At 35.2% G+C, this 72,089-nt stretch overlaps 2 protein-coding genes across 2 annotated transcripts; one reads left to right on the top strand and one right to left on the bottom strand.

The window, feature by feature from the left end:
• Window positions 1-20,273: 20,273 nt before the first annotated feature.
• LOC145601439 (transportin MOS14-like) lies at window positions 20,274-53,559 on the bottom strand. The gene is made up of 24 exons (XM_081657460.1): window positions 53,135-53,559; window positions 48,913-49,011; window positions 48,500-48,724; window positions 48,300-48,419; window positions 47,979-48,062; window positions 47,781-47,840; window positions 44,843-44,971; window positions 44,644-44,705; window positions 42,649-42,705; window positions 42,407-42,530; window positions 41,711-41,845; window positions 40,458-40,538; window positions 37,826-37,939; window positions 37,629-37,708; window positions 35,229-35,364; window positions 34,025-34,174; window positions 30,324-30,406; window positions 29,474-29,661; window positions 29,249-29,341; window positions 26,697-26,884; window positions 26,472-26,583; window positions 25,727-25,884; window positions 24,107-24,223; window positions 20,274-21,110 (listed from the first exon to the last, which is right to left on the bottom strand). Exons 1-24 carry the CDS (start codon window positions 53,354-53,356, stop codon window positions 20,880-20,882), a joined length of 3,048 nt encoding a protein of 1,015 aa, XP_081513586.1. The 5' UTR covers window positions 53,357-53,559; the 3' UTR covers window positions 20,274-20,879.
• A 9,581-nt stretch (window positions 53,560-63,140) lies between these two features.
• On the top strand, window positions 63,141-64,145 carry LOC145600606 (uncharacterized). The gene has a single exon (XM_081656494.1). It carries the CDS (start codon window positions 63,141-63,143, stop codon window positions 64,143-64,145), a length of 1,005 nt encoding a protein of 334 aa, XP_081512620.1.
• Window positions 64,146-72,089: the final 7,944 nt, after the last annotated feature.

The raw sequence follows: 72,089 nt of genomic DNA, 5'->3' as shown, positions 1-72,089 counted from the left end.
ACAAACAAAATATTCAATTCGCTCCAAACTATTATTAAGCTAAATTGGTTGAATACTAATGCACACATTATTCTAAAATATTAGTGATCACTTGATTAAACAACAAGATTAAAAAGGAACCTAAACCGGTTGTCCAAATTATCTTATTAGTCGTGATATTCAATTACATATTCCCTTTAACATGCAATATGGTGATCATAAATAATAATAGAATAAACATTAATATTGGAAGCAATTTAACAATAATAGTGTTAGTCAAATCAAATAATAACCCTAATCATGATATTAGCAATAAGAAATAATAACAAGAGTAATTAAGTGATTAATTACTCACTTTCCGCGTTTCCTTGAAATTGCTACATCATGAATAAATTGTTAGTAACTTCAATAAAAATAAATCAAATTGAAATTAAATTAAATAAAAAGTAGAGTTGATTTGGTCCAAACCCTCAGTTAATTCTACCTTTCACACCTTAGTTTAAGTATAGAAGTTCGGGTATTGTATGGACTCCTTAGAGTGCTTAAGGGATGTATTATAAGAGAATAGGGTGGCTAGAATTTAGGCTAGAGTAAGAGAATGATTTTTGGTGTAGGGAAAGAGAATGATTTTTGGTGTAGAAGAGAGGAAGAGAGAATGATTTGATGATCAAGCTTGTTGATGATTGAAAAAGGGGAGATATGACCTCGATTTCCCTACCTTATAAAAAGTGGGAAAATACTCTTATGAATAGTGTCAAGACTATTATACCCTTAAAAAAGTTAATTGACATATTTACCCCCAATTAAAATTAATTTTGATGCATTTAAGTATTTAACCTTTCGTATTTTTGTCCTCTATTTCTTTTGTTTATCTTCCTTCTTATCATTCTAACGAAAAAGCCAAAACTCCTCATTTCTCAATTTCCTCTTTTCTCACGAACTCCTTTTTTGGTTGCTGGAAAATACTATTAACATGTCAGTTTCCATTCCGGTACCCCCGGTCACCACCCACCGCCGCGATAATTCTATAAGGATGATGACCCTACTGGTTGTTTTTTTATACTAAAGGAAATGTAAAGTTTGTGCAATCTATTTTTTTTTTTTTGACAAAGGGCAACTCAAAACAAACGGAACCTAATACAAATAACTGACGTCTTCTAGCTGAAGTAGCCAGCTGGTGAGCAAGGAGTACATCATCTATTTGTTTATGTTATACGAAGAGGTGAATAAGCATACTATTCGGAGACGCCCGTATCTGGTTAGAGTTGGGGACAACTCAAGATTGGTGGAGTTGACGGATGAACGCAATAATGGTACCTTCGTAGTGGTAGAGTGTAATTGCTTGGATACCATTAAAATGATAAACAACAAAAAAAAAAAAAAAAAAAGAGTTATACTTTTGATGTAATCTCTTTTAGTTGTGTTTATAGGGGAATCAAACAAAGCAACTCATTTGATGAGTCTTTTACGGAATGTAGCAGTTATGTCTTACATATGAGGTACTATAGTCTTATGCTTTTGATTAAGAGGTTGTTTGAAGATGTATTTTGCTTTAGTTACTGTGTCATTGGCTCGATTTTTATCCTGAGAAAAGCTTATAGTTTATGATTATAGGAAAGAGTTAAGACGTACTCATACATCATCAGTTAAATACTTGTAGCTCATAAATGTTATCTCCTCCATTATATGGTCCAAAGACTATCTAATTGCAGGGAAATATACTACGTAGCCTTTGTGCCGGGGTGTTCAATGAGGGTTTTGTCCTCTCCATAACACTCCTATAGTAGTTATAGAATGATGCAATAGCTTTGATTGCCTTTTTTTATATAGTAATGCGTACATTGGCGAGTTATAATATATATGATCATTTTTAAAATAAATAATCATATCACAAATCATTTTTCAACAATTAAATAAATTAAGATAAAATCTTTTATTGATCGTCCTAAGACAAGTATAATTCAACAGCAACTCAAAGTACGTAAACTTTGAGGTTCGAATTTATAATTCCTCTACGATGGCTAGCTGTATCGCGTGCATCGCGCGCGTAGGCTTCCCTAGTATAGGGAAAAAAGAGGGGCCGAAGAAAGAAAAGATAAGAATTCGAATCGGATAAAACTCTTGCGATAGACAACAGTTTTTGCGGGTTTTGTTTTTATCATATCTTTTGATCCAGAAATCGGAATAAGATAAATAAGATATAGTTGGAAAGCTCTTGAAGTATAATTTCTAACCCAATTGGAATCAGATTAAAATATTTTGTAGAATAAAAGATATGGCCGAAATAGTGGGACGGTGTCAGTTTTGGATAGAGTTTTGTATTTCGCTCATATCTTTTTCGTTATAGCTCGGAATTAATATTATAATATATCATTGGAAAGATAATTTCAAGAGCTATCCAACCATATAAGAATAAGATAAAAAATATGAAGCACTAAAATAATATCTGACAATCTTTGAACGTCTTTCAATTCGAATAGAATTAGGACTTTCAAAAAGAAAAGTTTTATTCAATTTCAAATGCTTTAATCTTATCTTTTCAAAAAGGATAATTAAGATCTTTTAGAAGCTTATAGAAGCTTCCAATTAATCCTAATTGTCTTAGGAATGAGATTAAATTCTTTGGACCCTCCACATGATCATTGGGTCGTAGGTAAGGTGGGCTTAGGTTCGGTTTAGACCCAGTTTAGTATTTTGGCCATAATTTATTCGTTATAACTCGGATTTGGGCTTATGATATATCGTTGGAACGCTCTTTTCAAGCCCCATACAAAAATTTAAAAATTGGATCCAGATTATGGACCAAAATAAACTGATCTAAACGTTTTTATAAAAAGGACACGAAATGAATAATTTTAATGGACACGAAATGAATTGTTTTGGGTTTAAAGGCACGAAAAGAGGAAAATAAGTTATGGTTTGAGGAAATGGGCTATAAATTGGATTGGTTTATGAAATGTATTGAGAATGAACATGGATTTAAGCACTAAAGATTACATACTCAACCCGACCAATAATGGCGGTGAAAGGTTCTTCATCATCGGGTTTGGTTTTGGGGAGACATTTTTAGGTGTCTACAGATATGCATGTTGATTTTGGTAACGCAACTATGCAAGGGTAGAATTGACCGTGGATGACTTCATTTAACCTAGGCATAGGTGTTGATTGAGGATGACAATTTGTCGAGCACAACGTGCATTGTATGCGGCGTAGGCTTTAACATGCTTTTACACCGTTTGATCGATAAAATCCTTTAAACTTCAACAAAATGTGTACAAACTCAAAGATGGTTGTCATTCTAATATAGTGAATATATTCTTATGAATAAATTTAATTGAGATCTCAAATTCTTCGAGCCAAGAAAGATTGAATAGTTGAATTTATACTAACATCTTGCTAAAGGTGTTAGCCAGGCAATTAGGGTGATTGAATCTTCAATCACCCTCTGGAACTTAGTATAATCGTGGAAGATAAGACTTTAGGAGTGGCTTTTCCAAGATTTGTAAGTACTTGATCATTATTTTAACTAGAACGTATTACGTACCCATGCTTATACAAAGATATATAATTTGTGAAAGAAAAAAAAATAGAAATTACTCATGTTAAATATTGGAGTCCTTTGAAATGAAAAAAATAAATATGTTTGGGAAGTTAATGGGATAGATATTGATATATAGTTTTTCGTCTTTAAAAAAAAAATTAAATGCATAGAATATGAGTATAGGATTTATGGAGGCTTGTGGTGAACTATTGTCCAAACGACTCTTAGATTTTACTATATAGAATTGAGGCCTTGCCAACAGTGTTGTCAATCAACCAACGCATTGTTTTTTTTTTTGAAAAGTCCTTAAGACATTATAAATCATGCCATACGAGCGATACGACATCTACAATCAATAATTAACGATAATGAAAACATATTTAACAAATCAACAAGAATAAACTGGAAAAGGGCTAAGAATTCAAATACATAGAATTAACAATTCGTGTAACACCCTAGAAATTCCTTTTCCTTAAAATGCCTGTTTTTCACTTTTTAAAACTCAACATAGGAAAATCTAAGACATTATCGCCACCGTGAAAACGACTAAGGCAATTATCAAAGACACACAGCGGAAGACTATCTTTAAAAACATTCAAAACAAGTCAACTATAAAGTCAGCCAAAACGAAAGTAAAGTCAAACAAAGTCAACCTACAACTTAGAACCATTTTAGGCCCTTGTTAAAACCAAACAAACTTAAAAACCTTTGCGTTAGTCTCACAAGCATAATATAAAATAACTAAAGCAATAAATCACATCGTAATCTTATGGAAACTAAGTATGATTCGCTCTTCGATCATGCCCCATCATGAATATGCTTTATCACCTGAAAAGCTTCTCCCTACTTATCCCCACTACTCGCCATTAGAAATAGGTCGTCGTAGGGCCAAAGTAAAGTTAAGGCCAAACAAACATACAAACACACAATCAACAATGCTGAGTACATAAACGTAAATAAAACACACTAACATGCTTTCACCCTATCATCACACGACTTACCTTGTTACACCTGTTTACAAGCATACATAATACAACACAACCTTTAAATAAATAACTAAGGTTTCGTTTGGCATCGTTGTGGTTTTCTGTTTTTTGGTTTATTGTTTTTTAAAAGCATATTATATATGCCACATAATGAATCAAAAATTATTTAGACTTATTAAAATAATGATAATTTTGAAAACTGAAAACAAAAAAGTGGAAACACCTTTTTTTTGTATCCTATTTTTGGTTTTTAGTTTTAAAAAAAAAAGAAAACTGAAAATAAAAAATAACGGCAAACAAGGTCTAATTTATTTATTTGGCTTGATTACGTGATATGTCCATTTTATATAGAGATTCACCCCCGTCCCTTGGTCATAATTAGTAGTGTTTTTGGCTCTTTCGAGCCACTTTTATTACTAATTGGTGTTTTCTAGTGTTTTCGTAGTCTTTGTTGAGTTTTGTAGGAAATTGCCTCTTTGGAGCTATTTCCCGGGTTTTTCACAGAGCGACTACGGGAACTATAGGAGCACGACCATCCTTGAAGCCCAAGGCTGGCTAGAGCCTTTGAGCTGGTGATTAAGGGCTCGGTATTTAGAATACCGAGGTTTGGACCGAGTATTCAAGACCCGAAGAGGAGATCCGGATTGGGCCGAGGAGTCGATCGGGCAAGATGCGCAGCAAGCCAAGGATGCGTGCCCAAGGCGCGCCCGATCGTGCGAGGCTTAGCACGATCGGGCGATGCTGCTGAGATGAGTGTGCGAGCAAAAAGGCGCGCCCGATCGGGCGGCCTCTAGCCCGATCGGGCGCGTGTTTCTGGGGAGCTGAGTTTGACGAAGCACTTAGCTTCTAATTAGGAGTTGTTAGATTTTTATTTAAGTACGTTTTTAGGATAATTATTTTACTTACTCTTTCCCTTTTACTTTCTCTCTCTACTTAATATTTTCTCTCTCTATACTTTTCTCTCAACTTTTCCCTTGTTCTTGACTACTTTGTAATTCCGTCGTCTTGGTACGATTTCTACTTTAATTAATTTCAGTATTTTCTTCCTTTCAATTCCTTATGTCTTATTTTATTACTTTGCATGTTTTAGATTTAATTATGTCTGAGTAGTTTAATTCTAGGGTTTATGGGGATCCATAATTAATATGAAGGGATAATTTGTTATTATTGATTATTGATATTGCATGATAATTTCTTATTGAATTGTTTTAATTCTTTGCAATTAGATTATGAATCGAGCAGATGTAATTTGATTGTGAATGTTTAGCAATATTGAATTGATGAATCGAGCAGATGTTAATTTAATATTAAAGGCTATTTTCAATAGGAACTTATATCTAGTAAATTGCGAGAGCCTGTTAGATTTATGTTGGTTAATAAATTGCGAGAGCCTGTTAATCGTGTCATTTGTGCAATGTTGATTATTGATTGTTATGTTTTATCCCGGAATATTAATTATTGGTGAACCTGTGACCCTAGGCCTTTCTATTATTGATTTTCTCCCTAAACTTAATCTCCGTAGTATAGTTTCATATTAAAAACAACAAATTGGTTACCTTAATAATTTAGATTATAATTAATTAATTAGGAATAGAAAGACCAGTTTCCCTGTGGATTCGACCCTACTTCCCTATCTAATTTAGTTAGAGGACTTAGGTAATTACTTTTGATTAGGTGATACGACTTTAGCCTGTCATTACGCATCGAACGGTTTTCCCTCCTAACCTGCCCCAATAAAGAGGTACTAACACGGGAGCTAACACCAGTACAAAAGAACCACTCGTAAGTGACAGAATTCCTACGCATAATAGAATGGAAAGTACAGTGTCCTGTACCCCCAGTAGAAGTTATGGTTAAATATAAAACCCCATAACTCCCCCCATATGTTCATACTCAAGGTATATACGTTCCAAGAGTTTTGGTGCGTAATCTCTTTTACTTTACGTTATTTACATATTTTTAGACTTAGTGATGACTCTCAAACTATAATACATTCCATCATAATAATTATTCAAACAATCAAATATACCAATTTAATTCTTGAATAATTAGTGACCACATAATATTTAATGTTGAACCCTTTTTAAATCTACCTCGGTGTCAAATACACCTTAAACGCATAATGTGTCACAATTCCTATCCCTCGGGGTTAGAAACACCTTAAGTCCACTAAGGCACCAAAATATAATTTAATCCTCGTGTACAAAGACACTTAAATAGCTCATTTCTCATGCTTATAGCATCAATAAAAATTATATGAACCATAATAAAATTCCTTTTCAATATTGCAAACCAAATTAAACCTTTAGTTTAATTAAACAAACCTTCAAACATGCCAATAATAAACATGTGGTTCAATGACAATTTTCCAATATCACCAATTCTAATAAATAATTTATTTCAACCAATCATGCTTCACAAATAATTCACCAAAACCATTCTCAATTCAATCAATCCAATTCCAATCACCAATTTTATTTCAATTCAACCATTCTACCAATTCCTAGCATGACACTAACTTGTAATTAATTAAATAAATCCTAACATGTTTCTACACGCTTAATAAATTTCTGAGTACGCGTACGTACCTCAATTAAGCCCATAAAGTGGCCAAATACACTACAACACCTTTTCCAGCAATTTATACTTACTGTAAACAACTTATAATAGTCTGAAAATTATAATAAACCCTTAATTAATCTCTTCTTTAATGGGTAATTAAACCCTTTTCATAAAACCATCAAAAGTAGTACTTTGGATAAAATTCCAGCATTATAATTTAATCAAAAACCCATTAAAACTTCATAAAGATTCAATCTTTAAGCTTTATTATTACTTACGATCAATGGGTATATAAAACCCTCAAATCAATTGCAAGTTAGAACCCTATAAAAACAACACTTTAATAATGAAAACCCTAACTTTTAATACTTTATAAAATTTGAAAATATAACACTTTATAATCTAAAATTTACAATCTTTAAACCTCAAAACATAATTACAATCATACTAGTAATAATTTATTAACCAAAAATCAATACCCAAACATATAATTATATATTAATAGTTTAGAACAAGGAGGAGAAAGAGGAGATGGTGGCTCACGGTGGTTGATGTGGCGGCTGGCTGGACTGGTCGCCGGTGGGAGGTGGTCGGTCCGTCGGTGACGTGGCGCGGTATAAGGTGGCAGCAACATGGGCTGCATGCCTGCATGGCCTACCATGCGTGAACTTGCGTGGGAATGAAATTCACGCATAAAGTTCCAACAGCAAAGGAAAGTAAGAAAGGAAGAAAGAAAAAGAAAAAAAAGAAAAAAAATAAGGGAAAAGAAAAAGAAAAAAAAAAAAGAAAAAGAAAATAAAATAATACTTACCCCAATATGATTCTTAAGCCTTTGTGTGGAAAATTTTCGGGGTTTTGAGAGGTATTTATAGAGTAGAGAATAAAGTTTAAGTTTGGGCTCAATAAATAAATGGGCTGAATTATAAAATATTTGTTACACAAGGGTTTAAATAAAGGATTGGACTTCTTTAAATGAAATGGGTTATTCCAATAAGAGTATGTAGGACTAGTTTACATACGATGTTTTAAATAAGGCCCGATGATTAGTAAACGTTTGACCCTAAATATATTTTATAATTAAATAAATAATATATAAAATACATCAAAAATACGGGGTATTATAATTCGGCACATTCTCGATTCAGTATCTCATAATTTTGTGAGAAAGAAAATTCTTGTGCTGATTCTGTAACTCGAATCCGAGCAATAATCAATCGCAGCCTCTGCATAACTGGACACCATATTAAGTGCAAATAGAATCTTGTCTTTCAAAAGAGTTCAAAAAACTTGTCTTTTGAAGGAGATCGAAAAAATCTTGTCTTTAGAAGGAGATAAACTCTTTCTTTCGAAGGAGACATTATTATAACCTATGAAAAAAAAAAGGAAAAAACTTAAAAGAAACAAAGGATAGGGTTTTTCACCGATGAAAGCCCCTTCAAAATCAACAATGGAGGCTAGAGTTTAGGAGAGAGAAAAGATCTACACACATTGTTGGTGAATCATGACAATGTGTGTCATTTATTTATATTGCATTCTTTATTCGTTTTTTTTTATTTGGAAAATTTGTCAATTACTACCCGGCCCCTAAAACTCGCTTTTTGTTAATTTTTACCCCTAAATAAAAGTTGTTAATTGCCACCCCTAAAACTTATTAATTCAAGTGATTGCTACCCATTTCCCTAATCAGCCCCTAATTAGGTGATTTAAGCTCTTAATTGTCCAGCAAAATTGTAATTAGTTGTTTTGAAGGCATGATTAATTAAATAAACCTCTAAACCACCACTGCAACACCTCTGACAACCCCTTTACCCCATCCCCCCGCCATTTACGGCAACCCCCTTACCCTATCATCCCCTTGCTGGCGAGCTGGTAAGCAATTTACCCCTACCCCGGTATCCACCCCACCTCAAAACCGCCCATTGCACCACCTCTAAACACCCAATCATCCCTCCCACCCTCGAAAAATCCCCACTCCCCACCCGTCAGCGGCCCTAACCCCCGCCCCCTTGTCGGAGAACCCTACTAGGCCCTCCTTAAGCCTCCTCCACCCCCTTCCCCCCCTTAATCACCACCCTAAAGTTCCAAAATTAAAACCCTAAATATTTCGCCAGAATGGGGGCAAAGGAAGATTAGGGAAGGCCGAGCAAGGTTTTTCGAAGAGGTGATGGGGGTCATGGCCGCCGTAGGCGGGGAGGGGGGGTTTTGTGAAAGGGAGGTGGTTTAAGGGTGGGGGGATGGTGGTTTTAGGGTGGGGATCGAGAAATAAAAGGGGTGTTGTCATGGTGGGGAGTTGGAGGAGGTAGGTACTGTAGTGGGTGAAGGATAGCAATCACTTGAATTAATCAATTTTAGGGTAGTAATTAACAACTTTATTTAGGGGTAGTAATTTGCATAATTCAATTTTTAAGGGTATAGTAGTAATTGACAAATTATCCTTTTTTTTCACATCCATTATAACACAAGCCAACATACGTTTATTTAATTGCAATTAAAACCATTTACATTTTGGCGTTTTTTACTGCTTATAGAATTTACTAGAAACAATCTTTAGTTAACACTTTTTTTTGGGGTTTTGGAGTGTTAAGTTTACAGTTGATATATATACAACCAAGTTATAATGAGAACCAAGGCTATAATAAGAACTAGGAACTAATCTAGGCCCTTAGATCATGTTAATCGGGCGGTCAACAAGTTTTTCGTGTCATTAATGGCATTTTCGTAATATTTCAACTTTAAAAAGTGATTTCTAGTTTCATTTCTATAAAGTAAATGAAATTGCCTTACAAGTTTAAAAACTGGAAAATTTTTTAAAACTTCGCAAAATTACGAAAATGCCATTTATGAATGTGGGTGAGATGTGAGTCCTAATAAGGAATAAGGGAGAATATAAGAGAGAGATGTAGATAGACAATTGTGTTGTGTCAATCCATCCATTTCATGACCATCTATATATATACATGATGTGAACAATGTAACCTATATGGACAATGAAGAGTCCATTCATGAAAGAGTTACAATGTGAACTAATGACATATGGGGGTTACAAAGGATGTACAAAGATACTTAAGATAGTCATTACAAGCTATAATGACCATCCACAATAAACATACTTTATAACACTCCCCCTTGGATGGGCATTATCTAAAATAGATTTAATGAGCATATATGCTGCCTCATTAAAAACCTTTCTAGGAAAAACCCTGTAGAAAAAAAAGAAAAAAAAATAGATAAGGGAAAAAGAGTGCAGCCGGCAATTACCCCCCCTCATTATTATATCACCGAAGATCTTTGAGACGACGCAATCCAATAGGATAAACTAACTTTTTAAATGTTGTTGGAAGAGCCTTAGTGAATAAGTCTGCTAAACTCTCACTTGAACGAATCTGCAATACATTTATATCTCCATTCTTCTGAAGATCACGAGTGAAGAAAAATTTGGGTAAGATGTGCTTTGTTCTGTCACCTTTGATGCATCATTCCTTAAGTTGAGCAATACAAGCTACATTATTGTAATACCCCGTATTTTTAATGTATTTTATATATTATTTATTTAATTATAAAATATATTTTGGGTCAAACTATTTTAATTATTGGATTATAAACAAAACAAATTTTAATATTTGGGTCAATATGTATTTAATCCAAACGTAGCCTATACTATTTTCACAATAAGACCAATCATCTTATTTACTTATTTATTTGGGCCAATTATTTCTCCCTCCTATTATCTTTTATTTATGAGGCCCAAATATCTCAAATTTACCCTACTCTATAAATAACTTTTCAATCCCCAAAATTTGTCCCACTCTAAAGCCAAAATTTATCTTTTTTCTCCTTTTCTTTTTCTTTTCCTTTCTTTTCCTTTATTTTTCCTTTCTTTTCCTTTTTCCTTTCTATTCCTTTTCTTCTTTCTTTTCCCCTTGTTTCTTCATGTGGGTTCATGCGTGAGACTTCACGTAGCCTTGTTGGTCGCCACCCCTCAACGCCACTTGCAGACTACCGTTAGTCACCACTGACCGCACGTGACACACCTTCCCTCCCTTCTTTCTCGTTTCTTTTCCCTACATGAAATGCCCCCATCTCACTTAGCTTACTCTATTCTTAACCGGTGCTACTGCTGCCCTTCACCGCTGGAAATCGGCGTCGGTCACCTGCCGCTGGTCGTTGGCCGCGGATCACCATCACCATCATCATCTCCTATATTCTTTTTTTTTTTTATTTTTCATTGGTTTCTTTTTATGTATATATATTGTTAGCTTTGATTTTTACACTTCAAGGCAAGTTTAATTAGTATCATAATGAGTTTTTAGTGATGTAAAATATAAATTTCAGATTATTAATTTGGTTTATTATTTTCAGACTTTAATTTGTTTAAAATAGGATTTTAATTTATTTAAAGATGTGATTTTTAGGGTTCTTATACAATTAATTTGGGGCTTTTATATATCTAGTGATTTTATGACTTAATTAAGCATAAAAGTGATGTTAGATAAAGTTTTTGAAGGGTTTTTAATTAAATTATAATGCTGTAATTTTTCCCAAGTACTACTTTTGATGGTTTTATAAAAAAAGGTTTAATTACCTATTAAAGAGGAGTTTAACAAAGGATTTTACTATAATTTTCAGATTATTTTAAGTTGTTTCAAGTGAATTTAAGTTGCTGGAAATTGTGTATACAAGGGTAATTAATATAGTATTATTGTCCCTTTATGTAGGAGACTTGATTCAATTCGGGAATTGTGGTAGTGTAATCAACTACTTTAAGAGCTTATTTGAGGTACGTACGTGTACTCAGAAATTTATTAAGCGTGTAGAAACATGCTAGGTTTTACTTAATCGATTCCAAGTTAGTGTCATGCTATGAATTGATTGGAATGGTTGAATTGAAATGAGATTGGTGGTTTAGATTGGTTTGATCGAATTGAGAATGGTTTTGGTGAATTATTTGTGAAGCATGATTGGTTGAAATAAATTATTTATTGGAATTGGTGATATTGGAATATTGTCATTGAACCATATTTTTATTATTGGATTGTTTGAAGGTTTATCTAATTAAACTAAATGTTTAATTTAGTTTGGAATATTGAAAAGAAATTTTATTATGGTTCATATAATTTTTATTGATGCTTTAAGCATGAGGAAAGAGCTATTTAAGTGTTTTTGTACACGAAGGTTAAATTATATTTTGGTGCCTTAGTGCACTTAAGGTGTTTCCAACACCGAGAGATAGGATTTGTGGCGCTTTATGCGTTTAAGGTGTCTTTAACACCGCGGTAGATTTAAAAAGGGTTCAACATTAATATTATTATGTGGTCACTAAGTGTTCAAGAATTAAATTGGTGTGTTTAATTGATTGAATAATTATTGTGGATTGAGTGATTATGTTTGAGAGTCATCACCAAGTTTAATAATCGATAAATAACGTAAAGTGATAGAGATTACGCACCAAAACTCTTGGAACGTATATATCTTGAGTATGAACATATGGGGGGAGTTATGAGGTTTTATATTTAACCATAACTTCTACTGGAGTACAGGACACTGTACATTCCTTTTTATTATTATTATTATGCGTAGGAATTCCGCTACCTATGTATGGTTTTGATGCTGGCACGGTTAGCTCCTGTGTCAATTCCTCAATTATTTGAGGAAAGTAGAGTGGGAAACCCGTTCTACGCGTAATCAATGCTAAATAAATAATTTAGTGTCTAGTAGAAAAGTCTTGTTGAATGTCGTGTGTTCTTGTAAACAGGTGCATTGAGGTAAGTGTGTGTTGGTAGGTGAACGCATGTTAGTGTGTTTAATTACGGTTACGTATTCAGCTTTGCTAATTGTGTGTGTTTAATTTGTGTGTTATTGGCCTTGTCTTTATCTTGGCCCTATGATGACCCATTTTTAATGGAGAGTAGTGGAAAACAAGTAGAGATAAGCTTTTCAGGTATTGAAGCATATTCATGACGGGGCATGAGTGAAGAGCGAATCATGCTATCTATTAGTTATAATGTGTTTGATGTTTTGATTATTTTATATTGTGGATACTCATGAGACTAACGCAAAGGTTTTACATATTTAATTGGTTTTAATAAGGGCCTACAATGGTTCCAAGTTGTAGGTTGATTTTATTTGACTTTCGTTGACTTTACTTTTGTTTGGTTGACTTCTTAAGTTGACTTGTTTTGAATGATTTTGAAATTAGTCTTCCGCTATTTGTCTTTGATAGTTGCCTTAGCCGTATTCACAGTGGCGGTAATGTCTTAGAATTTCCTATTTCGTATTTTAAAAAGAGTAAAACAGGTATTTTAAAGGAAATGAATTTCTAGAGTGTTACAATTATCCTCATATAGAGTTGTCGGTGCCTCTTTCCCAGATGATAATCCAAAAACTTCTTTTATTTGTTGAGCTACCGACCTTAACCATACACATTGATGACTAGCCTCGTGAATTGCTAAAATCTCAGAATGATTGGAAGACGTAACTGCAATGGTTTGTTTCATCATACGCCAAGAAATGGCAGTACCACCATGTGTAAATACATATCCAGTTTGCGATCGACCATTATGAGGATCAGATAAATAACCTGCATCTGCAAAACCAATCAAATTTTCTTTGGACAACTTTGGAAAAAATAAACACATATCCTTCGTACCTTGAAGATAACGAAGTAAATGTTTAATCCCATTCCAATGCCTTCGGATTGGACATGAACTAAACCTTGCTAATAAATTAACTGAAAATGATATGTCGGGTCGTGTATGACTTGCAAGGTACATAAGTGCTCCAATTGCACTAAGATATGGCACTTCAGAACCAAGAATCTCTTCATCATTTTTTCGAGGTTGGAATGGATCTTTCTCTACATCAAGTGATCTTACAACCATAGGGCTGCTCATTGGATGTGCTGTATCCATAGAAAATCATTTAAGAATTTTTCCTATGTATGTTGATTGATGCACAAGGATTCTATTCTCTAGGTGCTCTATTTGTAACCCCAAGCAGAATTTTGTCATTCCAAGATCTTTCATTTCGAACTCTTTCTTTAAATAAATGACAGTCACTGAAATCTTTTCAGGAGTTCCAATGATATTCAAGTCATCAACATATACCACAATTATAACAAATCTCGATTCAAATTTCTTTATAAAAATACATGGGATAATAGGATCATTCTTATAACCTTCTTTTAACAAATACTCGCTTAGAAGGTTATACCACATACGCTAAGATTGTTTCAATCCATAAAGGGATTTGTTCAATTTAATACAGAAATGTTATCGAGAACCAGACTTTGCTGCTTCTGCTGCTTCTGGCAACTTAAATCCTTCTGGGAGTTTCATATAAATATCATAATCCAGTGGGTCGTATAAATAAGTTGTGACTACATCCATCAAACGTAAGTCAAGTGCTTCTCTTATTGCCAGACTAATAAAAAAACTAAAAGTCGTTGCATCCACCATAGGAGAATATGTCTCCTCATAATCAATACCAGGTCTTTGTGAGAATCCTAGTGCAACTAATCGTGCCTTATATCTTACAACTTCACCCTTTTCATTTCTCTTTCGCATAAAAACCCATTTATATCCCACTGGTTTTACACCTTCAGGTGTACGGATTACAGGTCTGAATACTTCTCTTTTCCAAGAGATTTTAATTCTGTTTCAATTGCTTCTTTCCATTTTGGCCAAACATTTCTTCAATTCTTTGTCTACATTCTTCAATGGATTTTGGTTCATGATCCTCATTATTATCCATAACATCTAATGCTACATTGCATGCAAAAACATCATCGACGTCGATTTGATTTTGGTTCCATGTAATTCCAGAGATGATATAAGTTGTTGAAATTTCTTCATTATCAGGTACCTGAATTTCTTCTTGTATCATGTCTAAATTCTCTTCTGGAGATCCTTCGAAAATTGTTTCTTCAATTTGACCATCATCAATCAATGCTCCTTTTCTTTTCCGAGGATTCTTATCTTTGGAACCTATTGGTCTTCTACGTTTCTGACGTGGTTTAGACTCATTAGCAAATTTATTTTGTCCTTCCGGGACATCTATTTTAAATGGAGCATTTACAGCTGGAATATGTGACTTGGTCACTCTTTTTGGGTTAGCAAACGAGTCTGGCAATTGATTCGCTAAACTTTGTAAATGAATTATCTTTTGAACTTCCAGTTCGCATTGTATAGTTCGAGCATCAAGATGGGATAATGATTATTCATTCCATTTAACTTCCTTTTTCAGCTCTTTTTTTCTCCCCCTAATGTTGGGAAAAGTGACTCGTTAAAATGACAATTTGCAAAACGAACCGTAAATAAATCCCCTGTTGTAGGCTCAAGATATTTAATTATTAACAGGGATTCAAACCCAACATATATTCCTAACCTCCTTTGAGGACCCATCTTAGAGTGTTGTGGTGGAGCTATTGGAACATAAACCGCACATTAAAAATTCTTAGATGGGAAATATTTGGTTCCTGACCATAAACCAATTGTAATGGGGAGAACTTGTGATAACTTGTTGTCCTAATGCGAATTAGTGCTGCTGCATGTATTATAGCATGTCCCCAAGCAGAAATAGGGAGATAGAATTTCATAAGCAATGGTCTAGCAATTAACTGAATACGTTTAATTAATGACTCTGCCAGACCGTTTTGTGTATGAACATGTGCTACGGGATGTTCAACATTTATCCCAAAGGACATGCAATAACTATTGAAAGCTTGAGATGTAAATTCTCATCAGCATTATCAAGCCGAATAGTCTTAATGGGAGTATCTGGAAAATGTGCCCGTAACTTAATCAATTGGGCAAGTAATATCGCAAACGTCAGGTTACGAGTTGATAACAAAGACACATGTGACCTGTAGTTGATGCATCAATTAAAACCATAAAATATATAAATTGTCCACTTAAGGGATGTGGGCCCACAAATATCTCCTTGTATACGTTCCAGAAAACTAAGTGATTCAAAATTAATTTTAGCTGCTGATGGGCGAAAAAACATCTTGCCTTCTGAGCAAGCAGCACATGAAAATTATAATGAAAAATCTGCTGGCTCTTCAAAGAATGTCCACATGAATTCGTAATTATTTTTCGCATCATTATTTTTCGCAAATTTGCGACGGATTTTTCTGTCGGAAATTTGCGACGGAAATATATTCCCTCGCAATTGTTTACCTTTTGCGATGGAAAATTCCGTCTTAGATTATGTCTTTTTCGACGGAAATTTTCGTTGCAAAAAGGAATCAACGACGGAATAAGTTCGTCGGAGATTTACGACGGACTTTGAGCTAAAGTCAAATTTTTCCTACGACACTAAATCCGTCGGAAACGACTTTCCGACGGAAATTTCCTCGAAAACTGGCTGATTTCCTCCGACGCTATTTTCGACGAACGTTTACGACGAATTTCCATCGGAAAGGTGATTTGCGACGGATTTCAGCCCTGTACCGATGGAAAATTTCTGTCGGAAAAGGACCTTTTTCTAGTAGTGTATGTATAATTGTACACCTGATTCACTTTCCCATAATAATATACACACAAGTTAACAAGCTGTAAAAGATTAAGGATTTAAAACATACAAGCTAAGTCCGATGAAAGTCTTAAGCTTAAAACACACCAACATCAGTCTCCTCTAATGTCAGGCTTCAAACATCCATTGAAGTGATGCAATATTGCAGTGTCCGTGTTCCACCATAGAGATGGAGTCTCGACCTTTGCCTACTTTGTTATCGATCTTCACTAATATCCTCTTTGCTTGCTCCAAACAAGGGCTCCACTGTTCTACTTGTTTATTCTAAATTTCGTCAAGTAGGATTTGATGTGAGATACGGGCTACGGATCAACTAAATTAAAATAAGGAACGTAGGATGCGGAAAGTAAATGACAGAAAAATAAAGGGAGAGGGAGGAGACACAATATGGTGACGCGGAAAACCCCAATGAATGTGGGTAAAAACCGCGGGTGGCAATGAGTCCACCAATCCACTATAATATGGGCATGAAGCCAAACATTACAATTACAATGTATACGATATATCATAGAAATATACGGAGCTAATTACAAGTAGACAGGGAGTATGGACTTTGTAGTATGGCAGTGAGTATTATTCATCATGGTAATAATGGGGTATGCCTTTGTACTTGTATTCAAGGAGCAAGATTGGGTTAAAATATAGTAGGTTGGATAATAGAAGGTACAAGTGGAATAGGAGTTAGGTGGAGGCAGAGGCGGATCCACGTTGATGCCTAGGGGGGCACGTGCTACCCCACAAAAAAAAAAAAGTTTTTTCTGAAAAAAACCACCTTGATATTTATATAAGAATTATAATCCGAATATATATTAATTATCTTTAGCAGTGGTTCAGTGGTAAAGGAGAAGGATGGTGAAATGCTTCCTTCTCAAGGATATCATGGGTTCGAGACCCCTAAGTGTCTTCTTTTTTTTTTTTTTTTTTTTTTTTTGTTGTTTGAAAATTGAAACCCAATGAATTTCCACTTTCCTCCACTTTGGATAAGCTATTACCTATTACAATCTTTCCAACATAAATATTTTTTTTCCATTTTCACACCTTTTATAAACAATCCCTTTTTTTTTTTTTTTTTTTTTGAGGGGAAATAAACAATCCTTATATTAATATGAAATACTTTATCCGTTATATTCGATAACATTTTCTCATTTTCATTACATAATATTTAATTTATTGTAATTATTTGGCTACTATTATATCTTGTTTATATTAGTATGAAAATTTACACTAAAATGAATATAAAAAAAAAAAAATCATACGCCATGATGTCTCCATCTGTGTTTAAGTAAATGAAATATTTTGACTTTTTACACAAGTAATCTAATTCACTTTGACTAATGTTTGTGATTTATACATCAGAATAACTATAGCATGTGAGTACTTGTTGGAATTGTCTCAACGAAAAATTTATTAATATTCTACTGTTATAATTTTTATTATTAAAGATATTTTCAGTCAAAGTTTTACATTAGCATATGTGCACAGAGAAAAATTTATGCCAAAGTTTCCCGTATAAATTCATATGCAACTTTGACTTAAAAAAACAATATAGGTGGAAAATTTATCATAGTATAATCGATATCTAGAATATAAATTATTTGTAAAAAAAAATTAACATGCTTTCAAAAAAAATAATAACCTTGTCAATAAAAATGTTTGAATATGATGATTAATAATTATACGGCTACCCAACGCATTATATCCAAAATTTAATGTACTTTGTTTGACGGATTATATTACGTTACGTTGCAACACCGTTATATCAGTGCTACCCCCGTGGAGGTCTATCATGCATGGCGGAACGAAGTATATTTCTGGGAATGTATAGTGTATGTAAATTGGTGTAATGTCTAAGTGGATGAAGACATTTGGTAATAGGAACACTAGGGACTGCAGTAGTGGTATTATATGTAGGATTGGCCTCAAGGGATTAAAATATTGTAGCTGGGTTATGCATTTTGGTAATGGAAGATCTAGATGGCTGGAAATACGGTTGTGAAGGAGTAGTATATAATATTAGCTGGAGGGAGATTGTATATGTAGGATCGAATTCACTTCATGGGAAGAAGGCTCTCCTATTTATAGAGCTTCAAAGTAGTAGCTAATAGACGGTTGGAGAAGGATGAAGATGCCCTCCATGAAAATAGGAAATAGTGGTTATTCACTCTTTACTTAGCTTGGTCTTCCAATGAATGTAGACGGCTTGGAGTACACATACGTGCAACAACTTCAATCGATTTGTTCTTAGTGGTAGATATTCTCTCCATGACTTTAGGAAGCGCCCATAACCATCTTAACTCGGTCTTGTATATCTTCGTCTTGGTTGTCAACGTCGGTCAACGGTCGTACAAAATGACCCATAACATTACTCATGGTAATAGGCTTATGATATGATCAATAACAAACTACCTTTAGCCTAAATCTATCATACTACCAAAAATTCAAAAGTTAAAAAGGGAGCAAAAATTACATTTACCCTAAAATACGCCTTAGTTACATTTTTGCTAAAACAAAATGCTACCAACAATCTATTCCAAATTATACGAATTTATCACTTTGTTTTAGCAAGGATGGAGTTGAAGTGCTAGAATCTTGCTTCAGTTAACATTCTCTAGGAATTATGGACCATTAGAAATGAAAGGATTATTAAGAATGGCATTGATGATCATCTATGATTGCTTTGTCCCTACAGTCGCTTCATATGTTAAGTCAATTGAATGTACGCAAAGTTGGTTTATATATATATATATATTAATATTCTAGAAGAATGTCGTGATCAATAATGGCTCTTGGCATAGATAAAATGATAAATTGTAACGTAGCTATGCAAAGGCATACAAAGGCTAGTGGACTGTGGATAAATTCAGGTGTGTTTTATTCACCTGATTTTCACTGATCTGAACTTACCTGAACTTATCTGAACTTATTAAACCGTATTAAAACTTATTTTAGTTATAATTAGTACTTGGATAACCATTATCAAAACTTATTAAACCTGACCTGAACTTAAATGAACTTATTACACCTGAAATAAGTGAAAATAAGGTGAATAGAACAGAACATACCCTCAGTTGGCCTAAGCGCTGGTGTTGTTTGAGGAGGGCAGTTTTTCGAGTACAGTATTCGATGCATGCAAAGGCTTTAACATGCATTTACACAAATCCTTTACATTTCAACATAATGTTTTCCGAATCAAAGATACTTGTCAGTTGTCATTCTAATTTAGTAAATGTTTTCATATGAATAAATTCTACAGAGATCTCAAATTCTCGGACCCAATAAAGATTGGATTGTTTAATTTATGCACCAGTTATCAAGAGGGTCTTGCTAAAGGTGTTGGCCAAGCAATTAGAGTGATTAAATCTTTTATCATGGAACTTAGTAGAATCATGTAAGATAAGATAGTAAGAGTGGCTTTATCAGGATTTTTTTGCAAGAACTTTATCATTATTTTTACTAAAACGTATTATGTACCGTGCTTATACAAGAATATATAATTTGTGGAAGAAAATACTACGTACAAATTACTCATATTAAATATTGGAGTCTCCTTGTTTCAAAAAAAAAAAAAAAAAAAAAAAAATATTGGATTCCCTTGAAAAAAAAAGTTGCGAAGTTAGATGGTTAGAATGATGGAAAGCAGTTTCTTTTTTTTTTTTTCCCCTAAAAAATAAAATAAAAATGTAAGAATATGAGTGTTGTTTTGGAGGATTGTGGTGAAATGTTGACTCTAGATTTATTATATAGATTTGAGGCCTTGCCCCTCCAATTTATTTATTTATTTTTTAAAATAAAAATAAATAAACATACTGTTTACATCACAATTCTCCATTTGAATGCTCTCTCAGAACATCCAAAAAAAATGCCCTCATTATATTGGTAAGTGCTTCATTTGTGGACAGTACTTGAGTACTTCCACTAGTTTATACAATCTCACAACTCACCTCTCAAAGCTCCAACGACAGGGGCTCGGGGTGGTTTCATGTATGCATCCTTACCTAAGACCCAAAATTACATGAATCTAACGGAGGGAAATTGATATTGAATTATGTAGGATCAAAATTTGGCTGCTGAACCCCCAAAGAATACAAAATTCGGGGAAATAATGCTGTACAATGATTGGAATTTTGAAGGAAGAAATATGCATGGATCAGTGCTTCATTTTGCGTTGAAGATACGACAACTTTCTGAAGCACAAGTATCACCATTATAAAGAAGGGTCAGTCTTGGTGCAATAATCCAGGCTTCAGACCCAAGTTTAGTTTGCAACATCACCGGCCATCTCAAGTAAAATTCGGTAGATTACGATGACTATCTGCAAATTCACGTACCAAACGTTTCAGTACCCTTCCACCTTTACCTTGCATATGGCCATGACCATAATCTGTCTTTATTCCATTGCATGTTTTACTTTCTAGATAATCAGAGGCTGCAGCTGCTAGGGCCTTCAGCCAATTTGGGACTAAAGTATCCGCTTCACCTTGCTTCAAGTACTCAGCAGGCATCCCATGTACCTGATGAATAAAAGCGGTTACAAAGACATTCACATCCATGTATGAAGAAATAATCCAATAGAAAATGCTTTTTAGTTCTACTAGATGAGCAGCAATATCAATCTGCATTCAAATATGTCAGAATTTTTCTTACTGGAACATTGTATCTCTACTTTATGACTTGAAAATCCAGTTAACCAATTGACCCACTTTATCTGAAATATTTTCATGTAAAAAATAATTCAATTACTAGAAATGGTACAAATGAATTATTTAGCCCCCATTTTTTCTGGTGATCTAAATAAAATAAAGTTTTTGTTTTCAGCTGTCCGTTCCATGTCACTTAATCTCCATGTCGTACGTTAGAAATTAAATCATTTTCTATACTATTGACTAGTTTCAAGATACAAGAAGTTCTAAAATCTTCTAATATACGAAGTAAGTTCTATATGGAAAATCAATTAACCAATACAATAATCCAAACTTTTCCTGGACACAATTACACAAACCATTCCCACCTTGTATAAAAAAATGAATAATCCAATAGTCAGTCCGTACCTTCTCAAATTTATCCTTAACCTTTAGGTCACCAGTACAGCAGGTAAAACATGTAGTGCCTCTCTTCAAATTGACCAACCAGCTTTTGGAAAAATTATTGAAAGCATACATAATATATTATCCTATCTCCTCCTACCCAGCTCCCTATCTTTCCCCATCCTTCCCGCATCTCCTCACTGAATACGAATCCACCAAAGTAATGATGGCATAACTATTACTTTTAAATTTTAATAGTAACAATTTGATACAATACCAAAGTATGCTTCAATTGTAAAATATTAGTGTGGAAATTTATATTGTCTCATCCAAAAATTTGATGAGTTGTTCAATTTGGTAATTATGAGGTCTAGCCGTCTAATTTTCCTCCATTGAAGTTGTTTTAGTTGTATGAAGCAACATTCGTGTGACATGGCATTATATTGTGAATATTTACGAATGAGGGTAGGAATGTAGGATAGCGAAGAAAGTATAGGGACCTTACAAGTATGGAGATGTTGTCATGTGCATTTTGGATGATGACACTTGGTCATTTGGACCCTAGAATTTCAGATGATAATTGAAATCAAACTTTGGGTTTGGTGTATTAGAGTCGTATAGGCAAAAAATGAGAAAGAAGAAGATTGAGATGGTTCAGTGGGTGGCAGCAAATTAGCAGATATCAGGTGACAGAGCTAGAATTTGACCGGCAGTGAGCTTGTTTATTTGTGATTGAGGGTAGGCTTGTGGTAGAGGATAGAGATCAAAAGAGGGGGAGGGATGACGAGAATGAAAGAACGAGAGGGTGTTCTTGGTTTGTGGACTTGAGGTTGCATTGACGGGGTGTTGGTGAGGTGGTGCCCGACTGAGGCATTCATCAGTGGCATTGTAAGGGTATGATTATCTAAGATAGGGATGGGCAGTATTTGAGGCATTTGGCAATAGCTTTTGAGCACCTTTTAGTAGTTTGACATCAGTGGTTTGATCATGCCAAATCACTACAATTAAAATTTGAGTGTTTGGCAATGTAGTGGTGAGGGTAACTTTTATCAAAAGCCAAAATTATTAGCTTTCGAAAATTAAAAGTAGCCGTTAGTATTTTTTTTCTACATCTTCAGGAAAAAAATATTTATCTTCAATTCTTCATATCTAATAGCATGTTGACAATTAATAATTACTCGCACAACTAACAACTAATACCACAACTAACATCCACCTCTCAAACTAGATTTTTCCGAACAAGGCCTTGTTATGGTGGTCATGGAAGGAGGTGGAATGGCTTAATGAGGTGGAAGAGTACAAAGAAGAAAAAAAAAATCACCTGTTAATTACATTTAAGGTTACCAATTAGACGATTATTTACCATTAATCAAAAGGTGAAATTGTTTAGAAGATATTGGACAGTAATAAAACTCACTGTTTCTAGTAACCCACACAAAAAAAAAGTTATCAAGATATTCTTTATCCATCTCATGTCTTGTGCTTTATTCTGTTAAGTTCTGTTTGTGATCTCACATTCCTCCAAAACTTATTTCTACACCCTGCTCCACCACGGTCTGCAACCCCACATTCCTCCAAAACTTATTTCTATCTATGCCACATAAATCACCACCACAAAACGTTTAATTGTCGCTGCTACCTCCACTACAGCCTCCACTTTTCACAGCAGTAGAAGTAGCAAGGGGTGGTGGTGGTTGTTCATGATGGTGGTTGTTCTTGTGGGTATGACAATCTCACTCTATCTTTTCTCTTCTCTTCCTCAATTGATTGAGGTGCAGTTATGAGATTATTTTTGTTTTCAGGGGAGAAGTGCAAAAGATGTATATTGCAGTGATGGTGATAAGGAGTCCAGGGGGATTAAATGTTATATTTGGTGGCTAGTAGTGGGGCTTATAGGCCAATTTTAGTGGAAGGGGTTGGGTTATGGTGGCAGGTAAGTGGTGCTCATGATGGCAGTGGTGGTTGGGGTCGGGTTAAGGTGGCTAAGGTGGTGGCATGTGAGGAGCTTGGCTAGGCTGGAGAGGAAGAGAGAGGTAGGGAAATATAAAAAGAGATACAATAAAAAAAAATTAACTGGTTCAATAGGTTATTGGTCACCACTCACCAGGGATTATTTTGGGAAATCGTCCCCTATAATTAAGATAATAGTATAAAAACCTATAATTGGGATTAATACTGGAAGAGTGGTTATAATTTGGATTATTGTTTATCATTCTAAATAAACCTCTCATAGGTTAAGGCTAAAACATCCTCAATGGAATAATATAGGTAAGACTGGTACTAAGACTCCTCACCTCATTTAACATAAAAGCCTCATTACAGTCGTAAGAAATTAAGAAGCAACTGGGTAATGGTACGAGAGGTCAGTTTAATGTTACTGTTTATTTGATTTGGAGAACAAAAAGGGAAAATAAAAAATAAAAAAAGAGCGCTCTGTATGCAGCCAAAGCAAGATATTGTGAGAGCATAACGGGAAAAGTTACCGCTGAATGAAGCCATCCATGCAGGGTTTCCCAACAAAGGACTGATGACAAAGATGTTCTCTCGCTTAAACAACATACTGCAGCTAATTGTTGTAAAATTGTTGCAGACTTGTGAACCTGTACCAAAAATGGAACACATTACTAACCTTTGATTATGATGCAATAAGTTGTAAAACATGCAATATAAGAAAAGAAATTTACATGTTAATCTTGACTTTTTCATCTCAAACACTTTTTTTCTTTTTATTTCCTTTCAGGGAGTCACTATGGCATATGAGAGGAATTATCCGAGACATCATACTCTTAGGGGCCGTATGGTTCACACGGGGGAATCGGAATGGAATGAACAAAGGGAAAGACAAGGAATGGAATGAAAATCGCCCAATTTTGGGGTGTTGTTTGTTTTGAATAACAAAGGAATGGAATGAATGAAAGGCCACCAGTCCAACCACCTTCACACCACCACATCACCACCTTCACACCTACCAACACCACCGGAAAACCAGCCCAGACCACTGCCGCCCCTCCCCCGAAAAAACCACCCCTAGCCCCGCAAAACCCTAGCCCCGCAAAACCCTAGCCCCCAAAACCCTAGCCCCGATCTCCCTCGACCTCGAAAACCGCCGCCCAGCCCTCCCACCGCCCTCGACACCCTAACCCGAGCTGTTGGTTGGGTGTTGATAGTGGGTTGTAGCTGTGATTGGTGGAGTTACAGATCTCGGTTGAAGGTTGGTTGTGACAGGTGGCGTGCTGCAATATTGATGGAAAAGGGGAGTGAGGGCTGCATCATGCAGTTACGGCTGGTGATGGTTGGTGGCTGCGGTGAATTGGTGGTTGGAATGTGGGTTTTGCGGGGTTAGTGTTTGCATTGGAGCAGGGGAGCAGTGAAGGAGTGAGGTGGTGTTGGGCGGTGGTTTTCGGGGTTGAGGGAGATTGGGGCTAGGGTTTTGCGGGGGTAGGGGTGGTTTTTTCGGGGGAAAGGAGGGCGGCGAGGCTCGGGGGAAGGTCGGCGGTGGTCGGGGGAGGGGCGGCGGTGGTCGGGGGAGGGGCGGCGGTGGTCTGGCTGGTTTTCGGTGGTGTTGCTAGGTGTGAAGATGGTGATGTGGTGGTGTGAAGGTGGGTAGGGAAAGGGAATGTAAAAGTCTAGGGGGGGGGGGGTGGGAATGAAGTTGGAAGGATTTAGGGTAATGGAGAGGGTAAAGGGAATGATTAAAAGTGCTTAACAAACAACAACAAAGGAAATCGGGGCAGTTGATTCTCATCCCCTTTCCTGAATACCCCCAACCAAACGGCCCCTTAGTTTCCAGACAATTTAACATGATCTACAAAATCAGGCTAATTCCCTTGGATATTATCAGGAGAACAAAACTCATCCTCCTCGAAAACTCCTATATTACTTCTAAAGTATTTTTTTATTACTTTAAAAGATGCATAAACAACCAAAATATACTCAGTTGCGAAATTATGAACCTAACACCTAAATGTTTTTAAAAAAAACAACTTTTATGTTCCTAAACAACCACACCCCAGCAATTCTTACCTTAAAACTACATCAAAGGTCAACTCACAAAATACCCAAGGTGGCATGATTTACCAATCTTATATCAATCAGTCTCTTACCCTTGACATTGCAGAGGTCCCAAGCAAAGCGTACAACACATTTGAGACAATTCCTTCACCACTATTGGATATAACTTGAATGGCCACACCACTGAAAGCTTCTTCAGACATACTTGTCATAGATTCTAACAATGAGGTCAAAGCAGCCTCTAATAAGCCTGTCATACCATGGGAAAGGGTAAATAATAAAACAAATAAAAAAGTTTAGGAAATCAAATGCAATGAAAATGAAATAAAGATGAGCTCAGTAAGAGTGCCAAAGATAAAATATGCACTATAACGAAATATAACTGTAGGGAAATAATTCCTATTTCAATAAATTCTTTTGCACAATAGATTCAAAAGATTCAACAATAAGTAGGCATCACATAGTACATGCTGGCCAGTCTAGGCTATGGGCCATTATGGCATAAACTGGAAGTATAAGTATATAACATAATTGTAGAGCTGTAAAAATTGAACTCACCCAGGAACGTCCCAACCAAGCCCGAAGTGCCCCAAACTAGAATTCATTCCGCATGGGCAAAATGATTCAACATGGCTAAAATCCAATTACTAGACCCAATCAGAATGCACTACACAGCTATGTAATATCCTAGACTCCATACAATTTATAATTTGAATTACACAGCCTCTACAGAACAGAGGTGATAAAAAAAATTTGCAATAACACAAACTTTTTATATGCAGTAGCACAATAGTAGTAACAGAATCTTGGGCAAAGTTAGAGCAAAATTTAACTCACATGACATGTACGACATAGCAGCAAGAGCAGCACCACGATGCATGGCTGTGCAACATATTGCTGCTTTTTGTAGGGATGCTTCTAGTAAGGAACCAGATGCTGCCAATACCTTCTGCAGAATATATAAAATCTAATGACATTAACATTATTGTCCAGATATTTTTCGTCAGAAAAAACAAATAATAAGAAATGACATTCAAGAGAGAGAGAGAGAGCAGACTGTACCTTAGGCGATACACGAACAAAACTAGATGTGAAACTAACAAAGGCCTCCACCAGATCGGGCTCCTGATCACATATGTAAGACGAATTAAGTGCAGTGACTGATGCTGCATTGGTGAATCTCTCAAATGTGCAGATGAATAGAGATCCATATTCCTCCCTATGACCAAATTCTTCAACAATGATGGAAGCTGGAAGATATAATACAGAACTTCAAGACAGAGGAATCAAGGTGCAAGAACATATTTTAACTTGAAATTGAAGCACAAATTTTTAACAGCTTTCATCATCGGCAAAAGGTCCATTTCAGATGAAGAAAACTTCAATTGTGTCTACAAAAAAGGGGAGGAAATACCAGCTGCCTCCTAAAGCAAAGTAGACGATAAACAGCACTTGTATCTCTATGTACAGCAAAAGCTTATTACTACGTGTCCATGTTCACTTTGATGGCCAGTGTGGCTACAAAGCACGAAAAAGTTGAGTATGACTTCCTACAGGTTCACAATGAACTGGATAAAGAATTTCATTGGGTGAAGTAGTAAGATTTATGTTGCCTCAAGCATGTTGGAGGGCTTGGCATTATGACAATCTAATGAAAGTTTTAAGGAGGAAGCAGCTTTGGAGGGGTGTGATATAAAGTGAAGCATAAAGAATGAACATCATGAAGCTCAAATACAGTGCATATACTGATATACCTTTGTAGTGAAGCAAGATCTCTTATTCTCATAATGCAGGCATAAGAAAATCCAATTGAGAAGGGGCTTGTTTTGGCCTGACATTTGGCATGGGGATCAGTCTCTAAAAGCTCGATTTTCAGATTTTACCTACCTTAAGGAGGCTACTAATTCATAAGTTTTAGAGCAGAATAGTAATCAAAAGCTATGGGATGTTTCTTTTAGACTTTCTAATGATGGAGATGTCTTCCTGTTGGAAAGGTTCAATTTATAGGGGGATGCAAGATCGCATGGCGAAAAAAAAAGAATGACTCCCTATTCTATTATGACCTTTTAAAATGTCCCTAATAAAAAAATCCCATTCTTCTTTACTATTGATATTTGGATGACACAAGTTCCTCCTACAACCCCCCCCCCCCCCCCCCAAAAAAAAAAAAAAAAAAAAAAACGTTTTTTTGCCCAAAGAAAAGATCTGAGCATATGATAATCTTAAAAGAAGGAATTGATGCAAGTGTTTCTGTCTTAATGATTATGAGTCGGTTATCTGCACTTGAGTTCTTTCTCTTTGGCTAATATCTTTAGCTCTGTTTGGGATAAATTGAGCCCAGCCTTGTTTTGTGAAGGATGTCTTTTGAAAAGAAGGATGATGAAAGACTTGCTCGGTTTCAGAACATGGTACTTTAGCAATTTGACAGTGCATGTGGAGATAAAAAAAAACAGTAGCCTTGCCAAGGTTTCAAGTTCAGTTTATTAGGGCTTTTGTACAGCTGTAGTCATATACAGGAATCTTAGTGACTTTTGACATGTCTGGAATTCTGGATATTATGAATAAATAGCTTTGTGACTGCCAGAAGGCATGCAGATCTAATCCTTATCACTCCTTTTGTATATGATGACACCCCTAGGTTAAACATTAAGCATCAGAAAGAGAAGTAGCAACTGAAAAAGCTCAAGTTCGATATTATCCATAACACACTGCTGAAATTATTTATAACAGTCCATCACGATTACAGTCATCACTTACGGAAATGAGGTAGCCCATAAGTGTTTCATAAAAACTATGGAGGGCGTTTATAAATATAACCCATTAACCCCAAGCTTGCAATAAGTTTATACTAAACAAGGGGACCACGATTACATTTCGATGGCAATGTGGGTTATGCTTCTTTGTTTTTTAATAGCAAAAGTCTTGTATAGAGTACTATATTCTAAAATAATTTTAAGAATCATACTATTCACATTCCTGCTCGCCGAACAATTAATGCTGAGCTCTTTTGTTATTCAAATTCATCAACCACTACTATCCATAATACTTGAAATTCAAACAATGAAATGGACATTGATACTTCACAAGTGCACCATAGGGAAAAAAAGTATGCATTTCATGAAGTGCAGACTCAACTCCATTTTACATTAACATTTCCCATGTTTGACACTTGCAAACAAGTCTGTGTAACACAATGACGCTCAAACAGGAATAGCTCAACTCTATTACAAATTTCCCATGTCTTAAGTTGATGAAAGATAAAGGACAGATTACAGGTGTGTACCCACTTATGGTTTGTAAATAAGAGTAGATATTATTTGGGTGATTTTAAAGTTGAAAGTACAAACAGCCTGCATTACACATATCAAAATTTAATTTTTCAAACTGAATTATGACACCTAGTTTTAAATAAAATTTAATCAAACTATCAAGTCAAGCCACTAAAAGCTTTAGTTAAAACTATATGGAAGTTTGACCTACTCGCATAACTCTCTTTTACTGTAATACAATGATCCAATTAGATGCAGCACATGTTACAATGTTGTAGACCACACACGGATTCTCCCCACTTCTAAACAAGCCATACACAAACAAACATCTTACATATTGAATACCTGTTCTGATATAACATTCATGATTCTGGAAAGAGATGAAGTTCGTCGATAAGCAGTCTAAAACTGTGGGCAACAGCACCGTGAAATGTTCGCCTGGCAAAAGAAACAAAGAGTGACTTTAGACAAAAGGTGTGTCTCACTTTTAAAAAAAAAAAAAAAAAAAACTGCCCTTTTCCTCACTATGTGGTGGGGAAAACATGGGAAGTTCCTCAATAAGACAATTACCTGATGAATGAATAGCTTGGGAAAGTGCTCGGCAAGCAGCTGCTGACAAGCTGCCATTTTCCATGTATTCTGATTTAAATAGTTTCTCAATCATTGGCCAAAATATGCTTAACATTACAAGAAGCGGATCATCTGCAGTAGAGCCAGCAGAAAGTGGTGCAGCCAGATGACTAAGCAGTGTTCCTATCCTGTTTGAATAGCACATATTAGAGGAATGCAGCATTGCAGAAAGTAACAAGGTAAATTTGCACAAGGCCTTTTTTAAAAGAACCAAGATTAAAAAGACTGGAGAGATAACATTAATATTAATAATAAAAAAATGACAAGCCTGATAGGAAATGAATAGAAAAAAGAGTGTGTGATTCTTGTCATTGAAGTACGACTGATCCTGAAAGGATATGAATGGAAAAAAGAGTGTGTGATTCTTGTCCTTGAAGCACTGGGTCAAAAGCAATACTGTGAGACTATTTTCTTCCCTCAAATCCATTCATATAGGAAATGTCCAATAAACAGGAACCACTCGTCTTTTTACAAACAAGAGGAGAAAAAGGCTACTCATCACCCCCCCCCCAGCCCCAACACCCAAAAGATATAAAATAAAAAAATAAAAAAAAATGTAATGCTGATAATCAGATGGATTTCAAAATAATCACAACAAAAAGTAGGGAAAAAGGAAAATAACCTGAGATGATTTATGTATAAGATAGATGGAAAGAGCAAGTTTCAGCTCACACTCTTCAATATTAATACAAAACCTCAATGGTCCAGAAACCCAATAACTAGTTATGTTCCAAACTTTAAAATATTTCCATTCAACATGGCACTTTAATCCTATATGGCAAGGACAAACCTGTGCAATCCCCTGGAGGCAGAATTCAATATTTGTGTATAAGCAGCTGGGTTCTGCCTCAATCCATACTTCTCATCATTAACCTGATAATTTTTCACCACTCAGTTTTTGCATACGTATAAATGATAGTGATTAAGAATGAAAACTTAGACGAGACTACTATAATTAGGATCCCCTAGTCCAGTCTACTATAATCATATACAGGAAATTTAGACCAGAATAACAACCTTCTTTTATCTTGGCATTATTGAGAATGAAAATCATTTCATGAGATGAGAAGGAAAATTCTTACATAAGAAAATCCCTCTCAAAATGATTCCATAATTCACAAATTATAATTCAGATAAAATTATTACATGCCAAGCACATTTAATATAACTTTTTGCTTGTAGTTAATACTTCCTTTGTCCCAATATATATTACCAAAATTCTATTCAGCATACGCTTTAAGGAGAACAGTTATAGGTAGTTTTGTTAAAATACATATGGCCATTCTACATGGTGGTTAGTAATAATTTTTGGCAAATGGTGGGTGGTGAGGGTAAGCTTGGCAATAGTGGCTCTGGTGATTTATGTGGTGGGGCTAGGTGGTGTTAACTGAGGAGTAGGTTAGTAATTTAATTGATTTAGGTTAAGAAATTACCATAATCCATTGGGTTAGCCAATTTAAGTGGAATTGGTGCACTACATAGAAAATTCGAATATAGAGGGCCACTATGTAGAATTTCCCTTTTTTTTTTTTTAAATTTTTTTTTTTTTAAAAATCAAGGAAAGAGATAGTGGGGTTGTGCAAAAAAGAGATGGTGGATGGGTGGATGGGTTACATTGAATTCATAAAAAAGAGATTAGGGAAAGGAGGGTAGTAGTGTTATTTGACCCAACAAGAAGAGAGAAAAAAATATATAATTATGATAAAGAAAAGGTATAGAAATGATATCATATGGAGTGGACCCCACCCCTAAGCTAGAAACAAGTAAGGTATTTTGGACAAAATTAAACATAGTAAGGTATTATGGGATAGATGGAGTAATTATGTATGATGTTCAATAAGGTTATCACATTTCCTAATATAGTTTGTGCCATGATAGTAGGTCACATCTATATTGTAGTTCATAGAATTATTAAAATGTAAATTATTTTATAATACCAGCAAAGTACTCCCTCTGTTGTTTTAATGTGACAAACATTCATAAAACTCTGTTTCTTAAGTGACACACTTCCCCTTTTGGATACAATTTACTTCCTCCGTTTTTTAATAATTGCACCTTGGGTTGGGCACAAAATTGATGAAAGGAACAAAATAACACAAATGCCTATGTGACTACAAAAATAAAAAAATATAAGAAGAGAGTAAAAGTGACGTAACAAGAGTAAATATCAAATGTGAGTAAGGGTAAAATAGGTTTTTGGTGTGTGAACACTAACTAAACGTCTAAAAGTGTATGAAAGTATACCCATTATAGATATGGTGCAATTAATAAGCAACTTCGTTAAATGAAAAATGATGCAATTAAAAAAACAGAGGAAGTGCCCTTAAATTTCCTCCTTCGGTCCCCACTACTACATACTTCCTCCGTACGTTACATGGACTAGGGAAAGGGTGTTGGACACACTCACACACATGTCCAAGCATTTGATCCAGCAAATTCTAAAATTTTAGGACACGAGGATTTATTCTAATATTTGGACACGAATGCGAGGAAACGTCATTACATCACTATAATCTTTTATAAATAAATTATATATTATAAAAGCATTTAATTTTTCTTTGATATCCAAAAAAATTTAAAATTGACTATAATTTTATAATACTTCCATTTGAAAAGAAAAAAAAAACAAATCATATCCTTCTTTCTTCCAAATAGAAAAGCCCACTAGCCCAATCTATTAACTTGACCCACTTCTTCACAAAAAAAAAAAAAAAAAGAAAAAAAACGAATAATAAAACCTCCCATCATGTACCAATCCCCACCTACCCCATTAAGAACCTTTACCATAAAGCATATAAACCAAACCCACATGACTTTTTTTTTTTGCTTTGAACCTCCACCACGTGACAAGCAATAATGTGGTGAGTTTGGATGGAAAGGACTTGATCATAAGTGAATGTTTTAAATATCATGGGTCGATCATCCAGAATAATGGTGACATTGATCAAGATGTGGCCCACATGATTAAGTCGGGGTGGCTTAAGTGGAGAGTGGCCACGGAAGTGTTATGTGGTCAAAGCATTCTCTTACAATTGAAGGGAAAATTCTACAGGACTACCTATAAGACCAAATGTTGGGATTCTAAGGAGTGCATTAAAAAGATAGAGGTTACGGAAATGTGCATGTTAAGGTGGATGTGCGGGAGCACTATAAGAGATAGAATCCGAAATGAGGTTATTCGCAAGAAAGCAGGGGTGGCAGGCATTGCAGACAAACTAAGTGAAAATCGTATGTGTTGGTTTGGACATGTAAGACGGAGACTCAACGGTGCACCAATACGAAAAGTGGAAGAGTGAGACCATGGTGGAGGGAAACAAGGGTGAGGGAGACCGAAAATGACTTGGCGAAAGGAGTTAGGAAGGAAATGAAGTATATGGATTTGCATGAGGAAGAGGCATTGGATCGTAAGCGATGGAAGAGGAAGATTTTTGTCGATGACTACACGGAATAATCACTTTTGGTTCATGTAGCCGGCCCCATCTATGGGATTAAGGTTTTGATTGATTGATTAATTGATTTGTTCGAAAAATGAGTTTTCTCAAATAAATGGCAGTCTTCTCTCTATTTTTTCAACATCAATTATGGTCTTCAAACCAGAAACATTTTATAACATCCTTCTCCTCTTTTTACTTTGAATGGAAGTGTCCATAGGACTCCATAAAGTGAGAGATCGGACCGTGTCTATGTATGTGTCGACACCCTCGAAGATATTTGCCGTGTCCGAGTAACATAGCTTCCTCCCTTTTTTTTATTTGCAACACTTTGACTTTTACATTATTCATATACTCCATTTTAACTAGCTTTAATGATTTATAGTTAAGAAAGAATATAATCATGAGGGATTTTTTTAGATTCGTCTCGATTCATACTTTATAATATCTAATTATATAATCTTTACATATCAATAATTAAGATATAAGTGATTAAAATATGCATTGATAACCATGAAAGGAGATGTGTTACGAATAAAAAACACATAAGAAGTATTAAATTATTTTTCTCCCCCCATGGTCCCCACTTTTACCTTCATTATTATTTCTCTCATCTAACATCCTTATAAAAACTTTTTAAAAAATAAAAATAAAAAAAATACACTAAGGGAATATCATTTTTTACCTATCTTAACTAAGAAGTTCAAAGGGAATACATATATGCTTATTAGCTCAATTTTTTTAATCCACGGTATTAACTTATGGCCTATATAAACTGCAAGAGTAATAGTCCAAGAACCCTACTAATTTTTCAGGCCAATAATAAAGAGTAATCATTTGTAGTACGGGGTTGTTTTTTGTAAAATAATGTCTTTAGGAAAATGCATTAAGCTTGTTCCATATTAAGGTTTTTTTTATCATAAGGTTATTGAGGGGAATTTTATGACTTATATTGACATTGTATAAAGAGGTAGAATATCATACAAAAACAATGCAAGACTCAACTCCTAATAAGCTACTTTGCAACTCATTATATATAGATGAGGAATATGAAGCTTACAAGTTTCCCAATGACATCATAGCAAGAAGAAAGTAACCTAGTCAACACGTTGTTCTTCAGCTCATTACTAGGAAGAAAGCCAACAACAAGAGCAATAGCACCAACAACTTCTTCCTCATCTTCTAGTGGTAAATGATGCTTTTCCAGACCCTGATGCAATCGCATTTTGGAAAATTGTGAAAAAACTGACACAATGTAACAGCAATAAAAACAGCAATTTTGTACATATACGGTGGATTAGGCGACTCAAAAAAGATACAATGCTCCTCAAAAAAAGAAAGTAACATAATTATATAAGCAAGGTTTCCAGCAAAATGTCCATCACTTTGCAACCAGCAAGAATGCAAGATAAATTGCCATTTTCTAGCAGCAGACTCTGCTCAAGAAAACTACCAAACTAATTTTTCGCTTTATTACCACCTGATTCCTACAACATCAGGATATTTCTATGAATATGACTCTAATTATTGATTCATATCTTACTATTAAATGGATCTGAATTGCTGTAATGTAACCAATTGAAATTTTTTAGAATAAAAGATAATGATAATACATTGAAGCTAATCTAGACTTTTTCAGATGAAAGGGGGATTCACCATCTTGTGGGGCTGATAATTTTATACAACAAAGTTTAAATGGTGGAGATGTAGAAGGTGGCGATGAAGAATCTGGATGATCTCTTTGGTTTTGTAGTAGTAAGTTTCCAGAGATGAGAAAGGTCTTGTGGTGAGTTAAGAAGGTAGCAACGAAGGTGGGGGGTAGTGGTGTCTACCGTGGCAATGGAGTACATGAAGGTGGGGTGAGGTTGAGGTGGCTGACTGGTTTTTAGTAGATGAAGGGCCAAGGAGTGGGGTAGGTAGGTATGGGTATTGTGGTCTTTTGTCAATGTATCTCACAACTCCCTAATTTGTGTGCCAAAAAAAAAAGTGTCACATATATTGGAATGGAGTTAGTATATGAATAGCAAAAGTCAAATTCTAGTGATTTAATAGAGAACAAAGTATTTTTCCAAAAATTAATACTTCGTATGTAGTTGTTTGACAACTTTATCTAATAATTATTTAATCACATTACATGATAATAAATATATAATCATAATAAAAATTGCAACACCATTTCATCTGCACACACACAAAAAAATAAAATAATATAAAATAAAATTTAGTAAGCAATACAAGCAACCTTGAAAAGCATGATTACTCACCTCTCCAATCCAGATTAATATCTCCAAATTGGAAGGCTCAAACATTATTGCAGATGCATCTTCACATATTTTACGCAAGGCAGATGCACATGCACTAGCAGAGAGAGGCTGTGAAATCCCAGCTGCAAGAAACAATCTGAACAACAAGCACAAGTGCCAAAAAGAACAAAAACATCATTCATTCATAGTTATGTATGCTTCTTCAAACAGAATCACACAACTATATATCTTATCAACATCATAAACTAGAAAAGTTTTTGCATTTACTTTTATAAAATAAAATTAAAAAAAATAATAATAATAAAAAAAATTAAAAGTATGCCTCTCCAATGTACTAGGATTCACAATTCTAATTGGTGACACAAGCTTAGAAGCACAAACTGTGTGTGTAATTAAAGAGCATATTTAATTTGTATAATTTATATCATATTTGATTACAATGATATAATTTGTTGGTTCTCTTAATATTTTGTTTTACAATACATAGAGCCCATTATTTGCATGAAATTAAAGTGAATGTCGAAGGAAGTTTTACCTAGAAGCTTTTTGAGATGGTATAAGAATATGGATGCAGCCATGCTTTGGAGAGGCTTACTGAAAGGATATTCATGGTTTGTTATAGTTTGGTGTGACTGTTGGAATTGTGGGAAATGGCAATAGTGGTTTTGTGTTAGTAGGCCCGAGGAAAAAAAATTGAGAGAAAGGAGATCTACTAAAAGGGGTTAAGAGATTAAACATTAAAATTATGGAACACGCAAGCTAGGTGACATGAATTGGAGCGAGGGAACTAATTTTTAGTATCATTTCCCTCTATTCATATAATTCATATATACTTTTTGGGAAGGTACGTACTATGTAGTGTTTATCCTATTTTTTTAATTAAATTTTTCCAGTAGTTAACTAGTTATAGCAATGCAAAGTCATATTTATTTCTGTTCCCTACTTCCATTGTATTTTTAGGTAATTATGGCTCTTATCATAAGTGGTTAAATATGATTTTCCTTATTTTCATGGCCTTATATCTTTGGAAGTGATTTTCTAGGAATTTTTATAAGGAAAAATTAACAAGAACGCAACAACCTTTGCTTTGTTCTCCCAAAATACACCAACCTTTAAATCTGCCCAAAATAAACCTAATTTTATAATTTTTCTCCCGTAACAACCCAACCAAATCACTCGACCTGTTATACCAGGTTGCAATCCACGTGTCATGTCCTCATTGGTCAATTATTTTATTTTTAAATTCTGATAATTCAATCAATCCATCAAAGCCTTAATCCCATAAGTGGGGCCGACTAAACCAAATTTGATTATTCCATGTAATCATCAACCAAGATCCTCCTCCTTCATCCCTTTTGATTCAATGCCTCACCCTCATGCACATCCATATACTTCATATCCTTACTAACTCCTTCCAACCAAGTCATTTTTTGTCTCCTTCTCCCTCGTTTAACCCCTCCATGGTCCTACTCTTCCACTCTACGTACCAGTGCACCCTCGGGTCTACGTCTTACATGCCCAAACCAAACGATTTTCCCTTAGTTTGTCTGCAATGCATACCACACTCCCTTTCCCATCACTGCCAGCCACCCCCTCCCCTTCCCCTGCCGGCGCCCAACCCATTCTCCCGGCGCCGACAACCTCACCCCTTCTCCCTTTCCCCAACCCACAGCAGCCCAGCCCTCCCCTTTCCCGCTCCCCTGACACCACCCCCTCCCCCCCTATCCTGCAACCGGGAACGCCATTGTTGAACAATCAATTCAATCGATCATTGAGAAATTTGAATTGAATTGCTGAATTAATGATAATAATAATTATTATTGGATTGATTGATTTGACGGTAGAAGGAAGTTTGGGCAAATTAATGGACGATGAAAGTGGTGATTTGTTGTTCATGTTGGAAGATTGGTGGCAATAGTCGGTGGGGAAAGGGAGGGGGTGAGGTCGCCGGCGTCGGGGGTTGAGTAAGGCGCCGGCCGCCGGCAGGGGGAGGGAGGTGGGGTGGGGGGAGGAGGGCTGGCAGTGGGTGGTCTGAGTTTTTTTTTAAATTTTTTTATTTTATTTTGTTGATTTAAAAAAATGTAACTTAGGTTTAAAAAAAAAAAAATGACCGGTTCTCATTTAGTTTTACTTAGAGAGGAAAAATACAAACTTAGGTTTATTTTGGGCAGATTTAGAGGTTGGTGCATTTTGGGAAAACGGAGCAAAGGTTGGTGCGCTCTTGTTAAATTTTTCCTTTTAATATTTGTTTCTTTAGTGATAATGAACGGGGCTATTATACAGAAAGGAAATTTTTAATGCCACCGGTACCGGCATTATATTATTTATATATGTATAACATAGATCTCCACAGCAATAAACATCAAACACACTGCAGTAGAGTAATTGAAAAGAGCTCACAGCAGGGGTCTAGCATTTGTTTGAAGAGTGGATATCCACTTTGAATAGGATCCAATAACATCAGCAAGTGATCTGTACACCTATAACAGAAGATCACGAGTTAAGAAAATTTATAATTATAAAAGCAGACAGCCTCATGACACATCGTATCCCTTGAAAATTAAAATCAAAGAGAAATAGAGGATATTTGTACGCACAATACACATGAATCCTTTCGGTTCATTAGAAGTCCCGTTGGATAGAATAGTCAACAAGTGCATAATAACGGAGAAATCAAACTTAACACTCTCCTGTATGACCACTTCAGCAACCTAGAAGAAGAAAAAATAATAATTTTTGTCACTTTGGAAAAAGTCAGGTACATATTTAAGCAATTTTCAACACATTAATGATGCCTGATAATGAAATGGAGCCAGCTCATGAGCATGAGAAACCAGAGGCTCAACCTAGAAAATATTTTTCAATTATATATTTAAGCAATTTTCAACACATTAATGAGATTAATTAAACAATGTATGCTTCCATTGGCCATCACGTTTTGGATAAATTATTATGGTTCAATAAGACTCAAGCTTATCATTCCAATACATTAATCTATTCATCTGGCATAACTAATGCGTTAAGAAGGGAAATTTAGGCAAGGAAACCTGAATTAATGGACAGTATAATATATAGACGAGACCCCCTTGGTGCCTATTTAATGCGAAGTATATATTTACTTTTCAAAACTAAAATACTTCATAGATTCATCTGTCACAATAGAAAATTCTCCAAATAAAAATTCCAACTTTTATTTTAACAAAATGCTCCACCGCCACCCATCAAAACTTCATGAGATTTCAAAATCCAAAAAGGGGGAATAAGTTTAAGACATAGTGATCTGGGAACAACATGATTCCTGGGTTTGATCCTATAGACAAATGGGCATCCACCTTAGAACAGTCTGGAATCCCTTTTATTATTAAGGTTAAACCTCTATATTAGCTGTGTATTCCTCGAACAAGATGAGCGAAACAGTGGTTATATAGGGAAAGTGGTGATGGAAGATGAAGATAGTACACAACATACATGAAGAGAAACAGAGGGGCAAGGAGAGTATTTGCTGGGTAGTAAAGCAATTAATACATCCTTTCTACCTTCACACTTTAAAGAGAGGAAAAAGAAAGAAAGGGCAAAGCCAACCTAAATTCACCTCAGGCTTAATATAATAAGCAACTGTGTTGGTTATGTGAGATTGGGATCCCAGTCCTACACAGAAACCTGTACTTTTGTCATACAGAATGCAAACCAAGTTTTCCAAGCCTACTTTGACATTGAATGTAGTGTGTTTTTGCTTTTCATTAGTGAAAATGGTACTTTAGGGTGGATGCAAGTTTAGTGAGCAAACATATACCAAATTATTATTTTGAAATAATCAGCAAAATAAAGAGCTATTTCAGACTTTTTGGCTTTCTACATCATGCGACTTGATAAAGAAAGTAGAAATATCTCCAAAACAAAGAACTTTTTGGGACTTTTTTGCCTTCCTATCTTCAAGCTGACTTCTATGGGCTAAAAATAGCCCTTAGGACACTGCTTAACAATTTTTTCTTGAATGGAAAATGCCAAAATGACTTTGTGAGTGTAAATACATATTAGTACATACTCCCTTTCTCCCCTTTAATTTGCTCCATTGGGGTTGGATAATGATGGAATAAAGTTGATAAGAGACAGGATTGGTGAGAACAAGATCCCTAATGATCATAACATCAAATTCAATATGGGCAATCTTTAAGAACAACCTAAAAAGTAAAATGAGCAGCAATCGCCAATTTCCATAACCAATAGCAAAAGCAATCTTTAACACTAGCATTAAAAATTCTCTCCTCCGCACATAAATTTCCTTCCAAGTTCTCACACATGTCCTTTCTCACACATGTTCTTTTCCAATCAATTTATCAAAGTCTCTCTTCAAATAATTATGTAAAAATGATTACGAGTGGGTTATGATACTTGCTGCTAATATTCATTGATGAAACAGATGTGAAAAGAAGCAGAACTTATAAATGACGCATGTAACCATTGATGGTGGTAAATAACACAAGTCAAGAGCAACCATTAATGGTGGTAAATAATACTAGTCCAAAATAACAAATAGATGGGAGATGAAAGGTAGAAATTTGATAAAAAGAATGATGATTGACTAAATCATGCAGCACGAGAGAGGTGAGAATTAATGACATGAATTCATTGTAACCCTCAGATTTGATAATATATGGTTTAGAATTATTCTCATATAAATATTTGTCGACTCATCTCAATTAAGTGCTGGATATCGGCATGGTATCTGTCTTCTCTCAATTAAGCACTGGATATCAGCATGCTACCTATCTCCTCACAATTAAGCGTTGGATGCTAGTTTGATCCGAAATAGGGCACAATGTCCCTCTCAATTGCTTTTTTTTTTTTTTTTTTGGAGGCTTCATATTAAGCTAATGTATGATAAATAATGAATTTTTCCTTTGTTGTTCTGCAAGACTAGTAAATTATAATTTTTTATTATATGCAATTGAAATTTTTTACATTAATTTATTGGCTGAATATTTGGTCTGTTTTATTTCAACTTTCCAGTAAGGTTCTTGAATAAAATTCTAGTTACCAGAATTAAGTTAAATTTGTTACTAATTCTATTTCTAGAATCCTTTGATTTGTTTTGCTTCAACTTTCCTTTATGGTTCTTGATAAATATTCTGGTTTCTGTAACACCCATTAAAGCAATATAAGGAGGTAAGAACCACAAAGAACATAAATGAAACACATGCAAGCATTGTCAATATAATATTTGCTCACCGCATTAAGTGCAAACATTTTGGCTTCTATCTCCCTCCATGGTATGGGCATGTTTCCTGACATCCAACCACCGAGGAAAACCTATAATGGCATTGGAAACAAAAATAAAATAAAATAAAATAAAAAAATAAAAGATATGTATATTATACAAATAAGTGTAACCTGTACCACCCTTCAAAAAAAAAAAAAGTTTAAACTGTACCAGGCATGAAATTGGTAAGAGTGAATGAGTATGGCACTATGGCGTCAAAGCCATCAATGATGGTTTCACTTAGTCAGTAATTAAATTAAACCAAATGTATCTAAACCTTCTGCTCAAAATATTAAATGCAATAGCGTAATATCAGTATAAATATTTTTATTCTATGTTTCACAATTTGGGAATGATGCAATAGCTGGGATATTTTTCCTATTTGCATTTGAAAATAGTCGATTCCATAGTTCAATTTCATGGACTCTTCAAACAGTGGGTGTAATTTGAAATTTTGGAATCCCAAATCGAAGTATTTCCCAAACATAACATATGAAATTGAAATTCCAAATTTTAATTCCCAGAATTTAAATTAATGAATTCAGATGAAATTAAGATTACCAAACACTACCTTAGAAAATTCCTATGAATTTGATTGTGGATTTAATTCCCATAAATTAGATTTTCATGGGAGTTTCTAGTTCTTATGTTAATCAAATGACTGCTAAGAGGACAACGTATACTCCTTTGAACAAGCAAGACAGTCGTATTGGGCATCAAAAAGAAGTTTTATCAAAAAGAGCTACCTGTACCACAAACAAACCATATAAAAGTATAGTGCCTCCATCCATTTTCCTAATTACAAAGATGCAGTCATGACTTACAGCTGAAGCACCCAAACCATATCTGCACACATCAAAAGCACATTCTGATAGAACACATAAGACCAATTTTATAGAAACGAGCCTGAAATTTTTGACGTGCATCCTTGCTCATCAGCTTTGGCTAGAGCCTTGTGCCTTGAAGCACTTGCACCTTGTATAATTTACAAGGCATATGACATCTATAATCTAAGGTAGGGCTACAATTTCCCTGTGAATATACAGGCAAAATAGACCTTATTTATTCGTCAATAGGATACACTTCCTTAACTATCAGCTAACTAGAGAACAGACTTCCTTTTAACAATTGCATCTTACGAATGAGAGAAAAGCACGCAATGTTTATACATAGTTGCATAACAGTAAAGGCGCAAATGAAGAGCCAAGATGATTTCGAGTACCTTTTGTATGTAAGTAGCAGGTCCTAAAAAGTGACAAATTTCTATCAGAAGTTCTGCCAAGTTCATTCTGAAATTTGCAAGACCATCAGGCAACTCGCTGCTTCCACCATCTCCATCATAAGTAGATTCATCAACCTGTGGATAACAAAAGACACTTTTGATTGGAGTCATTGGACAATTCCAAATCAGCATATACTAGAAGGGGTGTTCAAGACCTAAGTGTGCAAAAATATACTATGCCAAGCACTACCATTAAGATCATCCAACCAAAGGCAGTAGAAACAAGTGTCAATATATTTATTGAATAGACTAGAAAACCAAGCATATTTAATAAGGTACATGCAAATTATTATGATCAATCCAACCTGTAAAAAGCTAAAAGTGAACTGCAACACAGGTCACTAGCCTCTATATAGCATAACAGAAGTGATTAGCATGCTGAACATGAGGTTCATAAGGCCAGAAAGTAACTAAACTTGTAGTAAGCCCAGCAAAAGAGTATCAAATAAACCTGAGAAAAAACATTTCCCAAAGTTCCCTTCTTTTATGTCATCCAGACTAAATAGGGATACATGAAATGATGAAAATAAGCTGAGAACATGTAAAAGTAAGAAAAAAAATAAACCTGATTATGCAGCAGCAGTGCATCAAGTAAGGCTGAGAACATGTAAAAGTAAGAGAAAAAAAAAAAAAAACCTGATTACGCAGCAGCAGTGCATCAAGTAAGGCTGAGAACACAGGGAGAAACATTTTCTCTATATGTTCCCTTCTTTTTCTCTCATCCGCATTGATAGCAAGTATATAACTGGCAAGGCTACCCCTGAAATGTATCGAAGAAAAATGACTAGTTTTTAAGACACAAACAAAACTGACCCACCCACCCCTCCCCCTCCAGAGAGAGAGAGAGAGAGAGATAGAGAGAGAGAGAGAAGCTATACCAGAACTGCAATGTTGAATCTGCAATGTCCCAATCTTCACTAGGAAAAGCCACACAACTGCAATATATAATGATGTTAGTAATTCTATGTAGAAACATAAACTTCTACGTTATTGAGCAAAAGGGTTTTTTACACAGTATTCACAGAGTCACATCCACAAACTAATGGCAGCTACAGCTACAGACATTCAATCAATTAATCAATCAAAGCCTAATCCCATAAGTGGGGTCGGCTACATCAATCAATCAGTCACACCTCCATATGGTTTTTATTGATTTAGAGAATGCCTATGACAAGGTGCCAAGAGAGGTACTTTGGTGGGTAATGTTGAAAAAAGGTATCCCGCAAAGGTACGTGGATGTTATTTGTGAATGATATTGTTTTGGTGGATGAAACTAAAGATGGGGTTAATGCCGAACTGGAACCATGGAGGCAAAGTTTGGAATCTAGTGGGTTTAAGCAAGACTGAATATTTGGTATGCCGCTTTGGTACACAGAGGGGGACAAGCGATGATGTAGTGAGGTTGGACGGAAAGGATTTGACCATGAGTGAGTGTTTTAAATATCTTAGGTCGATCATCCAAAAGAATAGTGACATTGATCAAGATGTGGCCCACATGATTAAGTCGAAGTGGCTTAAATGGAGAGCGGCCACGAGAGTGTTATGTGACCAAAACATTCCTTTACAGTTAAAGGGGAAATTCTATAGGATTGCCATAAAACCAGTGTTGCTTTATTGTACAGAATGTTGGGCTTCTAAGAAGGAGCACATTAAAAAGATGAAGGTTACAAAAATGAGCATGTTAAGATGGATGTGCGGGAACACTCTAAGAGATAGAATCAAAAATGAAGTTATTGGCAAGTAAGTGGGTGTTGCTACAAACAAACTAAGGGAAAATCGTTCGCGTTGGTTCGCGCATGTGAGACGGAGACCTAAGAGTGGGATCATGGAGACCTCAAAAGAGGTAAAGGGAAACCGAAGATGACTTGGTTGAAAGGAATTAGGAAGGATATAAAGCAAATGGATTTGCATGAGAATGAGGTATTCTATTCCAACGGACACTATATACATGAAATAGAAAAAAAGTAAGCTCCCTTCATGTATTTTTACATAACAAGCATCTTATCGTCTCTTATTGTTAAGCAATTATCCTTTGAGCTACAGCTTGTTCCATACAAATATACAATGAATGCATGCTAAGAAGGGGAAAAAAAAAAGGAAAAAAAGAAAGAAGCTTAAGAGGCCTTTTGTGCATTGACATTGGTGGTACAGAACCTACTTTAAGTAAAATGACATTTCATGCTCTAGTTCATTCCAATTAGGGAATTAAATCTCGATTGCATCACCACATGTCCACATCGCAATTGCATTATAAAGGTTTTTGAGCTTACTACGATCATGAAAGGGCAAAGAAAATGCCCCCAATGTTTCTCTAGAAAGAAGCTCAGCATTAAATTTGCAAAGCAACTGCACCTAAATTAAAACCCTGTTCCTAATTTGCTGAATCCTTCCAATTTTCAGTATTGTTAGCATTTATGCATTCACCATCTCAAACTTCAAATTTATCCTAGTTGACTTCAAAAAAAAGGATTTAATGGACAAAATCTATCAGGAATAGTTATTAGTCAAGCAGTGCATTAAACGATTATAATAATTAATACTTAGGATAATTAATTGAAACATACAAAAATGGAAAGGACAACGAATGACACACAAACAAAGTATAATTGTTAAAAACCTTATCTTGCAATACCTTAACCATAAAAGCGAAAACTTCTTTTTCATTTGAAGGCATAGTTAGTCAATTTTGCTAATTGAGGATTTACAAGAACATCATTCAAAAACAGATAGGAAAGATAAGATAAGAGTGAACTTTAAGAAGAAAGCAAGTGATGTCATTAATGGAACAATTATGCTACTACAAAAGGTAAATTGCAAGATGCAAATCACCTCCTTTGATTCTAAGAGAAACAAGTTAATAAATGAAACCAGACCTTAACAGTGCATCTGCTAAGATCAGAGACTCTGAACTTGCATCTACAATCAAAGACGGTGCCTAACAGAAAACAAGGTTAGGAGAAAAAAAAATTGTATCAGTGGTTATTTTGTATAATATAACATTAAAGAAAAAAAAGACAAAAAAAATTAGAATTAGACAAGTCTAGACTTTTAACTAAGATATTGTCAACTTACAGCCTGACCAATTTCTGACATCAAGCATGCAATTCCACTAATAATTTTTTCATCTCCGTTGCTTAGAGCTGGACGAAGTAGAGCATCCTTCAAAAACTGAACTCTACACAATAAAACCTGAGGTAGATCCTACAAAGCCAAGTAAGAATAAATTAATTAAGATAACCAAGAATTACTGGACATAAAAGGATTGATGAGTATAGTTAGTAGCTGCAGTACAAAAGCCTCTATCAACTTGATTAAAGAAACAGATACGATTCTGGAGAACTAAAGGACCTTAAAACAAAAAAGAGGCAAAAAAAGCAAGCTCAGAAAAGTGAGAGAACCAAGATAAAAGCATGTAAGACAGCCAAAAACGCTTATTAGACAATCAATGGCATTAAGAAAAACAAGCCATAAAGTTGATCAATCAAAACCAGATTTCACAGCAGTACAGCATATGAATCTGAATTCTATTATTATTTTTTCAGTCACAACTCATAAGCATATTAATCTGTCAAACATACTCTGCAAAATTGCTCAAATTCCATATCTATACTGTGCTCTTAAGGCTGCAGCCCAGGTAGCAAGGGAACAGAAAAAGGGTTAGAAGACCAACATACCACAAAAAACAGGAAACACATATAGAATATAGGAAGTACTTTAATAATTCCTGATGCTTATTTTCTTAAAGCAGGCTTTAAACAGTATTGGCTTATTGCAAATTATACAAGTCACTTAGTCACACGTTGACTATCAAGAAAATAAAATTTATCGGCTGATAGGCCCATACATGAACACAGACAGTTATATTATGTTAATAACTAATATTGCTGGCACACAGCGCCATAGCCCAATAGGTGAAAGAAACAATCCTTATGGTCCACTTTACATATCTAGTCCAATATTAGAAAAGCTACTAATAGTCTTACACTCTAACAACCAACCTATTCGCTACAGCGTGTAGCATTGTTGTGGACCACATAGATATAAGTACAGAATATAGAATAGAACCAGAGGGTAAAATTCACCCAAGAGAGGAAGGTTGAATCTTGTAAGCGAGAACTACAAAAAAATGACAGGATAAGATAAAATTTCAGCAAGTTTGAGTACATAATCTGGAAGTACACTTGAAAATAGAGATGACAGCCAAAAAGAGGAGGTTGGTGACTAGTTCCTTGGCAAGTTGACCGCAACAAGGTTCATGGCCACCGACACCAGAGAATCAAAAAAGGCGAGGCTTTGAGAGAATTAGGTCGGATCAGGTCTAGGATTTTGATTTTTTTTTTTTGAAAAAAGTTTTCTATGATTAAGAGAGAGAGAGAGAGAGAGAGAGAGAGAGAGAGAGAGAGAGAGAGTGAGAGAGTATGGATTTCACTTCCATTTTGAACCCTTCAGCCTGAAATATTTTGTCCGTTTAAAAAATACAAAAATGTTTTGATTGTTAGAACAGCACTACGTTAGGATTACTCGAATTTGAATACCCATGCCTGACACTAGTACCTTTGCAAGTATCCAACTCGGTTATATTGTAAACAAATACCATGATATTGGTCTAAATGAAGTATCCAAGTGTCATACCCACGTCGGAGAGGTGAAATGAAGAGTCCAAGTAACATACTTAGGATCTTCGAATGGTGACTTTCTACAAGTCTAGGTACTCCATACTTAGCAGTCTTAATCAAAAATAAATCAGGGGTATTTTACTAACACTGAAGCTCTATTTTAAATCCTATGTGACAGAAGAACAAGATGAAACTGACATGAAATGAACCAGAGTAGCATTGTCAAAACTAGAGAGAGTCGCAGCAGCCCACATGCATGAACAGTTGGATATGAGCCCCCATTTCTCTTGACATGAAAAAAGTTTTTTAAAGCTGGTAGGAAAGAAATTCAGGCAGGAAGGGAGTTTATTACAAAAACTGGGTACTAGTCTCTCACAGAGTTCATCAAAAGAAGCAGCAAGAGCCATCAGAGAAGGATGAGCCAAAAACATCATATATGCCTGTCAATGTTAGTTCTAGTCTATTCTAAGTTTTTTCCCAAATGTAAGAGAACACAGAAAATTCAGAAGAAATTTTACAAGAAAAAGCATGTCCTATTTTCTGGGGGGGGGGGGGAAATTCATGGGCAATCATAGGGTAACCTTATTTGAAATATATTAACTCGAAAGATGTCTATGGTACTTTTTTCAAAGAAATTCTAACCCCAATGATGGGTTCAAAATATCTGGTAACCCGATTTCCACTGCTGGAAAAAGAAAACAAATCATATATGAACCATAATTCCCTATTAAATTTAGAACATAATTAAGTTCCCCAGTTTCTCATAATAGAGGTTTTAATATATTAAATTTAATATGGATAACTAATTTATCATAAGAGTACCTAAAATAAAGCAAAGAGTTGCCCTCGTATAAGAAACTGCAATGCGAGCATACAGTAAGCACATTAAAAAACACAGTAGTTACCTCTATGTACAAACTTCAGGCTTGGATTATCCTGTATATTATGCAATACCATCATGTTATCTCAAAAAAATTTCTTTTCTTGGACATCAAAATTTCTCATTAAATGAAATTCTTCTGGATACAGATTCATAATCAAAAGTTATATCCACCGCTTAGTAGCTTACAATGACTTAAGATCAAAGCTTAAAAATTTGCAACAAGAGTTTCAACATACGAAACCAAGCCTCTATAAGTCAACCTGACACAATAGTGTATGTACTACGGGATTTTCAACCAAAATTATCTTGTTACTTTTATAAGAATTTTCAACAAGAAAAGTCTTTAAACCAATAAGTTCTATCCAATTCGAATATAAAAAATCAAGTAAATTTCGACAGTCGACACAATTTTCAGCAGTGTAATACCAAAAAAAAAATTGTTTAAAAAAAATAAACAAATAATAAAAAATAAATAAATAAAAAAAAAAAAGCATAATTACAAGTGCAATACCTCATGGTGACTCACAAGCTCAACAAGAACTTCAACAGCCAGATCAAAGGAAGATGAAACCTAAGAAAATGAAGAAAAATGACATTATGTATTAAGTCTTTTTTTCCTCTACCTCTTTTTTTAAGGGACAGGTGAAATAAATAAGCACATAATCTAATAGTACCAAACATAGAACAGTTAAGGACCTGACTAACAAACCTGTAAAGAATTGAACACAAAATTCAGAAGAGGATGAGAAGACAATGAGCCAGAAGGAATTTCAGAGAAGCATCCAACTCGGACCTGAAAGTGAAAACACAAAGCTTGATTTGACTAAATGCAATGAATAAGCAAAGCTACATGGAAGTTATATCCTATCCAATGTAATAATAACCAGTCATAACTCATCCGAAAATGGCCATGAAATCCCAGCTTAATAGCAATGGTCAGATTAACTACATATAATAGAAAATGGATAGAGCAGCTTGGTCCGGTCACCTAAGTTTCATTCGTGGAATATTTTACAACATTGAATCTTACCCAGCTGAGTAAGCACCGCAATATCTTCCTATTCCTTTCATGCATCTGGCTGGTATCTTCGAACCTTATCTCTGATTGCTGCCTCAGGAACTCAAGGACCATTGAAGTATGTGATAAAAGCTGCATTTCATCGATTCATAAGAGGCAAGACAAAAAGTACACAAAAGCAGATGCTATGCCAGTTCAGCCTGAGGAAACACCTCTCTGGTATACTGAGACCTCTGTGCAAAATTTATGCTACTATCAGTACTTTGATCCTCAACTACTTCTTCCGGCAAAACAGTGAGCATTTCCAAAACAGCAACGTTGCCGTTTTCCTGTGTTTGAAAATTTTGAAGATTGTAGAAAAGTTTTTCAATTGGTTTCCTATACTCTGCTGCACGGAGCACAAGTGCAGAGAGTGCCAGACATATCTGAGTTAAAAGCTGCCAAGAAGAATAGGGCTGACAGTGAATAATATTGCCAAGAAAAGACAAATAAAACATATATACAGCAAATATAAGAGATATCCAAGACAAATTTACATGAAACTTTCAAAAATTACTCGATAAAACCTAATATTTTCCTTGGAACCAAGACAGACAAACAAATTGAAACTAGAGAGATGAAAAACCTGTGGAGGTCCTGCACTAAATCTTCTAGCAGCCACCAAAAGAGCATTCAACAACGCATCCTTTGCTCCCGATTGTAAGTAGTAACCCTCATTGTGTATCTGCCAAAGAAAATTATTATTCAAATTAGTGTAATCAAACAGCAGAAACTTTCGGAACTTTCGGATCCACCACAAATTCCGGCCTTCAAGTTTTTGCTGTCTAATCAATTTTAGCAAAACTAACTTTAAGGTTCTAGATTCTATATATGTGGATTCAAATCAAACTAACATGGTCTATCCGCTTAAGATATTATGGTATATGTTGCTTTATGGATGAGACAAAAGTCAAGGTTAATTTAAAATGGATCAATTGAGCCAAAGCAATTAGATAGTAGATACCGAAAGGAAGCGTCACAAGGATTTAGCGACATAAGATGGTAAGGGAGTTAGCTCTGTTTAAGTACCTCGGTAGATGTTGTAGAAGGATTGAAAAAGTCACCAAGAATTATTCATATAAGTTGATGGCTCAGATGAATGAGCAACCATGGAATACCATTAGAGTTACAGAAAAGTATTCTACATGGATGTGGGCACTTAAGAAAGAATGCAGATATAATAGAAATGTATGATGAGAATTTGAGATGGGTGAGGGAGCACCTTTAAGTATAGAAATCAAAAAGGTAGGTTGGAGTAGAAGATGTAGCAGATAAGATAAGATAGAACCGGCTACATTGGTTTTAGAAATATGCAACATTAGCCATAAAATGTATTAGTAGAATGGTAGCCCCGTTAGCATCTCCAATTCGAGACAAGAGATTAGTGTGTCTGGAAAGTGGAGAGCAAAGGATATAGGGATTTTAGAAGTTGAAAAAGGTCAAAGTGATTGAGCCTCATAACACTAATAGTTGCACTCTAGTGGGCATTGCTTTCTAGTGTAGCGTGACACTTCACGGAAGATACTTTGAAGTTGTGAACATTACGTAATTTCTTTCTAGTTGTTTATTTTGAGCTAAGTGGATACTTAGGGTCCTTACTAGAAAGAAGTAGAATGATATTACAAGGCCATGGGCTTATGTATATTATAATTGCTTTGTATATTATCCTGAAATATTGAACCTCGTATTCCCAAACAGCTCAACAACTTCAACCTTTTTAACCTCCGTTAAATCCATGGGTACTTCGCTAAATCCATGGGTAGGGTACACTCTATCAATATACTCCAAGGTCTCAATTTCAGCCACAAGGCGCCAACATCACACCTACACTAATCTCCAATCAAAAATCTCAAAGGGGTTTGGTCCTTGTAAAAATCTCAAATTAAAGTATTTTACTTCCTCCATTCCAAATTAGATGACACTTTACTTTGGAACAATATTTAAGGAGCGATGGCAAAGAAAAACAAAAACAAAAACCACCCCACTACCCACATTAATATCCTTCACAAATTAAGCCCATCATCAATGAGTGCCAGCCACCGCAAAATTTACACCACCACCCCTTACACAACCACCCTCCAAAGATAAGTACCTAGAATTAAAATTATTAAATAAATATATAAATAAATGAAAACAAGATCTAATAAATATCGAAATCCATAAAAGGATGTTAACTTCCACCCACCCCAAAACCAACACATCTTCCTCTCGTCACCACGTTCACGGCCACCACCTCCACTAATCACCATTATACCCATCTAGTTTAAGAAAATAAAAATAAAAAAATAAAAAACCAAGAGAGAGAGAGAAACATGAGCATTTTTTCTTACAAACACAAGCATATGGAGGTCAAATTTGGCTATGAAAATTCTAGATCTCAAACCTCCAACCAAATTCGACCACCATAGCCTCAATTTTGGTCATCTTTGTTTGGTGACTCTGGTGAGAGATCTTTGCATTGCCAGCTAAGGAGTAAGAGGCAAAGGAGCAATAAAGAGAAAGGTCGGGAAAAGGTGAGAAAGGTGCAGTGGTTAGGGGTGAAAGTAGTTCGATTAAAACCGAACCAAACCGAAAACCGAAAACGAATTAGTAATTTGGTTTGGATTTATTTTTAATTCGGATTGGATCGGTTTGGAGAAATGAAAAAATATGGATTACGGATTGGATTGGATTCGGTTTGGGGTTTAATAAAACCAAAAACCGAATTATAAACCGAATTTCGATGACCCATTACTTTAAGCTCATTTTCTTTTGTAAAAGTATCCAACCCCTTTCACTTTTCATATGTAAACTAAAAAAAAAAAAAAATTCTCCTTTCTCAATATCTTACTCTCTTACAAAAAAATGTAGTTAACAAGAAGAGGTTGAATGATTGTATGAATTTTCTCGGTGAAGTTCGGGTTTCGGATTTGAATGTTGCAAAAGAGGGAACAAATTTCGGTTTGGATTGGATTCTAATTTGAAAAACCGAATTAGTTCGGTTTGGATTGGATTGGATCGAATCTTTATTCGGTTTGGATTCGGATTGAAATTTTCAAACCAAATTAATTCGGATTGGATTCAATTTTGGCTATAATTCAAACCGCTAACCGAACTTTCACCCCTAGCAGTGGTGATTGATGTTGGTAGTGTTAAGGATTGAAAAAGTGGTGGAGGTGGTGGCCGAAGGTGTTGGTAAAAGGGTGCAGCCATAGGGCAAAGGAAGGAAGGTAGTCTCCCATACCCCATACCAAAACATACCCAAAAGGAAAAGTGTCAACTAAAAAGGTATACATGACAACTACTATCTCCGTTTCTTATTATGTGCGACAAAGGAATATTTTACGTATCACAAATTATACCCATTTGTTGCACATAATAAGAAACGAAGGTAGTAATTTGGAATAGAGGAAATAGATCATTATCACCCCTTTATAAATCACACTGAACGATTGAGTAGCGCTTATGTTAGCATACAAGTATTTGGGACGGCATTATAAGGAAAGTGTTGTAAGTAATCCGGGAGAAAAGGAGTATAAAATCATAATGGGCAGGGAGTCCTTTAGAGAAGATCTGTCAAAGAGCATTGGTTGCGTTTCACACTTTGCTTAACACCTTCAAAGTATGTCCAAAAAGAAGCAAAGCATAGATGTATGTAGTTTTAAACTTCATGTTAATATAATTTTATTACAGCCACAAACTACAAATAAAAGTAATCACCTCTTTCTTTTTTGTTTCTACTCACTTACTATTCATTGGGTCAAACTAAAAAGATTTGACCTTCAATTGCTACTTACATACAAACCGAAAATCATCAATTGGCATCTTGTTAGATTCGTTACAATGCTTGGTATCCAAACATCTAATTATCATAACTTACATTTGTAAGTAATTAAAAATATAGTTGGTCGAACGTGTTGAAGACAACGCAAAATACAAAGGAGTAGCACAAAAAAGAGCAGAGTGAGTACAGAAGTGATGGCGCATGTTAAGCATTGGTGAACAGAACCAATAAGAACCATGCTTTCTGAATACATTTCCAGCAAACAATTGTACAATATAAGTATTCCTCGTCTCACAACTATTAGTACAAAGCACAAATACCGGGAAGAAAGCAATCTTTTATGCCACGATGTTTTTGCAAACTATAACTTATGATAAAACATTAAACCCTCTACAAACAAAGTACAAGCCAAAGTTCTTTGCACCTGCCAATTTAGCTTTAATTTTTTGTGACAGGAACAGCACAATTAACACACAAATAGTCCAATTAGAACAAAAAAGAACAGTCATTCTTCTATATGGCCTTAATACAATGCAAGTAAAGATAGAGCAGACACATGTCTAATTTCAGTCGACGAGGAAAGCACCCAAAGCAATTCACCAATCGAACTCAAAAAATTCACTTCTTTCTGCCTTCTGTCTAAAGTGGGAGCTAACTATTCCTTTCGAGAACACCATAATCATAACAAAAGAATTCGAAATCACCAAGCTGCATGTCCTAACTCTTCCAATAACTTGACTATAATTCAATTCTGAGCTAATAAACCACAATGTAACTACACCTACTTCCACCCACAAAAATTCTATGAAAAATTCTTCATTATCAAAAAAAAAAAAAAAAAAAAAAAAAAACATTGATAAAGTAACTAAAACAATCAAATTCCACAAAACCCATTTGACAAAAAAGCAATCAAATTCCACAAAACCCATTTGACAAAAAAGCAATCAAAAGACACCCATTTCATATCTCAAAATACACATGCAACCCAAATCAAAAAACCAAATATAAAGCAAAAAAATCAATGAAAAAAAACAAAGAAACAAACCTTGCGTTTAAGAATCTGGGCAGCAAAGAATTCGACTTCGAAATGGGAGAAATAAGGCGGGAGGTGAGAAGAAGAAGTGAGAAGAGAAGTGGCAACCTCCCAAGCAGCATCGGATTGTTGAAATTGAATCAGCCATTGATTAGCAGCAACTCTATTACAAGATTGAGAATCGTGGTTCAATACATTAACAGCTTGAGCAACCTGGATTTGAAGTTCATCCATTAATAATAAATTTAGGGGGTGTTTGTTTTTACAATTCAATTCAAAAAATTGAAATTGAAAATGAAAGAGATTATAATCATAGGCGGAGAAGACGACGCCTGTAATTCTTAGGTGTGATCTGACGGTTAAAGGGTGCTAGCAATTCTATTGGGTTATTGAGTTTATGGAGAGGAGCTGCCTTATTGGTGGTCACTGCCTCACTAATGCTATGCTCACTCAAGTGAGAAAAAAGTAAAATAATAAAAAGTTGGTGTAAGAAGCAAATATAGACTTAGCTTAGAACCCGTGTCATGCACGGTAAATTCAGTTTTTTCAAAAAAAAAAATTAATAAATTTAACAAATAAAATTTAATAAAACATATCCATCAAATATTCAAACGATAAATTCAGTTCAGCTGAATGCGTGGAGGGGCACTAAATAAAATGCTTGTATAAGGGATTGAACTTAAACTTTTAGTCCAAACTCAATGCATTACCACTATGACAAAGCTAATTTGATGTTATTTATTGCATAAAAATCGTATTTAAACTATAAATTTATATATTTACTTAAATAAAAAAATAAAAAATTTGGGGGGGCTGGTGCCACCCAGGCCCCTTCATAGATCCGCCAATGAGTGCCCCATCGCCACCATCGGAACCTCTCCCAGCTTAACCCAGCCCACCGGAACCCAAACCCTCCCTTTCCCGCAGCCAAAATCGTCGTGGCAGCACCAGATAGCAGCCCCCTTTTCACAAAAACGACCACGATTCCGACCACTAATGGCCGAAATCGGCCGGTTAAGGCCACTCATGTAATAACCGAATATTTTATGAGTTTATATAATATATTCTATAAACATAATATATTTTATGAGTTTACTAAATAACTTTACTAATCTCATATTTTTATTTTAGAGTTCGGAAAGTTTAAAAACTCTATTTTGTTTAAATAAGACTCTATAATTTTAAGCATATATAAACTATTGTAAACCCTATTAATATTATTAACCCTCAAACGATATTTTATCAAAGAAAAAAATGGTTTGTCGATTCCTTTTGGGCGTGGAATTCATTAGCCAAACCCAAAAAAGTTGATTCTTGTGAAAAGTTGTTGTTTCATGACTTTTATCATTCTCCATTATCTTATTTATTGATTTGTAAATAAATCCCACGACATGTCTGTATAATGAAGGCTGCGATTTGCGACGTTGCTTTATCTATTTCTTGGTTTGAATATCGTAGTTGATAGTATTTTGTTGAAAGGTAATCACACGCATCTTTTGTTGCCGAAATTGTTTAATTATTAATTATTGTTGTGTTGTTTGTATTTTGTATTGTCATGTGTAAAATTTATAATTTTGTTATTTGTATGATCAAGATTTACATATGTATAAGTGCGTAGTATTATATGATTTGATTGGATTATTTGAATATCGTATTATTTTTGTCGTATATAATTAATTGTACAACTATGCTAGAGTTTTTTTTTTTTTATGTTATTGCTCTAGGGAATATTGATATAGGTTTAGGGTTGCTAATATTATTATTTTGGGTTGAGAATTAATTAATTTTGGGTACTAATATTAGCCCTATTAGAGTTGAAAATAATTTATGAACCAAATATGTCGTCATACATGAATTGGGAACCTGTGCTAATATTAAGATATTATTTATTATCATGTGGAAGATTATTTGATCGATGTATGAGATCAAAAGGTTGAGAATTATTGTTTGTTCTTGGTTTGAAGCTCGACGTTATATACCTTAGTCCTTGGCATGTTGGTAAGAGGATGATAATCATGAGTTAAGAATGAGGTACAATCTTTATTATTTATCTTTCTATTGTCCCCTACAGTGGGAATTGGCCCGTATGTGGTCTGGTTCAAGGTGTTTTCTGATTATTGAGAGTATTCAAGTTTTATACTTGTTGGTTTGCTATTCGAATTGCCCATGGCCAAGGCTAGGCATAGAACAACGAGCATGGCACACTTATTGGTTAGAGGAGTTAATTGAGTAAAAGTTCGTATTAATATTCGAGGTTGAGTTTCATCAAGGTTATTTTAGAGTAGGGAGTTATTTTACTCTTGAGGTGTATATGTGTAATGTAGTTTCGAACTACATTGTTTAATTGAGTTGATAATATTAATTATTCTATTACTCTTTGTATTTTGATTGGTGGTGATTACTTAGCTTTTTGCTGACGTGTGCGTATTGTTTTGTTGTGCTATTTGTGTTTGCGGCCATGTATTTTTCCTATGGTAGCCCTGCGACGATCTATTTTGGAATTTGTCCTTTATGGTGAGCAGTCAAGATTGTTTAAGCAGGTTGATCAAGTGATCGTAGCTAAAGGAGCTCAAGTGATCGATTAGTGTTTTTATATAGAGTTTGTAAAATTGTATAAATAGCTCACCTAGATTTGTTGGATTGTAATTATTGGGATTTTGTAAGCCTTAACACTTGACAGGTTGTCGAGTGTTGCGGTAATACCTCCGATTTAGGTGTATGCTTTCGCAGTTTTATTTAAGGTTGATTAGTTTTCCTTTATTTATTGTATATTATTAGCTAGTAAATCGGGGGTGTTACAACTCAGCCCCAAAACCGGCCGATTTGGGCCATTACTAACCGATTTCATGGCTAGGGAGGATAGTGGGCTACAGTGGTCTAGGTTGGGGAGGGTGTGGGTTACGGTGTCGGTGGGTTGAAGCCGTGCGTGTGGGGTGGGGATACAATGTTGGTGGTGGTGGTGTTTGGGTGGTTGTAGATTTTTTCTATTTTTTTTTAAAAAACCAATAGTATATAACAACACGTGACAGTATGGACCTTACTTAACGGATTGTTGGACAAAATTTGCTAAGTGGTGGTAAAATCAATTTTTTTAAAAATGTTTTAGTGTGAAATTTCTTTTTTTATGGGGTTGTTAAAAACCATTTTGTGTCTTTTTTCTGGTGTTCCAAAATTTTCTAATGAAAAATATATTCATGTGGGGTCTTGTTAGATTCGTCACGATATATATTTTCAAAATATCAAATTTTTGTAATCTTTGCTTATCGGTAATTGAAGATAGTAATAGTTGAATATGTGTATTGGCAAACGTGACTAAAGAAGCGTGTCAACTAAAAAAAATAGAGAAAGTATGTAAATAAAATAAATTCACCAAATACCCCTGTGCTTTAACTTAATTTATCAATTTATCAAATATCCACGACATTTTTTAAATTCACTAATACCATCAATTTCACAAAAATGTCACAACATGCCCAATCTTGTAGACTCTATTAGTCATCAACGTTAATTGTGCCACGTGGAAGCTAGTAATTTGTTTTTAATAATATTATTAATTTAATTAACTAACTTTTAAAAAATCATTAATTAAAATTCAAAAAAATAAATTTTAAAAAGGCACCAATCACCGCCCCCAAGCCCAGACCCCCACCCCTACCTGGCTGGCACCCATCCTCCTTCCCCCCGCCGGCGACAACCTCACCCCTACCCTCTCCCTTTCCCTGCACGCCCTCTCCCCTATTTCCTCAACCGGACGCCACCCTCTCCCCTATTTGCCCCACCCCGAAAATGGCCCACCCTCCAGGAAACTATTCTCCCATTTTTGCTAGACTCTGAAACTAGAGTTGTTCATGGGCGGGACAGCTTGCTAAACCCGCCAACCCGACCCGCAAAAAGGGAAGGCTTGGACAACCTTTTTGAAAAAATTGGAGATTTGAGCAGCCTAGGTCTGTCCCGTTAATATAAATGGACGGGTATGGACAAGAAAATATGTATCGTGGGCTAGCCCGCCTCGTTAATATAAAAAATGATTATTATGTAATAAAATTATACTCCATAATAATAATAATAATAATAACAATAACAATAACAATAACAATAACAATAATAAGGGTAATTATCACTAGTACACTCCAACTTCTGGCTTTTATCTTTGATACATCTCATTAAATTTTCATTATCAACGGTACACTCATAATTAGCACCTAATTACTGCAATAACTAAAACGTTCAGTAAACATTTAGTTAGTTAATCTAAAATGTTTCAGTTAAAAAAAAAAGGAAAAGACCTCAATGCCCTCCCATGTAATCTCCCTCCAACCTTTCCCTCCAACATTTCCCTCCTTATTTTCTGGAAAAAAAAAAATCAATTCCCACTACATTCATCCTTATAAATACATGCTCTTCTCCAACTTTGTTTTACAATCTCTTTCTCTTTCGTGTTTTTTTTTTTAAATTTTTTTTTAATTTTTTTTTGTTTTTGCTTTCTCATTTTTAAGTTCAAATCTACAATGACTTCCTCTTCTAGCACAAGATCTTTTTCCAGCAACAGAAATATAAGAGGTGTGTGGGTTAAAACCATTACCTACAACTGTGATCCTCCAAGATCTGTAGACATCAGGTTATCAAACTCAGCAGTTAATCCTGAAAGACCCTCTTATAAGTGCAGGCTCTGTGATTTGTTCTTGTGGCTTACTAATGAACACATTGTAAGGGAGGTTGGTGGCAGACTTGGTGACATGTTAGAAGCAACATATGTTCAATTATTAAGGGCAGAATCCAATAAGTTCATGAAGAAGACAGATGACTTTGCTGATTTTGTTCATATGGTTGTTAAGATTGTTGTTGTTATGTATTTGGTGTTATTGGTTGTAGTTTTGAAATAGATGCATTTCAAGCTAAGTGTGGGTGTGTGGCAATGAGAACTCAGTCTTCAGATGTAATTTGAAATGATATAAATAAAAGTGTTTGCTTTATGTTTACTAAACACTTACTAAATAACAAAAAAAAAAAATAGGATAAGATAAAGTGACATAGACAAAATGCATATATTGCATATCACTGCAGCCAAAGCATATTGTATCATGGGTTACATCAAAAGTAAGACAAACCTAATCAAAAGCATGAACCAAGTTCCTAGCAAGAGTAATTGTTTCAACAAATTAAAGCAAATCTTAACAAGTTTACTGTATAAACAGCACTAAACTCAGGTTTATGCTGTTAAAAAATGACTAAAAAACTTCTGCATCTATCAGAACTACATCTTTGTCTCTGGGATTGTGAGAGATCTTGAGGCTAACTTGACAGTGTTGAGGTTGTGAGCTCTGTTGCACCAGACCCTTCACCCTTTGACTTTGCTCTTGCTTCTTTTGCAGCATCTGTCTGTTCTCCCACTCTTGGGTTTTGTATCACAAGTGTTTGTCTAGCCCTTAGCTCTTTTCCAGCCAGCCCTCCTTAAAGTTTTTTGTTGTGTCCAAAACCACCACAACTAGAGCATCTCACAGTTCTTGATCTTTTGCCTAGCTGGTCCTCTCCTTCTTCCCTTTTCCTGTTTTTGTTAGGTCTATCAACCCCCTTTTCATCTTTGGTGGGTGAACATGATGAGCGTTCTCAGTAGCAGATTCAGCCCATTGACTAAGATTGGGGATATGTGTGATACAATTACTATACATTTTTTTGTAGGTTTGTGCATAATACTAAGAACTGACATATTTGTGAGGGTCAACTTTAGCATGAGTCATTGCCCTGATAGTTTGCCTGCAAGGTATGCTAGACAATTGCCAAGCTCTACATGAGCAAATCTTATTTGTTTAGGCTAAGGCCCTATTTGGTTTGATGTAAAAGGTTTTCATGGAAATGATTTTCCATTTTTTTCCCCATTTTCCTATTCGAATTTTAACCTTTTTTTTTTTTTTTTTTTTTTGATCCATGGCCCCCGATTAATTGTCTCTATCTCTCTCCCATTTTTCTTTTGTCGAGAATTTTACAGTGAATTTTCAGATTATAATGTAATATATATTCAATCATCTAAGTTTTCAAAAAGTATTTTCATATGATTTGTTGATAAATGGGTGAAAATAAAAAAAAAATTGGATGTTTGTGTTGACTGGGTTTATAATTTGGGATAAATTTCATGTTTGGTAATTAGATTTAGCTTTCGAGATTTTATTGGGATTAATCAGATTATAATAATTTATAAGAAAAAAAATGATTGTGAAATTAGGAATAATACTGAACATAAGAATAAACTTCCCTAGTAGTAGAATACCTTGTGCCAAACCTGCTGTAAACTAGTCCCCTTAGTAGTTTCCCCTCTAAACTTACTACCCCTTAACAATGTAACACCCCAATAATTCTCCCTTTTTCAAACCACTTACTTTAAATAAAATAGTGGTGAACAATTGGCATGCTACCGCCACGTGTTAAAACGTTAAGGCTTTAATAAAGTATCGCAGCGGAAAACCAAACATAAGTCTTTAAAATAACATTGTTTAGAAAAGCAATAAGTCAAAGCTTACAAATTGGAACCATAAAAGCCCTTATTTCAAACCAAACCAATAATCAAAATTCAAAACATAAACGAAATAGCAAAGTATAAATAAGTTCAACATAAGAATCAAATACTCTCAATAACACCAATCCCTTGACAATGCGTTTGTCAAATCCCTGAACTTCACATCATCAAGCTAACTTATGCATACTGCTCCCCAATAATACAAGTACAATAATTGGATCATCACAGGGTCATTGAAAGGCAAAGGCCATGACCAAAAGAAACACATACAAAAGTACACACTCAGCAAAGTTAAGTACATACAAGATACAACGCACAAAACCTAGCATGCTCAACTAATTAAAGTAATTAAACATACAACGTGAATTCAATAATCAAGACTCCACACTTAAACAATTCAATTGACTCAACATACTTACTAACTAATTCTAAACACTTGACTCTTTATATTTAATTAATTAATTTAGTTTGGAGTAAGCAATAGACGAGGTTGTCCAATCCACCAAATCATTTTGATTCCAAATGACCATTTAAAATAAAAGTTTAGCGTGATGCAAGAATGGGCGCGACTCCATTCTAACAAAGTTAGTCTAGGATCCCATCTAACTTTCATTGTAAAATAAAATGTAAATACCAAAAGAGAAGAGGACATGTTGATCAAACAAACCTCGAAAAGCCACGGGCTACCACCGTGTACCCCAACCCATAATTGTTAATACTCTAGAAGTGCACGCTTTCTAAAGTTTTATTGCTCATCCATGTTTCACTTTACGTGTGATTACAATTTTAATTAATAGCCGACTCATACAAGAAGACCATACATAACAATCATACATCAACTCACTTTTAATCTTATTTATGACAATGGTGATCACATCACAAATTGACCTTGCTTTAATTCCATTAAACTTCCAATTTATCCAAAATTGTTGAACATAGTCAACCCACCTAGCCATTTCGGCTTTATCCACCTTTACTCATCATAGTAACAAGTCATGATTGAGTAATAAATAAATAAATAATAACCATGTGGAATAATTAATAAATTCATTCCACTTAAACCATTCAATTCCAATTCTATAATAATCTAAATGTGGTTAGCAAACCAATGCAATAAAAATATGCTTGTATCAACAATCCATACAAACATTTAATCCAACATAATTCAACATGCTTGCATCCATAATTCCGTACAAACACAATCAATTCACCAAAACATGTCTCATAAACATAAGCACATGAATTAAATCAATGTGTACCCAAAAAATTTCCATACAAGTGTTCTTTAAACATGAAACCAAGTTCTTTTCTTTTGGTACCTAAACATGATACTACTTTCAACGAAGTAGACATGTACGTACCTCGTGTAAACAATCCTTTATTCCACTTTTAAGGAGAATGATCTGCTAACCCTGTGGGTTACCAACCCAATGACATGGTGTCTGAGTTGGACCAAGGTGGAAGCTTAGGTGGACAATATGCTAGTTTAAAAAAGAACTGATTCCTAGGTAATTAATTATATTACTAGATTAATGTAAAAAAGAATTGATTCTTAATTTTCTTTTTTTTTACTGGGGAATTCTACTCTTGAAATCTACGCAATTAAAGTACTACTAGTAATTCATTAATTCTTAGTTTACCTTTTAAATTCTGATTACATTACAAATCTAAAAAAAAAAAAAGCATTCTTCAATTCTCATAATTTGTATAGTTTGAATGTTTGATCAAAGAAAAACAAATATACAATCGTATCTTACTTTTAAATTGTCAATCGTTATTGTTTGAGATTAATGTGGATGAACCGGTGATTATCACAGGTATGTACTATATATATATACATGTCAATGCATCAAGATTTTTTTTTTATTTTTTTTAAGGGAAAGATTTTACTCATTATTTTATATAGACAATGCATCAGTTTATATATATGTGGGTATCTTTTAATAGTATTCCTCCGCTAAATCCCTCGGATGATGTTTCTATCTTTTGTTTTTTTTAAAGACGGATGATGTTTCTATCTTATATATGCATTTGGTTTTTTTTTTATTTTGTTTTTGTTTTTGAAAGAATGAATACAGTTATATATATAATTTTATTATTGTTGATGTAGGAGTACCATTCGTAGAGTATGACATTGGTTAATTTAAGATAATAACAAGAATATTATATATTTAGAATGTATAATTTGTATGATATTATATTGATTTATTTTAGTATTCATATAGTCGTTAGTTAAACGTTTGTTTAGGAGTATTAGCTAGGCGTTTGTTTAGGAGTATTAGCTGGAAGATTTTGCCATATATATTTTTTCTATAACTAATATTCACTAATTAATAAAATCAAAGTATCTTACCTTGCTTAATGAATTCTGGTATGAATTCTGGTAAACACTTATATGGGCATGAATTTTTTTTTTTTTTATGTTATTTATTGTATAGAACATGATTTATTAAAACTAATATTTACTAAATAAAACTAATATACTACCTCCGTTTATTATTAAGTGCAACTTTCATGCACATTACGGATACCTAGGCAAAATTTGAAGGGCAAAGATTAAGGGTGTAAGTGGGTAAGTAATTAAAGGGGGAGGAGAGAGAAAGTTGGTCCCCCCCACTTGCATTTTGGGTGGGAAATCAGAAAAAGTAAGAGGGGATTTGTTTCCCTCCTACTTTTTCATCCCAAATTTTTTGAATGAAAATTTTGGGGGATTTTGAATTTCCCTCCAAATGAAATTTTTATAAAACACACAAAAGCTTTCAAAATCCAAGCATTTAATTCCATCAGCCATCATTTATGAGGGCTATAAATACCAGCCCTCATTTACTCCCTTACAATCAATGTTTCCAAAAGTTTTCAATGTTTACAACTTAAACATGAAGACATTAAACCATTAACAATTGTTTTTTTAAATCCCAAAAGTTAGTACTAAGTACAATTAATCCAAAAAAATACCCCTAACTACAATTAGTGCTAATTATCTACCATCTTCATCATCCCTCTTCTTCTTTGCTTGGCGTTTATGTACACAAAAACAGCATAGGGCAGCTTCATCTTCTCAAAAACCATCATCAGCCTACCCTATAATCTGTCAACACCAATCTGAAAAAAAAAATACACCATGGTAGAGTTTGATGCACATCGGTTTTATGGCATAGAGGCATTACTGACAGAAGAAGAACTAGCTGAACTTTATTTTGAAGAGGAAGAAGCAAGACAAGATGAAGATGAAGAGGAGTATGAATCAGAAAATGAAAACAGGCAAGAAGAGGATGAAGATGACAGTGACAGACATGCAGAAAATGAAGAGCAGGACATTCCTCATCATGGCAATGCAATCATCAACAGAAAACAGCTCACACTTCAACAAAAAAGGGAAATTGTTGATGCTATGCTTCTAAAAATGCAAGATGGCAATTTACCAAGGGGTTTTAGAATCCAATTATCACACCAATTTAATGTGCACAAGTCTACAATTACAAGAGTGTTCAATGACATAAAAAAACCATGGCAACTGGGAATTTGATTGATGTCAGGACCAAGAAGATAGGCAGAGTTGGTCCAAAGCCAAGGGTATTCACAGATGAATTCCTACAGTCAGTCCCCTTACATCTAAGGCAAACAGAGAGAAGCTATGCTGCTGCACTCAACATATCACATGTTGCACTTCATAATTTAAAGAAAAAGGGCAGACTGAGGACACATACAACAAGCAACAAGCCAGCACTCAGCTCAGACCATAAAGTGGCAAGGATGAAATGGGTTCTATCCTATATCAACCCAATTGCAGGAAATGAAGACCCTACTTTTACTGACATGCACCAAGACATACACATAGATGAGAAGTGGTTCTTTTTAACCCATGATAAGAGAAGGTTTTATCTCCTACCTAGTGAAGAAGACCCATACATGGCACAACAATCAAGGAGGTTCAAGCTAAAAGCTATGTTCATGGCAGTAATTGGGAAGCCATTGTATGACAGCAATGGGGGACTCATTCATGATGGAAAGTATGGAGCTTTTCCTTTCACATACAAGGAAAGAGCTAAGAAGAGCAGCAAGAACAGAGTAGCAGGGACATTGGAAACAAAAGCACATCAGAATCTCAACAGAGAAGTCATCAGAGATATGCTCATTAACAAGGTCATACCAGCAATCATAGCAAAGTGGCCAGAATGTCTGCCAAAGAATGTCACCATTCAGTGGGACAATGCAAGGCCTCATCAAATTCCTACAGATGAGGAGTTTATTGCTGCCACAACAGCTAATGGGTTCAACATACAATTTGTATTCCAACCACCACAATCACCAGATTTAAATGGGTTGGATTTAGGGTTGTTTAGATCAATTCAATCATTACAATACCAGTCATTTCCCAAGAATTTGGATGAGCTAGTTGCAAAAGTCATTGAGTCATATGACACATTCAAACTAGAGGTCAACAAATACATCTGGGTTACTTTGCAAAGATGTATGATTAAGATTTTGAGGGATCAAGGAGGGAACAAGTAAAAAATACCACACATGAACAAGAAAAAGTTGGAAAACTTAGGCATTTTGCCAGACCAAGTGAAGGTGCATAGAGCAGTTGTTTTAGGGGTTGTGGACTACCTGGACACTATGTTTAGGCCAGCAACTCAGGGCTATCATGAAGCAGCAGAGGAAGGCATGGAAGTAGATGCAGACTAGAACAGAAGCAAAGGTAAAAAGAACAACAACATTGACTGCCACACATAACCAGTATGTCATTATGTAAAAATTGATTTTAGTTAGGTGTATTTTGATGAATAGCATAGGTGAAGCCATTATGGCAGTCAAATGTATTTTGAGTAACTTGTTGTTCATTTGAATGTTTTGGAATGAAATGAAAACAAATTTAATGACTAATATGCTATGTAAATCCATCAGAACAGAACAAGTGTGTTGAATACAACACCTCAACACAAAGTTACCTCAACAACTAGTCCTATGTAGGAATAGTTGGAGCAAAACTCAAGTGTGTAGTGTAATTCAAAGGAGTCCCTTCATCACATGGATTGGGTTAAATTATTCATGTAGGGGACTCAATTAAAGGGAGGACAACATTGAATGATGTAGGGGACTCATTATTTTATATGTATAGGGGATGACATTGTTCTCTACTAAATTGATCATTGAGAACAACAAATAATGTGGTATATGGAAATCACATCCAAGGTCTCATCATTCATCAATCAAATCCCATACTACTGCCATCAACTACCCAAAAAGGACAAGGCATCAACAACAAGCAACAAGGCAGAGGCAACAACAATAACCAACAACCAAGCAACAATATCCAACAACATTAACCAACAACAATAACCAACATCCCAGCAACAATATCCAACAACATTAACCAACAACAATAACCAACAACCCAGCAACAATATCCAATAACATTAATCAACAACAATAACCAACATCCCAGCAACAATATCCAACAAAATGAACCAACAACCCAGCAACACCATAAAATCCAACAACAACAACAGATCCAACAACATATAAGGCAACACCATAGCCAAATACAAGAACATAAACTACAAATTCAGCAACACAGCCAACAATAACAACATAACCAGCAACAAATCAACCAATATCATCAATTAAGCCACCATCAACAAAAATCAAGGGACTAATAACAAATTCAAAAAGATTAGGGTTAGAAAGCGTTACGCAATCAGTCACTCAGAGGGTAGAACCCCAGGGTTCCTCCGCCTCACATAGTGTTTGACAGAAGAGGATGGAGCCACCGCAGTAGGAGGAGGAGGTGGTGAAACCCCCCTCTCAACCTCGTCATCGGAGGACAGAACAATGAGCTCCTCGTCAGGCAAACCCCTAATTCGACGCAGCGCAACCCTAGCAGCCTTCCTCGTGGCCCGGATCTGCACTGGAGGTCTCTCCCTCTTAGATCTTGGCTGCTTAGGTTGCACAGAGCTTCCCTCACCAGCAGAAGGGACTCCTTCAACACTCAAATCAGTCAAATCAAGGGTTTTCCCCCCTGACTCCCCACACCCCTCACCCCTCGCAGATCTCTCCTCCTCTGCCAGATTTTCAAGCACCTGTCCTAACGCCTTGTAGGTGGTGGAGGTGCAGTAGTTGGTAGCCTCTTCAGATGCATAAAAATCTCGTGGAAAAGGGGACTTGGTCTCAATTGCTTGAATGAGAGAGAGGATCAAGTTCTGCTCTCCTGCTTCCTCAGCCAACATGAAAGCATCTTCCAGAGGTTTCAGGCAAACCATATCGAACATTAGGGACTAGATCTGAGAAAGGAAGAGAGAAGATGAAGAATTGTGGAGAGAGAAGATGAAGAAATCTGGGTTTGAAGAGGAGAGAGAATGAAAAACACGAAGAACTAGGGTTCTTTTGGAGAATTCTCCAGAAGAAATAGAGAAGCCCAGCCATCTCAATTAATGTTGGGTGGTTGGGATTTTAGGTAAGGGGGAGTAATTGGGGGGAAATGGAATAATAAATGGAGGGAGTAATTAGGTTAGTGTAATTAGATTAGTTTAGGTTAATTTTAGATCTTAGGATAATAAGGGCAAAATTAAAAAAAAAACAGATTTCATAAGTAAGGGTAAAATCGTAAAATCATTACTTTTTTAGTACTAAAAATAGAAATAAAATAGAAAGTTGCACATAATAGCAAATGGACAAAAATAGTAAAAGTTGCACATAATAATAAACGGAGGTAGTATATGTATTGTATATAATGTAGATGGACCCTCCACAAGGCTTTGATTTAAATATTAAATACTCTATTCTACAAGATAAGAATGAGGTTGTGCTTGATGTGGGAGAAGATTGTGATGAATCTAATGACGAATTTGATCTAAACTTAGACAATTTTGACGACGGAGATAGTGCACATTCTGATTTTGAAGATGGTGAAGGTGGCCAAATTGATAATGATGTCTTGGACAATGTGGAGCATGAAGGTTTGTGTGATGATGGTGTACAAAATGTCACTACTCTACTCCATATGTTGGGATGGTTTTTGGATCGGCCGAAGAGGTGATTAAGCATTGCCATGAATATGGGCATCATGTTGGGTTTCAAATCAGAATTAGAAGCTCCGAGAGAATAGAGAAACCGAGAACTATGACAACGGATGTAGGCATTGAACGAAATCGGCATATAGAAGATTATAGTGATTGTAAGAGATTAAGGTTAGTTTGTTCAAAAGAGGGTAAGTTTAAATCGAAATCAAACAATCCTCAACGAGCAACTAAATCAAGTGTCACGGGATGTCAATTCAAAATAAATGCATCACTTAGTTCTGATGGTTTATGGAAGCTTAACAAAGTTCAATTAGAGCATAACCACCCTTGTGATCCGAAAAATTCCAAATTCCTGCGAAACTATAAATTCATTAGTGAACAAAATAAGAGAACAATCTTGGAAAATGAAATGGCTGGTGTTCCCATTTGTAATTCATTTGTAGTCAAGTACGAAGGCCATAATAATGTTCCTTTTGATGAGAGGGATTGTCGTAATTTGATAAGCAAGACTAGAAGACTAAGTTTATAACACGGTGACTTTGTTGCGATGAGGAACACGGCCGTTCATGATAGCCCAAGACCGGTTGGAAGAAGCAAATCGGTGATTAAGGGCTCGGTATTGGAAATCCCGAGGCATTTGGGCCGAGTTCGAAGACCCAAGGAGGAAACTCGGATTGGGCCGAGAATGAGAGGCCCAATCGAGGTTCATTTGTGTGCCCAAGAAGAAGTGGCCCGGACCAGGAGCCCCTCCCGAAGGCGCGCCCGGCCGGGCAGGGCGAAGCAACACCCCAGCAGAGCACGCGCCCGGAGCACGCGCCCGGCCGGGCGCGAGAAGACCTTCAGCATTTAAATGGCGGGCCCGGTCGGGCGGCCTCTTGCCCGACCGGGTGCGTGTGTTTGAGGGGCTAATTAAGCTCCGACTAATTATGTTTAGCGTAGACTTCCTAGCTTAGTATTAATGTAATTTTATTAGGCAAGTTAAGACACTTCTCTACACTTTTTTATTATTTTTTTCTCTCTCTACTTAGACTTTCTCTCTCTAGACTTTTATTTTTCTCTTGTTCTAAAACTCCGTTTGTAATTCCGTCGATTCGGTGCGATTTCTCTTTTATTAAGCTTAGTATTTTTATGATTTCAATTCCTTATGCCTTGTTTAATTACTTTGATTTGTTTAGCTTTAATCATGTCTGAGTAGTTCTCTTTCTAGGGTTTATGGGGATCTAATAAATAATATGAAGGGGTAATTTATGGTTGTTGATTGTTAATGCTTAATTGATTTCCTATTGATTGTTTAAATGCTATGCAATTAGATTTGGCCAGGTTTAATTGTATGAGTTTAGCAATATTGATTCGAGATTCGAGAGATGAGAATTGATGTTTAGGCTTAGTTTCAATAGGCAGATTAATTTATAAATGGTTAGGTCGAGATTCGAGAGATGAGATTTAATACCGGTAAATTAATCATGTGATTGTAATACGTAGCGAAAGCCCTTTATGACCTGATTAATTAATGCATTGATGATTGATTATTATGTTTTACCCTGGAATATTGTTTATTAGTGAACCTATGCTCTAGGCCTTTATCATTATTTGATTTCTTCCTGAATTATTCCTCTTACAACTATTCTTCGTAGTATAGATTTTAATCATAAAAATATAGGTTACTTGATAATTTAGATTATAATAATTAATTAGGAGTAGAAAGACTTGTTTTCCTGCGGATTCGACCCTACTTCCCTATCTGCATAAGCTAGAGGACTTAGGTAATTATTTTTGATTAGGTGATACGACTTTAGCCTGTCAATCAAGTAATTCAAATTTCTTTTACATGTATGACACCGATGAAAGTGGCACTAAAGAATGTGTTTTTGGCGGATGGTAGGAGTAGAGCAGCATGCAAATAATTTGGGGATGTCATCTCATTTGATACGACATATGTCTCAAATAGATATAAAATGCCATTTGCTCCGTTCATTGGAGTCAATAATCATGGTCAATCTATCCTTCTTGGTTGTGCCTTATTATCCGGTGAAGCGACTGATAACTTTGTATGGTTATTCAATGCATGGTTTACATGTATGTCCGGGAAGGCTCCGAAGTGTATAATAACTGATCAATGTCAAGCTATTGGTTAGTGTTTCTTTTACTCTTTCATTTTTATTTTATTTTTTTGGAATGGTTAGATACTAGTACAGTAGTATTAGGTTTTTTTTTTTTTTTTTTTTTTTTTTTTTTTTTTTTTTGAAATGTTACGATACCATTACTAGTATATAGGTTATATTGTGTTATTTTTTGGAATGGTTAGATATATAATAGTAGGCATATTTGTTTGGTTAAGATAATGGTTAGATATCATTAGATAATACAAAATAGTACTAGTATTTAGGTTATACTGTGTTATTCTCTTGAGCTATATATCATGCAAATCAAGCTGTACTTGTGTTGGCATGTATGTTGGATTTGTAATTATTAGTTTAGTGACTTTTTAAATTTTTTTTTTCAATATTTATGCCATAATTATTCACATCTGTCATTACAATATATTTTTTTTTTGACATTTTACTAAATTTATATGAACTATTAATTTGTAGGTAATGCAGTGGCTGAGGTATTTCCCAATGCTCGACATAGATAGTCCTTATGGCATATTGTAAGGAATGCAAAGAAACATCTCAATAAGCATCCGAAATGGGATGACGTTCGTAAGGGATTAAAAAATGCTCTCCATGATTCACTTACTATTGTGGAGTTTGAAGAAGCATGGCAAGACTGGATCAAAATCTTTAAGCTTGAGAAATATAATTGGTGTAGGGACATATATAATTTTAGACATCGATGGGTGCCTATATACTTCAAAGCTACATTTTGGGCCGGCATGTCTAGCACTCAAAGGAGCGAAGGTATGAACTTTTTTTTAAAAGGATTTCTCAGTATCAACACTACTCTTAAGCAATTTGTGGAGCAATTTGGTTTTGCACTAGCTAAAAGAGTAAAAGAAGAGGACAAAGAGACTTTCAAATCGAACGATTCACCATTACATTGTGCAACCGATCATGTGTTTGAACATGTGTTTCAAAAGTTATATACCTCTAAATTTTTTTTTGAATTTCAACAACAAGTGAAAGACATGACTTACAACAATGCTACTAAAATTTATGATGATGAAAAACAATGTGTATATGATGTCATAGTAAGGAGAAAGTGGTATGGCCGAACAAAACACACTAGTTTTCAAGTAAGTATGGATAAAGGAACCCTAGAAATACGATGTGACTGCAAGAATTTTGAATTTAAAGGGATCATGTGTAGCCACTCATTGCGTGTTTACATGAAGAGGAATGTGATTATGTACCCAAACGGTATATTTTGGATCGATGGAGAAAGGACTTGCCTAGAGAGCATCTTAAGATCCCAATTCCTTATTATTCTTTACTCAAGAAAAAACCGGAGGAGATGAAGAGGTATGAGAAATTGCAAAATAAATTTAAACCTATTTCAACATTGGCAATGATGAATGACAAGTTTTTTGATGAGGTATTGAGTTCTCTTTCCGAATTAAGTGTGAAATCACAATCCATCATGGAGGATGAGCATGGACTCATGTCTCAATGTTTGACCAATATTGGCAAAGTATATGGTAGACGAATCCCTAAGCATGTTGTTGTAACTCAAGGCCAAGATCTTGAAGTTGTTCACACTAACAACGATATGGATCCCGTGACTGACCCAATAGATAAAAGAGGGAAGGGGAGAGGGCCAACAAAGTGTAAAGGGTACGCTAATGATAAAAGAGCAAAGCAATCCACAAATGCTTCCGACGTTCCTCATGGATTTCAAATATATCCCCCGGTATGTAAATTTATCTAATATTACATTTTTGGGAAATTCTCTTTAGTAACACCGTAGTTTTTAATTTTCTCAGTGGTAAAATGAAAAAATTCTTATTATCTTTGATAAACTTTAATTACTTATAAATTCTCAATGGTGAACTTAATGAAACAATTTAGTAAAATCTTAACTATAGTTAACATTTTCTTAAAATTAAAAAATTAAAATTCCCAAAATGCCTTCACTCAAACCTTACTTCGTCATCTTCATCCTCCTATCTTTCATCCTCCTTACCTTTCTCACTTTCAATCTCCAACCGAATAACCACCGGCCAGCCACCTCTCCCCCGCCCACGCCAATGCCTACGCTAACCCTCCCTCGCCGGAGCGCTGGCCTCCCTCACCCGTGTCGTGTCTCTCCTTCCCCTTGAACCACCACCCCACCACTAAACAATCCCTTAAATCCTCAATCTCCCTCCCTAGATGATGAATTTCGACTCAAAATCTTCCTAATTTCTGCAATTCCGCCTTCAAATTATTGTAATTTCCATTGTATTGTACTTAGGGTTGAATTTGGGGTCAATTACTCTACAAAAATCATAAAATCAAACCTAAAAAACTGAAAAAAATTCTTGCAATTGAATTTGGAGAAATTAGGGCGAAAATTGCAGAAATCAGAGATCTTATGAAGGAAAACGGATCGCCGACTGTCGCCGCCATAGAATCGTCGAGAAAGGTAGAGTTCGTTGTTATTTTTTTATGAAGAGATTACGGCAGCGAACGACGCATGGTGAGGGAGGGGGAAGGGCTGGGACGGTCGGCGAGGGAATGGGAGGGACTGCGATGGCCGGCGAGGAGGATGGTTTTCAGTGAGGTGGTTTTCAGGGAGGATGGGTTTTTTCGGGTGGGTTTAGGGAAATTTGGGTGGGCGGTGATGTTAGGTCTGTTATTGGTGGAGGTGTCGACTGTTGGGCGGTGGTTCTGGTGGTGATGGTGATAGGGACCAGGCGCCGGCTATGGTTGCTAGGCAGTGGTCCCGGTTGTTGGTAGTAATTTTTTTGGTTGAAGTCTTTTGGGGAAAGCTAGAAATGAGGATTAAGGTTAGATTAGTCATTAAGTCTTTAGTTAATTAGGGTTAAGCTTATAATTACATTTAGTTAACTAGGGTTAAGTTTATAATTTCATTAAGTTCACCATTGAGAAATTTTAAGTAATTAAAGTTTACCAAGGATAATAAGAATTTTTTCAATTTACCACTGAGAAAATTAAAAACTATAGTGTTGCCAAAGAGAATTTCCCTACATTTTTTTTATTTTCTTTATATATTTTTCTTCAACCTGTGGTGTAATTTTACATTATGATGATTTGTTTTTTTTTTTTTGTAAAGCAGTATAATCAACCATATGGGATGTTTCCTAATGTATATTACAATCCCCCATACCATGTCACGACACTGGCTCCAATCAGTAAGTATATAGCTATATAATGGATTTTTTGCTTAACTATTTTTACTATTATCATTGTTATTTTTTTTATAATTTTTTTATTGTTGTGTTATGTAGATGCAAGTTCAATCGATGTCGTTTCAACCATCGACTTCAAATATG

This window comes from Chenopodium album, chromosome 21, assembly GCF_948465745.1.
Source record: "Chenopodium album chromosome 21, dcCheAlbu1.1, whole genome shotgun sequence".
Classification (NCBI taxonomy): domain Eukaryota; kingdom Viridiplantae; phylum Streptophyta; class Magnoliopsida; order Caryophyllales; family Amaranthaceae; genus Chenopodium; species Chenopodium album.
The sequence above is the reverse complement of the archived record's forward strand: the minus strand, read 5'-3'. Positions and strand labels throughout refer to the sequence as shown.

What these genes read in the sequence shown, in the direction of transcription:
- LOC145600606 (XM_081656494.1), top strand. Translation starts at nt 63,141, where the DNA reads ATGGCAACTGGGAATTTGATTGATGTCAGGACCAAGAAGATAGGCAGA.
- LOC145601439 (XM_081657460.1), bottom strand. Translation starts at nt 53,356, where the DNA reads ATGGATGAACTTCAAATCCAGGTTGCTCAAGCTGTTAATGTATTGAAC. An exon ending in TGCGGTGCTTACTCAGCTGG is followed by an intron (nt 48,063 to 48,299) that starts GTAAGATTCAAT and finishes TTTCACTTTCAG; the next exon opens with GTCCGAGTTGGATGCTTCTC. An exon ending in TGCTATGTCGTACATGTCAT is followed by an intron (nt 25,885 to 26,471) that starts GTGAGTTAAATT and finishes ATGGTATGACAG; the next exon opens with GCTTATTAGAGGCTGCTTTG.